Source organism: Myotis daubentonii, chromosome 15 (genome assembly GCF_963259705.1).
Source record: "Myotis daubentonii chromosome 15, mMyoDau2.1, whole genome shotgun sequence".
NCBI lineage: Eukaryota > Metazoa > Chordata > Mammalia > Chiroptera > Vespertilionidae > Myotis > Myotis daubentonii.
Genome location: NC_081854.1, coordinates 10,910,187 through 10,981,784, shown reverse-complemented (window position 1 = coordinate 10,981,784; position 71,598 = coordinate 10,910,187). Strand labels below are relative to the sequence as shown.

At 45.2% G+C, this 71,598-nt stretch overlaps 2 protein-coding genes and 1 pseudogene across 2 annotated transcripts; 1 reads left to right on the top strand and 2 right to left on the bottom strand.

The window, feature by feature from the left end:
* The first annotated feature begins 38,425 nt into the window (after nucleotides 1–38,425).
* On the top strand, nucleotides 38,426–43,153 carry LOC132216701 (galectin-10-like). The gene is made up of 4 exons (XM_059666078.1): nucleotides 38,426–38,560; nucleotides 40,183–40,259; nucleotides 40,754–40,964; nucleotides 42,901–43,153. The coding sequence occupies exons 1-4, from the start codon at nucleotides 38,546–38,548 to the stop codon at nucleotides 43,012–43,014; spliced, it is 417 nt and encodes a 138-aa protein (XP_059522061.1). The 5' UTR covers nucleotides 38,426–38,545; the 3' UTR covers nucleotides 43,015–43,153.
* Nucleotides 43,154–65,478: 22,325 nt separating this feature from the next.
* Nucleotides 65,479–66,202, bottom strand: LOC132216331 (selenoprotein H-like; annotated as a pseudogene).
* Nucleotides 66,203–68,535: 2,333 nt separating this feature from the next.
* Nucleotides 68,536–69,706, bottom strand: LOC132217286 (insulin growth factor-like family member 1). Its single transcript, XM_059667374.1, has 3 exons — nucleotides 69,531–69,706; nucleotides 68,912–68,965; nucleotides 68,536–68,801 (listed from the first exon to the last, which is right to left on the bottom strand). The coding sequence occupies exons 1-3, from the start codon at nucleotides 69,553–69,555 to the stop codon at nucleotides 68,536–68,538; spliced, it is 345 nt and encodes a 114-aa protein (XP_059523357.1). The 5' UTR covers nucleotides 69,556–69,706.
* Between the last annotated feature and the right edge of the window lie 1,892 nt (nucleotides 69,707–71,598).

The window sequence follows — 71,598 nt, the reverse complement described above, 5'->3', positions numbered from 1 at the left end:
GTGGAATATAGAGAACACCATAGACTGATGAACAGGGACAGATCCAAAGGCAGAGAAACAGCGAGCAGACTATCAATCCCCAGAGGGAAAGGAGGGGAGGGTGTGGGTAAGGGGAAGAGATCAACCAAAGGAATTCTATGCATGCATATAAGCCAAATCAATGGACATGGGTAACAGGGGGATGAGAATATGAGGGTGGGTGGAGGGAGGTTAGGGGTTAATGTGGGGATGAGGACACATTTGTAATAAATAATTTTTTTAAAAAAACAATACATCCCAACAAATAAAGATAATGTTTCATCAAAAGTCTCACCATTACTGATGCCTTAGGCCTACGTGCCATGAGGATTTTCTCAAGTAATAAAAGAAAATATTCCTGCCTGGACTGCTTCTCCTGTGGAACTTTCCTGCCTCTGACCATGTTGGGGGATGGAAAGGGCCTGGCCCAGGAGTCAGGAGTCTGTTCAGTAATGAATTTGTCTATGACTTGGCTGTGCCTCATTGCAGAACTCACTGTCTTTCTTTAATAGAAGAGTAATTTTCCTTCTTTCCTTCCTTTTCCCCTGTCTCCTTTCCTTCCCTTCTTTTCCTTTAATTATTTATTATAGGAAATTTCCTTTTCAAATTTAAGCAAATGTAGAGACAATAGTACAATAAGCCCTCAAGTACTCATCAGCTATAACAGCTATCATCATATCACCCATTTCTTCATCCATACCTCTACTCACCTCACCCGTGGCTTCTTTTTTTTTTTCTTTTCATCCTCAGCCAAGGAAATGTGTATTGGTTTTTTAGAGAGAGTGGGAAGAGAGATGAAGAGAGATGGAGAGAGAGAGACAGACAGAGAGAGAGAGAGAGAGAGAGAGAGAGAGAGAGAGAGAGGTTCCTTCTCCTACACACCCCAAATGCTGATAAAACGCAAACACCAAGTATGTACTCAGACTGGGAATCAAACCAAATCTACAACTTTTTTTTCTCTTCAGTGTATCTCACAATGTTTTGACCAACTGAGCCACTGGCTAGAGCACCACGGGCAGAGAGTCCTGGGAGCAGCAGGTTTTTATACCAGGAGGGCACCTACAGAGAGTGGGTCATGTCTGGCTCCTCCCACAATGGTCCTCAGGCCCTGAGTTACATTTCAGGAATGTTTGGAAGTTGCCAATTTGACGATAATGCACACCTGTATCAGATTCACTCCTAGGTATTTGGTCTTCCTGACCCTTCATCATCAAACTGGATTAGGTTCACCTCCACTTCTATCCTGGATACATCTGCTGCTGATGTCAATAAAGAGAGAGCATCTGCTCTGGCAGGGCCCTGTGCTGGACCCAGAGTGCATAGCTGCCAACCAGGCAAACGGTTTAGTCTAGGGAAGGGACAGACATGAAAGGGATAAGCACTGAACTCTTTTTTAAAGTGCATGTAAAGGGACACAAAGGGAATTGGTAACAAAAGACTTCACATAATGTCAGGAGTGAGTGAGTGAGTGAGTGAGTGAGTGAGTGAGTGCCCCAAGGAAGTGCTTTTTGAACTGACACTTTGCAGATGAGGCCATGATCCATAGTTCATGGCATAAATGGTGTGTGTGCATGTGTGTGTGTGCGTGCGCGCGCGCGTGTGTGTGTGTTTTCTAAATGTCCTTTTGAGAAGGGAAAAGGGAGGCTTAAACGGTGGTTGTGGGGCATGTCTGATGATGCCAATGAATTTAAGTAATTTAGTAAGGACCCAATCACTTCATACAATTCAGGACCCACACTTGCTTGTCTGGAGTTCCTGCTCCAGGCTGCTCTGAGCCCACGGAATGTAAGCAGGCATGAGTCTTTGTGCATGCTTGATTTATGGGATGTGAAATGTGCATCAGTTGGTAATTCCATATACAAGTGTTTGAAATTCTTCTTCACATGCAACCCAAATCCAGACCCAGTTACAAACCACATCTACACTTTGATATGTTCTTCCCTCAGCCCTGGGTCATGTGGTGAATTGTTTTACTCCACAACCTTACCTCTCTTGCCCCTCCAGACTCTTAAGCCTGAGTCTACTACCTCAATCTGCCACACCTTAGGGTGAAAGGGGACTGAGGCAAGTAATCAAAAGGTTTCCTTATTATTTCCAGAATTAAGTCAGAAGGTTTCTAGTATTTGGAGACCGATCTTTCAAAGTTGTTGATGAATCCTTCTTACTACATAAGTGAAAAATATGAAATTCTCATGTTCACATGTGCTTTAGGTCATTTAGACCAAATCTGATTAAAACCTTCATATGTTCCTTGCATTTACTATGCACCTGTACTTCATTTTCCTGGAGAGGATTTAGGCTTCAAAGGAAGAATATGTGTGAGCACAGGTGGGTGATTGCAGGTGTGGGCACGTCAAAGGTTCTGAAACATGGGTCGTACCACAACACGGCCCAACGGAAAGTCTGATGCAAGGAACATGCTGGAAAATTGCACGTTGAACGAGCACTAGTAGCCAGTTCGTGTGGCTGTGCTGGATCTAAAAACAATCCAAGCTCAAGGGGAGAACTTGCTTCCATAGGCTTTCCAGTCCTGAGTGGACAATTTTGTCACTGGACAGTGACCAGACTTGGAGTGGATAAACCTAGGGCCACCGGTAACGGTGGGTCCTTGATTGCATGCAGGAAAGATTTCCCAACACAAGGTGATTATGAGACTGTTTAGTAAAGTTGTGGTTAGTGAAATAAAGGAAGGGGTTAGAATAGATTAAGCAACAGGAGAACCAAGGTCCCACTGCTTGGGGTCACCAGAAAGGTTATCAGGAAGAAGCAGGCCAAGGTGGGGCTGCTGGGGTCACTGGAAACATTATCATGAAGAACTGGGCCAAGGTGGGGCTGCTGTTACTTCACTGGAAAATCAGAGAAAGGTCGAGCTGGAAATAGCTGTAGGGGGTCCCCTACAGTTTAGGTGATGCACACTCTGGGGGAAGGAGAGAGGAGAGGGTAAGGCATGGACTTGCTCCCAGGAAGGAGAGGGCTCGGCTGGGTCCTTTGTTTTGAGGGTTTTTAAATGCCAGGGGTTTAGGGGAGGTCTTAGGAGGGATCTCCATAGAATATTCTTGAGTTTTCCATGTGTTTCCTTTCAGGGTCATGGTCTCCACGGATCGGTTGGCACAAGTTATGACAGCTGGTCTATGTGTGGCCAGAAGGTTTTGCTGCTTTTCTGAGCCTGGAGCTCAAATACAACAGAGGCCTAGATATTTTCTCTAGGGAGGCGACCATCCGCAACTGGTGTAAATTGCTAGGCTACTTTGTTCAGCTGTCTGTCTCACTTTCCCCATTCCACTTGCCAAAGAATTTTCCTGGCTTCTTATGATTCTGTCTCATTCTGACAAATGTTTCTTACCACAAACTACGTCAACAATACATCCCAACATAAAGATAATTTTTCATCAAAGGTCTCACCATTACTAATGCCTTAGACCTACCTGCCATGAGGATTTTCTCAAGTAATAAAAGAAAATATTCCTGCCTGGACTGCTTCTCCTGTGGGACTTTCCTGCCTCTGACCATGTTGGGGGATGGAAAGGGCCTGGCCCAGGAGTCAGGAGTCTGTTCAGTAATGAATTTGTCTATGACTTGGCTGTGCCTCATTGCAGAACTCACTGTCTTTCTTTAATAGAAGAGTAATTTTCCTTCTTTCCTTCCTTTTTCCCTATCTCCTTTCCTTCCCTTCTTTTCTTTTAATTAATTATTATGGGAAATTTCCGTTTCAAATATAAGCAAATGTAGAGACAATAGTACAATAAGCCCTCAAGTACTCATCAGCTATAAAAGCCATCATCATATCACCCATCTTGTTCATCCATGCCTCTACTCACCTCACCCCTGGCTTCTTTTTTTTTTCATCCTCAACCAAGGAAATGTGTATTGGTTTTTTAGAGAGAATGGGAAGAGAGATGAAGAGAGAGAGAGAGAGAGAGAGAGAGAGAGAGAGAGAGAGAGAGAGAGATTGGTTGCTTCTCCTACGCACCCCGAATGGTGATCAAACCCAAACCCCAGGTAGGTACTCAGACTGGGAATCAAACCAAATCTGCAACTTTTTTTTCTCTTCAGTGTAGAGGACAATGCTTTGACCAACTGAGCCACTGGGCTAGAGCACCCCCCCCCCCCCGGCAGAGAGTCTTGGGAGCGGCAGGTTTCTCAACCAGGAGGGCACCTACAGAGTGTGGGTCATGTCTGACTCCTCCCCAGAACAGTCCTCAGGACCTCAGTTCCTTTCCAACAATGTTTGGAAGTTGCCAGTGTGACCATCTTGCACGCTTGTATCAGATTCACTACTAGGTATTTGTTCTTCCTGACCTTTCATCATCACATTGGATCCGGGTCACCTCCACTTCGTTCCTGGATACAGCTGCTGTTGATGTTAATAAACAGAGAGCATCTGCTCTGGCAGGGCCCTGTGTTGGACCCAGAGTGCATAGCTGCCAACCAGGCAACTGGTTTAGTCTAGGGCAGGGGACAGACATGAAAGGGATAAGCACTGAACTCTTTTTTAAAGTGCATGTAAAGGGACACAAAGGGAATTGGTAACAAGAGACTTCACATAATGTCAGGAGTGAGTGAGTGAGTGCCCCAAGGAAGTGCTTTTTTTTGGGGGGGGGGGCTTCTCAGGATGCTAAGTGTGTTTTTGTTTTTTTTATTATTATTATTAGTTAAGGTATTACAAATGTGTCCTCATCCCCCCCCATTAACCCCCAACTTCCGCCTACCCCCTCACGCCCCGCACATTCATGCTCCCATCCCCCTGTTGTCCATGTCCATTGGTTTGGCTTAAATGCATGTATACAAGTCCTTCGGTTGATCTCTTCCCCTTACCCCCGCCCTCCCCTACTTTCCTTCTGGGGATTGATAGTGTGATCGCTGTTTCTCAGTCTTTGGGTCTGTCCCTTCTCATCAGTCTATGTTGTTCTCCATAATCCACAAATGAGTGAGATCATGTGGTATTTATCTTTCTCTGACTGGCTTATTTCGCTTAGCATAATGCTCTCCAGTTCCATCCATGCTGTTGCAAAAGGCAAGAGTTCCTTTTTTTTTTTTTTACCGCAGCATAGTATTCCATTGTGTATATGTACCACAGTTTTCTAATCCATTCATCTGCTGATGGGCACTTAGGCTGTTTCCAAATCTTAGCTATGGTGAATTGTGCTGCTATGAACATAGGGGTGCATATATCCTTTCTGATTGGCGTTTCTGGTTTCTTGGGATATATTCCTAGAAGTGGGATCACTGGGTCAAATGGGAGTTCCATTTTTAGTTTTTTGAGGTAGCTCCATACTGTTCTCCACAGTGGCTGCACGAGTCTGCATTCCCAGCAGCAGTGCAGAAGAGTTCCTTTTTCTCCACATCCTCTCCAACACTTGTTGTTTGTTGATTTGTTGATGATAGCCATTCTGGCAGGTGTGGGATGATACCGCATTGTCGTTTTGATTTGCATCTCTCGTATAATTAGTGACTTTGAGCATGTTTTCATATGTCTTTCAGCCTTCTGTATGTCCTCTTTTGAAAAATGTCTATCTAGGTCCGTTGCCCATTTTTTTATTGGATTGTTTATCTTCCTTTTGTTAAGTTTCATGAGATCCCTGTAAATGTTGGAAATTAAACCCTTATCGGTGGTATCATTGGCAAATATGTTCTCCCATGTAGTGGGTCTTCTTGTTGTTTTGTTGATGGTTTCCTTTGCTGTGCAAAAGCTTTTTATTTTGATGTAGTCCCATTTGTTTATTTTCTCTTTAGTTTCCATTGCCCTAGGAGCATTATCAGAGAAGAAATTCCTTCAGCATATGTTTGCGATTTCGCTGCCTGTGGATTCCTCTAGTATTTTTATGGTTTCCCATCTTATGTTTAAGTCTTTTATCCATTTTGAGTTTATTTGTGTATGGTGTGAGTTGGTGGTCTAGTTTAATCTTTTTGCATGTATCTGTCCAATTTTCCCAATACGATTTATTGAAGAGACTGTCTTGCCTCCATGGTATGCTCTTGCCTCCTTTGTCGAATATTAATTGGGCATAGTGGTGTGGGTCGATTTCTGGGTTCTCTATTCTATTCCATTGATCTATATGTCTGTTCTTGTGCCAGTACCAAGCTGTTTTAAGAACAGTGGCTTTGTAATACAGTTTGATATCTGGTCTTGAGATCCCACCTACTTTGTTCTTTCTCAGGATTGCTGCAGCTATTCGGGGTCATTTTTTATTCCAGATGAATTTTTGGAGCGTTCATTCTAGATTTGTGAAATATGCTATTGGTAATTTAATGGGGATTGCATTGAATCTATAAATTGCTTTGGGTAGTATGGACATTTTTATGATGTTGATTCTACCAATCCATGAACACGGTATATTCTTCCATCTGTTTATGTCTTCCTCTATCTCTTTTTTCAGTGTCCTGTAGTTTTTGGCATATAAGTCTTTTACCTCCTTAGTTAAGTTTATTCCTAGGTATTTTAATTTTTTTGGTGCAATGGTAAATGGGATTGCTTCTGTAGTTTCACTTTCTGTAAGTTCACTATTGGTGTAAAGAAATTCCATGGATTTCTTAGCATTAATTTTGTATCCTGCTACATTGCCGAATTCATTTATTAAGTCTAATAACTTTTTGATGGAGTCTTTAGGGTTCTCTATGTACAGTATCATGTCATCTGCAAATAAGGACAGTTTTACTTCTTCTTTTCCAATTTGGATGCCATTTATTTCTTCTTCTTGTCTGATCGCAACGGCTAGTACTTCCAGTACTATGTTGAACAGGAGTGGTGAGAGGGGGCATCCCTGTCTTGTTCCTGTTTTTAGGGGGAATGGTTTTAGTTTTTGCCCATTGAGTATGATGTTGGCTGTGGGTTTGTCATATATGGCTTTTATTATGTTGAGGTATGATCCCTCAAGTCCTATCTTGCTGAGAGTTTTTATCAAGAAAGGGTTTTGGATTTTGTCAAATGCTTTCTCCGCATCAATTGATATGACTATGTGGTTTTTTTACTCTCAATTTATGTGATGTATCACATTTATTGATTTGCGGATATTGTACCATCCTCGCATCCCTGGGATAAATCCTACTTGGTCATGGTGTATGATCTTTTTGATGTACTGCTGGATCCGATTTGCTAGGATTTTGTTGAGGATTTTGGCATCTATGTTCATGATGGATATTGGCCTATAATTCTCTTTCATTGTATTGTCTTTATCTGGTTTTGGGATTAGGGTGATGTTGGCTTCATAGAATGAGCTGGGAAGTGTTTCTTCCTCTTGGATCTTTTGACATAGCCTGAGGAGGATAGGTTTTAGGTCTTCCTTGAATGTTTGGTAAAACGCCCCTGTGAAGCCATCTGGCCCCGGGCTTTTGTTTGCTGGAAGCTTTTTGATTACTGCTTCGATTTCCTCCATAGTTATTGGCCTATTGAGATTTTTAGATTCTTCCTGGTTAAGTTTTGGAAGGTTGTATTTTTCTAGGAATATGTCCACTTCCTCCAGGTTGTCTAGTGTTTTGGAGTAGAGTTGTTCATAGTATTTTCTAACAATCCTTTGTATTTCTATGGGGTCTGTTGTTATTTCTCCTCTTTCATTTCTAATTTTGTTTATTTGGGTCCTCTCTCTTTGTTTCTTGGTGAGCCTGGCTAGAGGTGTATCAATCTTGTTTATCCTTTCAAAGAACCAGTTCTTGGTTTTGTTGATCTTTTGTATTGTTTTTTTGGTCTCTATGTCTTTTATCTCCACTCTGATCTTTGTTATTTCCTTCCTTCTGCTTACAGTGGGCTTTTTTTGTTGCTCTCTTTCTAACTCTTCAAGTTGTAGAGTTAGGTCATTTATTCTCATTGTTTCTTGTTTCTTGAAGTAGGCTTGTAGAGCTATGAACTTCCCTCTCAAGACTGCTTTTGCTGTGTCCCATAGGTTTTGGATTGTTGTGTTTTCATTGTCATTTGTTGCCATGATGCTTTTTATTTCTTCTTTGATCTCACTGGTATCCCAGTCGTTGTTTAATAGCATGCTATTTAGTCTCCATGTGTTTGATTTTTCTGGATTGTTTTTGTTGTAGTTGATTTCAAGTTTTATGCCTTTGTGGTCTGAGAAGATGCTTGATATGATTTCTATCTTCTTGAATTTGAAGAGACTTTGTCTGTGACCCAATATATGGTCTATCTTTGAAGATGACAAATGTGCACCTGAGGAGAATGTATATTCTGTGGCTTTGGGGTGAAATGTTCTGAAGATGTCAATTAATTCCATCTGATCTAGTGAGTCATTTAGGATTGATGTTTCTTTGTTGAGTTTCTGTTTAGAGGATTTGTCCAGTGGTGATAATGGGGTGTTAAGGTCCCCCACTATGATTGTATTGCTGTCAATCTCTCCCTTGATCTCCTCAAGAAGATTTCCTATGTATTTGGATGCTCCTATATTGGGTGCATATATATTTACCAGAGTTATTTCTCCTTGTTGGACTGCTCCCTTTAGTATTATGAAGTGGCCTTCTTTATCTCTTTTTATGTCCTTCACTTTGAGATCTAATTTGTCAGATATAAGTATTGCTACCCCAGCTTTTTTTTTTCACTTCCATTGGCCTGAAAAATCTTTTTCCATCCCTTCACCAACAGTCTGTGTGCGTCTCTTTTCCTGAGGTGGGTTTCCTGTAGACAGCAGATATATGGGTCATGTTTTCTTATCACTCATTTACCCTATGCCTTTTGACTGGGGAATTTAATCCATTTACATTTAAAGTTATTATTAATAGAAACTTGTTAGTCGCCATTTTTGTTCTTTACCGCTGTGTTCCTTCTTTGTTTCCTATTTTTTCTATTTACAGCAGACCCTTTAGCATTTCTTGCATTGCTGGCTTGGTTGTAATAAACTCCTGTAGACCGTTTTTGTCGGTGAAGCTCCTGATTTGACCCTCAATTTTGATTGATAGCCTCGCTGGGTACAGTATTCTTGGATTCAGACCCTTCCTTTGCATGACTTTGTATATTTCATTCCATTTCCTTCTTGCCTGATGTGTTTCTGTTGAGAAATCGGTCGCTAGTCTGATGGGGGATCCTTTGTAGGTAACTTTCTGTCTCTCTCTGGCTGCATTTAAGATTCTTGCTTTGTCGTTGGTGTTTGCCAATTTAATTATTATGTGCCTTGGCGTCGGTCTTTTTGGGTTCATTTTGTTTGGGACTCTGTGAGCTTCTTGGATTTGTGTGAGTTTTTTCTTCCCTATATCAGGGAAAATTTCTGTTACTATTTTTTCAAACAGGTTTTCTATTCCTTGCTCAGTTTCCTCTCCTTCTGGCACCCCTATTATTCGGATGTTGTTTCGTTTAGCATTGTCCCAGAGTTCTCTTAGGATCTCATCCTGCTTTTTAATTTTTTTTTTCTAGAAGCTGTTCTGTTTGGGTATTTTTTCCTACCTTGTCTTCTAGCTCGCTGATGTGGTCCTCTGCTTCTTCTAGTCTACTGCTGATGCTTTCTATTGAGTTGTTTATAGCAGTGATGTCATTTTTCATTTCTTCTTGGTTTCTCTTCATTTCTTCTTGGTTCTTCTTCATTTCCTCTTGGTTCCTACATATATTGTTGAATTTGCCTTCCATTTTTTTCATCCACCTTATGGCCATTTCTCTGAATTCTTTCTCTGACAGGTTGCTTGCCTCCATTGCCTCCATTTCGTTTACTTCCTTTTCTGATGATGCCTGTTTTTCTTTCATACACGGGCTGGTTCTTTGTTTCACCATGATCTCTCTTCTCCAGGTGTTTGGTTATGTAGTTCTCTCACTGCTGCGTTGATTTAAAGGCACAAAATACAACACAACAAGGCACAACGTACAAGTCACTGAACAAAATGTATTCACGATATTAATAACCCCAAATAAAGATGACCACCCAAGCAAAGAGAATTAGGGGATAAAGAAGAAAAAAGAGAAAAAGATTAAAGAGAAAAAGAAAAAAGAAAAAGTAGTGCCAAAATGAGATTGGGAGAAGGGAGAGAAGAAAAAACAAACAGACAAAAAAAAAAAAGTAAGAGGGAGAATGAAACAGAGGTGGGGAAGAGGCTATTTGTATGGGGAGAAAACTCTAAGAGAACCGCAGCTAATCTCAATGAATTCCAGCAGCAGATCCCTGGAGATTAATGCAAACTACAAACAACCACTAATATCAAGCAAGGCAAGGGAAAACAGAAGCACAAAAATAACCAGAGAAAGAAAAAATAAGCAAAACAGAAAAATGAAAATGAAAAATAAAACAATCTCCCAAACAAGCATAAAAAAAACCTGATATACTCAAAATGAAGCAAACACTAGCAAAACGACAGAGAAAGAGAGGAAAAAAATTGGATAGTGAAGAAAGATAAGAGAGAGGTGTATATGGATTTAGAGCAAGGGATTGGAAATTAGATATATAAGTAGGGTGAAATTTAGACAGTGGGTAAAAAGAAGGAATAGGGAAAATCTAAAGCAGGAATAGGGTAAGAGAAACAGGACAGCAAAAGGGGAAAAGTGAGGAAGAGAGTTTTGGCTTAAGGGTAAATGTGAGATAGAGAGAAATGATGCTAAAGGAACGATGAAAATAGAGTGTAGAACACTAATCCCAAAATAAAATAAAGAAAAATAAAAAAAATAAAAAATAAAATGACACTTGAAAAAATGGTAAAATGATAGCAATAATACTGGTTAAAAAATGTGGTAATTAAAAAGGTAAAATCAAGTGATGAAAAAATAATAATAAAATAGGTTCTTAATGAAATGGTGAAAAAAGAATTAAAAAAAATATAAAATTATGCAGTAGTGATGGTGCTTCAGATCTTCTACTCTTCTTTTTGGCACGCCTTAGTCCTGCCAGGCATTCAGGAGAGTGTTGAATTTCCCTGCGATACACTGTCCCTCCGTGCCGTAAACCACAGTCCTGATTTTAAGGCAGGTTGTATTTGTTTACCAGACTACCTTTATTTGTGATCACAGAAGAGACAGTTCGTGGCTCTGCCTCTGGGTGGCAGTGTGTCTGGATTGACCTCCGAGGTTATAAGTCCTCTCTATCAGTAGGGTTTTTTTTCTCTATGGTACTTGAAACTGATTTGGGAAAGTCCACTGCCCAGAGCTGGTTCTTTAATGGTTACTGCCCGCTCTGTTTCCAAGGCTCCCCAAAAAGAACTTTCCCCGACAGGCTCTGTGAATGACCCCAACTGGGGAATCCCATGCACTGGGTTTAATAATCAAATGCACGGATCTCAGGGGAACTGTAACAAGAGCCTGATACTCTGTGTGATTTCGCAAGCCTCCACCTTCCAGGTCTGCGCACAGTCTCCGCGCGCCCACTCGCCCCTGGCACCAAGCAGCCGGGACACTGGCAAAGTCCAAGGCTGCTTTTTTACATCCAGTCCAGCTACGAGCTTATTTTTAGCGTTCCCTTCTGCCACCAGCCCTGTGGGGCCCCTTCCCCACCCACGGGTCACGCTGGTCCCAATGGCCGCAGACTCTGTGGGGCCCAGATTTCGCCCCGCGTGTGCGAGCTCGGTCCTCTCTCCAACCGGAACTGCAAACTGCACCTTTAGGGGAAGTCGAACCTTTCCGTGAGAAGAAGCAGTGCTCATCTGAGTTCAGGCAGCCACGCTTCTTGAGATCCCCTGCTTCCAGGTTAGAAGCTGATCTCTGGACACCGGCAACAGCCACCCAAGATGGCACAGTCTCCGCTGCTGAGCTGGCGCACCACGAGAGGTTTCATCCGCAGTCTCCAACCGTCCTTTTTTTTCTGGGGCTTCTCGGTCTTTCCCAGCTTCAGACAGTCTCTCAGCTGAAAATCCTCTGCCTATTCGGGCTGTATGTTACCCGTTTCAGCTGCTCACCCTTATCTGCTCCAGGACAAGGCACAGGACATGTCCGCCATTTTCTCCTCCCCCCACATGGAATGAGAAAGTGCTTTATAAACTGATACCTGGCGGATGATTCCATGATCCATAGTTCATGGCATAAATGATGTGTGTGTGTGTGTGTGTGTGTGTGTGTGTGTGTGTGTGTGTTCAAAATGTCCTTTTGAGAGGGAAACGGGGAGGCTTTAGTGGTTGTTGGGGGGAATATGAATGAATTTAAGTAATTTAGTAAGTACCCAATCACCTCATACAATACAGACACCCACAGTTTTTTGCCTGGAGTTTCTTCTCTAGGCCGCTTAGAGCACACTGAACGTAAGCAGGCATGAGTCTTTGTGCAGGCCTGATTTATGGGACATAAAATGTTCATCAGTTGGTAATTCCTGATACAAGTGTTTCAAATTTCTCTTCACATGCCTCGCAAATCCAGACCCAGTTACAAACCACAGATACCCGTTGATAGGTTCTTCCCTCAGCCCTGGGCCATGTGGTGAATTGTTTTACTCCACAATGGTGCTTCTCCTGCCCCTCTAGGCTCCTAAGTCTGAGTTTACTACCTCACTCTGCCACACCTCAGGGTGTAGGGGGACTGAGGCAAGTAAGGAAATGTTTTTCTTATTAATTCCAGAATTAAGTCTGAAGGTTTGCAGTAATTGGAGACAGATTTTTCAACGTTGTTAATGAATCCTTCTTACTACATAAGTGAAAAGTATGAAATTCTCATGTTCACATGTGCCTTTGGCCATTTGGACCAAATCTGATTAAAGTCTTCATATGTTCCTGAATTTACTATGCACCTGTACTTCATTTTCCAGGAGAGAAATTAGGCTTCAGAGGAAGAATATGTGTGATCACAGATGGGTGGTTGCTCATGTGGGCAGGTGAAAGGGCTCAGAACGTGGGTCCTACCTCATCACGGCCCAATGGAAAGTCTGATGCAAGGAACATGCCAGAAAATAGCAAGTTGAACAAGCACTAGCAGCCAGTTCCTGTGGCTGTGCTGGATCCTAAAACAATCCAAACTCAAGGGGAGAACTTGCTTCTGCAGGCTTTCCTGTCCCGAGTGGATGCTTTTGTCACTGGATGGTGACCAGACCTGGAGGGGAAAAGCCTAGGGCCTCAAATAACGGTGGGTCCTTGATTGCATGCAGGAAAGATTTCCCAACACAAGGTGATTGTGAGACTGTTTAGTAAAGTTGTGGTTAGTGAAATAAAGGAAGGGATTAGAAAAGAGGAAGCAACAGGAGAGCCCAGGCCAGGCTGCTTGTGGTCACTAGAAACGTTTTCACGAAGAAACAGGCCAAGGTGGTGTTGCTGTGGTCAGTAGAAATGTTATCATGAAGACCTGGGCCAAGGTGGGCCGGCCATTGCCTCATTGGATAATCAGAAAAAGGTCGGCTGGAGATAGCTGTAGTGGGTCCCCAACAGTTTCGGTGATGCACACTCTGGGGGAAGGAGAGAGGAGAGGGTAAGGCATGGACTTGCTCCCAGGAAGGAGAGGGCTCAGGCTGGGTCTTTTCTTTTGAGGGTTTATAAAGGCTGGAGGTTTAGGGAAGGTCTTAGGGGAGACCTCCATAGAATATTCTTGAGTTTTCCATGTGTTTTCTTTCAAGGTCATGGTCTCCACTGATTGGTTGGCACAAGTCATGACAGCTGGTCCTTGTGTGGCCCACAAGGTTTTGTTGCTTTTCTGAGCCTGGAGCTCAAATACAACGGAGGCCTAGATATTTTCTCTAGGGAGGGGACCTTCTGTAACTGGTGTAATTTGCTTGGCTAGTTTGTTTCCTGTCTGTCTCACTTTCCCCATTCCACTTGCCAAAGAATTTTCCTAGCTTCTTACTATTCTGTCTCATTCTGACAAATGTTTCTTCCCACAAACTACGTCAACAATACATCCCCCCCCAAAAAATAATAATTTTTCATCAAAGATCTCACCGTTACTAATGCCTTAGACCTACCTACCATGAGGATTTTCTCAAGTAATAAAAGAAAATATTCCTAGCTGGACTGCTTCTCCTGTGGGACTTTCCTGCCTCAGACCATGTTGGGGGATGAAAATGGCCTGGCCCAGGAGTCAGGAGTCTGTTCAGTAATGAATTTGTCTATGACTTGGCTGAGCCTCATTGCAGAATTCACTGTCTTTCTTTAATAGAAGAGTAATTTTCCTTCCTTTTTCTTTATCTCCTGTCCTTCCCTTCTTTTCTTTCAATTATTTATTATGGGAAATTTCCTTTTCAAATATAAGCAAATGTAGAGACAATAGTACAATAAGCCCTCAAGTACTCATCAGCTATAACAGCAATCATCATATCACCCATCTTGTTCATCCATACCTCTACTAACCTCAACCCTGGCTTCTTTATTTTTTTTTTATCCTCAACCAAGGAAATGTGTATTGGTTTTTTAGAGAGAGTGGGAAGAGAGATGAAGAGAGAGAGAGAGAGAGAGAGAGAGAGAGAGAGAGAGAGAGAAGAGATTGCTTGCTTCTCCTACGTACCCCGAATGGTGATCAAACCCAAACCCCAGGTAGGTACTCAGACTGGGAATCAAACCAAATCTGCAACTTTTCTTTTTCTCTTCAGTGTAGAGGACAATGCTTTGACCAACTGAGCCACTGGGCCAGAGCACCCCTGGGAGAGAGTACTGGGAGCGGCAGGTTTTTCAGCCAGGAGGGCACCTACAGAGAGTGGGTCATGTCTGGCCTCTCCCCAGAACAGTCCTCAGGGCCTGAGTTCCATTTCAACATAGTTTGGAAGTTGCCAGTGTGACCATCGTGCATGCTTGTATCAGATTCACTACTAGGTATTTGGTCTTCCTTACCTTTCATCATCAAATTGGATTCGGTACACTTCCACTTCTATCCCAGACACAGCTGCTGCTGATGTCAATAAAGAGAGAGCATCTGCTCTGGCAGGGCCCTGTGCTGGACTCATAGTGCATAGCAGACAACCAGGCAAACGGTTTAGTCTAGGGAAGCGGACAGACATGAAAGGAATAAGTACTGAACTCTTTTTTAAAGTGCATGTAAAGGGACACAAAGGGAATTGGTAACAAGAGACTTGACATAATGTCAGGAGTGAGTGAGTGAGTGAGTGAGTGCCCCAAGGAAGTGTCTTTTGAACTGACACCTGGCAGATGAGGCCGTGATCCATAGCTCATGGCATAAGTGGTGTCTGTCTGTGTGTGCGTGTGTGTGTGTGTGTGCGTGTGTATGTGTGTGTGTGTGCGTGTGTATGTGTGTTTTCTAAATGTCCTTTTGAGAAGGGAAAAGGGAGGCTTTAGTGGTGGTTGTGGGGCATGTCTAATGATGCCATTGAATTTAAGTAATTTAGTAAGGACCCAATCACTTCATACAATTCAGGACCCACACTTGCTTGTCCGGAGTTCCTGATCGAGGCTGCCTTGAGCCCACTGAATGTAAGCAGGCATGACTCTTTGTGCATCCTGATTTATGGGATGTGAAATGTGCATCAGTTGGTAATTCCATATACAAGTGTTGGAAATTCCTCTTCACATGAAACCCAAATCCAGATCCAGTTACAAACCACAGCTACACTTTGATAGGTTCTTCCCTCAGCCCTGGGTCATGTGGTGAATTGTTTTACTCCACAACCTTACCTCTCTTGCCCCTCCAGACTCCTAAGCCTGAGTCTACTTCCTCAGTCTGCCACATCTCAGGGTGAAAGGGGACTGAGGCAAGTAATCAAAAGGTTTCCTTATTATTTCCAGAATTAAGTCAGAAGGCTTCTAGTATTTGGAGACTGATATTTCAACGTTGTTGATGAATCCTTTTTACTACATAAGTGAAAAGTATGAAATTCTCATGTTCACATGTGCTTTAGGTCATTTGGACCAAATCTGATTAAAACCTTCATAAGTTCCACAATTTACTATGTACCTGTACATCATTTTCCATGAGAGAATTTAGGTTTCAGAGGAAAGATATGTGAGATCACAGGTGGGTGATTGCAGGTGTGGGCAGGTCAACGGCTCAGAAACGTGGGTCCTACCACATCAAGGCCCAAGGGGGAGTCTGATGCAAGGAACATGCTGGAAAATTGCAATTTAAACAAGTACTAGCAGCCAGTTCCTGGGGCTGTGCTGGATCTAAAAACAAACCAACCTCAAGGGGAGAACTTGCTTCCACAGACTTTCCAGTCCTGAGTGGACGATTTTGTCACTGGATGGTGACCAGACCTGGAGTGGATAAACCTAGCGACCACAGGTAACGTTGGGTCCTTGATTGCATGCAGGAAAGATTTCCCAACACAAGGTGATTGTGAGACTGTTTAGTAAAGTTGTGGTTAGTGAAATAAAGGAAGGGGTTAGGACAGATGAAGCAAGAGGAGAGCCAAGGCCCCACAGCTTGGGGTCACTAATAACATTATCAGGAAGAAACAGGCCAAGGTGAGGTTGCTCGGGTCACTAAAACGTTATCAGGAAGAAACAGGCCAAGGTAGGGCTGCTGGGGTCACTAGAAATGTTATCAGGAAGAAGAGGCCAAAGTGGGGCTGCCATTACCTCACTGGAAAATCAGAGAAAGGTCAGGCTGGAGACAGCTGGAGGGGGTCCCCTACAGTTTAGGTGACGCACACTCTGGGGGAAGGAGAGAGGAGAGGGTAAGGCATGGACTTGCTCCCAGGAAGGAGAGGGCTCAGGCTGGGTCCTTTGTTTGGAGGGTTTTTAAAGGCTGGGCGTATAGGGGAGGTCTTAGAGGAGATCTCCATAGAATATTCTTGAGTTTTCCACGTGTTTCCTTTCAGGGTCATGGTCTCCACTGATTGGTGGGCACAAGTCATGATAGCTGGTCCTTGTGTGGCCCACAAGGATTTGTTGCTTTTCTGAGCCTGGAGCTCAAATACAACAGAGGCCTAGATATTGTCTCTAGGGAGGCGGCCTTCTGTAACTAGTGTACATTGCTTGGGTAGTTTGTTTGCTGTCTGTCTCACTTTCCCCATTCCACTTGCCAAAGAATTTTCCTAGCTTCTTACTATTCTGTCTCATTCTGACAAATGTTTCTTCCCACATACTACATCAACAATACATCCCAACAGATTCTAGAAAATGGCAGCAGTATAGATGGACGTGTCCCGTGCCTTGTCCCTGAGCAGATAGGGGTGAGCAGCTGAAGCGGGTAACATACAGCCTGAATAAGCAGAGGATATTCAGCTGAGAGACAGTTTTCCGCCAGGAAAGGCAGAGGACTCCCAGAGAAAGGGGACGGTTGGAGACAGTGGCTGGAATCTCTCCGGGAGCGACGGTTCAGCCACGGAGACCGGGCCATCTTGAGGGGCTGCTTTCGGAAGCGTATACATCCAGAGACCCTGCAACCTCGGCATCCACGAATCGGATGCTATCCCAGAAAGACTGGATCTGGGACAGCGCGACTACGTGGAGCCCTGCTTCTCCTCACAGAAAGCAGAGAGAGAACTACATAACCAAACACCTGGAGAAGAGAGATCTTGGTGAAACAATGAACCAGCCCGTGTATGAAAGAAAAACAGGCATCACCAGAAAAGGAAGTAAATGAAATGGAGGCAATGGAGGCAAGCTACCTGTCAGAGAATGAATTCAGAGAAATGGCCATAAGGTGGATGAAAAGAATGAAAGACAAATTCAACATATATTTTAATATGTGTAAAAACTAAGAGGAAATGAAGAAGAACCAAGAAGAAATGAAAAATGACATCACTGCTATAAAGAACTCAACAGAAAGCATCAACAGTAGACTAGAAGAAGCAGAGGACCACATCAGCGAGCTAGAAGACAAGGTAGGAAAAAATACCCAAGCAGAGCAGCTTCTAGAAAAAAATTTTTTAAAGCAAGAGGAGAGCCTAGGAGAACTTTGGGACAACACAAAACAAAACAATATCCGCATAATATGGGTGCCAGAAGGAGAGGAAACTGAGCAAGGAATGGAAAACCTGTTGGAAAAAATAATGACAGAAAAAATCCCTGATATAGGGAAGAAAAAGCTCACACAAATCCAAGAAGCTCACAGAGTCCCAAACAAAATGAACCCCAAAACACCAACGCCAAGGCACATTATAATTAAATTGGCAAACACTAATGACAGAGCAGGAATCTTAAAAGCGGCCAGAGAGAGACAAAAAGTTACCTACAAAGGATCCTCCATCAAGCTAGCGACTGATTTCTCAACAGAAACGCACCGGGCAAGAAGGGAATGGAATGAAATATACAAAGTCATGCAAAGGAAAGGTCGAAATCCAAGAATACTGAACCCAGAAAGGCTATCAATCAAAATTGAGGGTGAAATCAAGAGCTTCACGGACAAAAATGGACTATGGGAATTTATTACCACCAAAACAACAATGCAAGAAATGCTAAAGGGTCTGCTGTAAAAAGAAAAACTAGGAAATGAAGTAGGAACACAGGGGTAAAGAATAAACTGAAAACAAACAAGTATCTATCAATAATAACTTTAAATGTAAATGGATTAAATGCCCCAGACAAAAGACATAGGGTAACTGAGTGGATAAGAAAACATGACCCATATGTCTGCTGTCTACAGGAAACCGACCTCAGAAAAAAAGACGCACACAGACTGATGGTGAAGGGAGAGAAAAAGGTTTTTCAGGCGAATGGAAATGGAAAAAAAAGCTGGGGTAGCAATATTTATATCTGACAAATTAGATCTCAAAGTGAAGGACATAAAAAGAGATAAGGAAGGCCACTTTATAATACCAGAGGGAGCAATCCAACAGGAAGAAATAACTCTGGTAAACATATACACACCCAATATAGGAGCACCCAAATACATAAGAAAACTCCTGGAGTGGATCAAGGGAGAGATTGACAGCAACTCAATCATAGTAGGGGACTTTAACACCCCACTATCACCATTGGACAAATCCTCTAAACAAAAAATCAGCAAAGAAACATCAATCCTAAATGACTCTCAAGATCAGATGGTATTAATTGACATAATCAGAACATTTATCCCAAAGCCACAGAATATACATTCTTCTCAAGTGCACATGGGTCATTTTCAAAGATAGACCATATATTGGGTCACAGGCAAAGTCTCTTCAATTCAAGAAGATAGAAATCATATCAAGCATCTTCTCAGATCACAATGACATAAAACTGAAAATCAACTACAATAAAAACAATGCAGAAAACTCGAACACATGGAGACTAAATAGCACACTATTAAACAATGACTGGGTTATCAGAGAGATCAAAGAAGAAATAAAAAACATCATGGCAATGAACGACAATGAAAACACAACTATCCAAAACCTTTGGGACACAATGAAAGCAGTCCTGAGAGGGAAGTTTATAGCTCTACAGGCCTATCTCAAAAAACAAGAAAAAATGGTAGTAAATCATCTAAATCTACATCTCAAAGAATTAGAAAGAGAGCAATAAGAAAAGCCCAGTGTAAGCAGAAGGAAGGAGATAATAAAGATTAGAGCAGAAATAAATGTCATAGAGACTAAAAAAAAATACAGAAAATCAATGAAACCAAGAGCTGGTTCTTTGAAAGGATAAACAAGATTGATGAACCTCTAGCCAGGCTCACCAAGAAGCAAAGAGAGAGGACCCAAATAAACAAAATCAGAAATGATACAGGCAAAATAACAACAGACACCACAGAAATACAAATGATTGTTAATGAATACTATGGACAACTCTACTCCAACAAACTAGACAAGCTGGAGGAAATGGACAGATTCCTAGAAAAATACAACCTTCCAAAACTTAATCAGGAAGAATCTAAAAATCTCAACAGGCGAATAACTATGGAAGAAATTGAAGCAGTCATCAAAAAGCTTCCAGCAAACAAAAGCCGAGGACCAGATGGCTTCACAGGGGAGTTTTACCAAACATTCAAGGAAGAACTAAAACCTATCCTCCTCAGACTATTCCAAAAAAATCAAGGGGAAGGAACACTTCCAAGCTCATTCTATGAAGCCAGCATCACCCTAATACCAAAACCTGACAAAGACAACACAATGAAAGAGAATTACAGGCCAATATCCATCATGAACATAGATGCCAAAATCCTCAACAAAATCTTAGCAAATCAGACCCAGCAGTACATCAGAAAGATCATACACCATGACCACGTAGGATTTATCCAAGGGATGCAAGGATGGTACAATATCCACAAATCAATAAACGTGATACATCACATAAACAAATTGAAAGAAAAAAACCACATGGTCATATCAATTGATGCAGAAAAAGCATTTGACAAAATTCAATACCCATTTTTGATAAAAACTCTCAGCAAGGTGAGAATAGAAGGATCATACCTCAACATAATAAAAGACTTATATGACAAAACCACAGCCAACATCATAATCAATGGGCTAAAACTAAAACCATTTCCCCTAAGAACAGGAACAAGACAGGGATGCCCCCTCTCACCACTCCTGTTCGACATAGTATTAGAAGTATTAGCCAAAGCAATCAGACAAGAAGAAATAAAAGGCATCCAAATTGGAAAAGAAGAAGTAAAACTGTCCTTATTTGCAGACGACATGATATTATACATACAAAACCCTAAAGACTACATCAAAAAACTATTAGTCTTAATAATAGAATTCGGCAATGTAGCAGGATACAAAATTAACGCCAAGAAATCTATGGCATTTCTATACACCAATAGTGAACTTGCAGGAAGAGAGACTAAAAAAGCAACCCCATTTACCATCGCACCAAAAAAATTAAGCTACCTAGGAATAAACTTAACTAAAGTGGTAAAAGACCTCTACTCAGAAAACTACAGGATGTTGAAAAAAGAGATAGAGGAAGACATAAACAGATGGAAGAACATACCATGTTCTTGGATTGGTAGAATCAACATCATTGAAATGTCCATACTACCCAAAGTAATCTATAAATTCAAAGCACTTCCCATTCAAATACCAACAGCATATTTCACAGACCTAGAACAAACTCTACAAAAATTCATCTGGAATAAAAAAAGACCCTGAATAGCTGCAGCGATCCTGAGAAAGAACAAAGTAGGTGGGATCTCAATACCAGATATCAAGCTGTATTATAAAGCCACTGTTCTCAAAACTTCCTGGTACTGGCACAAGAACAGACATATAGATCAATGGAATAGAATAGAGAGCCCAGATATCGCCCCGAACCAATATGCTCAATTAATATTTGACAAAGGAGGCAAGAACATACAATGGAGTCAAGATAGTCTCTTCAATAAATGGTGTTGGGAAAATTGGACAGATACATGCAAGAAAATGAAACTAGACCGCTAACTTACACCACACACAAAAATAAACTCAAAATGGATAAAGGTCTTAAATATACGATGGGAAACCATAAAAATACTAGAAGAATCCAAAGGCAACAAAATCTCAGACCTATGCCGAAGCAATTTCTTCACCGATACAGATCCTAGGGCATTGGAAACTAAAGAGAAAAGGAACAAATGGGACTACATCAAAATAAAAAGCTTCTGCACAGCAAAAGAAACCATCAACAAAACAACAAGAAAGCCCACTACATGGGAGAACATATTTGCCAATGTAATCACTGATAAGGGTTTAATCTCTAACATTTATAGGGAACTCATACAACTTAACAAAAGGAAGATAAACAATCCAATCAAAAAATGGGCAAAGGACCTTAATAGACACCTTTCAAAAGAGGACATTCAGAAAGCCAAGAGACATATGAAAACATGCTCAAAGTCACTAATCATCCGAGAGATGCAAATCAAAACAACAATGAGGTACCATCCCACACCTGTCAGAATGGCTATCATCAACAAACCAACATACGACAAGTGCTGGAGAGGATGTGAAGAAAAAGGAACACCCGTGCACTGCTGCTGGGAATGCAGACTGGTGCAGCCACTATGGAAGACAGTATGGAGTTTCCTCAAAAAACTGAAAATGGAACTCCCATTTGACCCAGTGATCCCACTTCTAGGAATATATCCCAAGAAAACAGAAACACCAATCAGATAGGATATATGCACCCCTATGTTCATAGCAGCACAATTCACCATAGCTAAGATTTGGAAAAAGCCTAAGTGCCCATCAGCAGATGAGTGGATCAAAAAACTGTGGTACATCTACACAATAGAATACTATGCTGCAGTAAAAAAAAAAAAAAAAAAAAAAAGGAACTCTTGCCATTTGCAACAGCATGGATGGAACTGGAGAGCATTATGCTAAGTGAAATTAGCCAGTCAGAAAAAGATAAATACCACATGATCTCACTCATTTGTGGAATATAGAGAACACCATAGACTGATGAACAGGGACAGATCCAAATACAGAGAAACAGTGAGAAGACTATCAATCCCCAGAGGGAAAGTAGGGGAGGGTGGAGGTAAGGGGGAGAGATCAACCAAAGGACTTGTTTGCATGCATATAAGCCAAATCAATGGACATGGCCAACAGAGTGATGAGAATATGAGTGCGGAGGGCGGGGGGAGGTTGGGGGTTAATGTGGGGATGAGGACACATTTGTAATACCTTAAACAATAAATAAATTTTTAAGGTCGTGTCCCGGAACAAATGGAGTGAGCAGCTGAAACTAATAACACCCACCCCGAATTGGCGAAATTACTCAGCTGGTGAGATGGTTTGCAGCTGGGAAGGGCAGAACTCCCCTGGAAAGGTATGCAAACTAGTTAAAAGGTGAAAAAAGAAAAAAGAAGAAAAAAAATTGCAGTAGTGAAAGTCCTTCGGTTCTTCTACTCGTCAGTCTAGCTCGCCTTAGTCCTGTCAGGTATTCAGGAGAGTGTTGAATTTCCCTGTGATACACTGTTCCTCCGTGTTGTAAACCACAGTCCTGATTTTTAATGTCCCTGTTCATCAGTCTATGTAGTTCTCTATATTCCACAAATAAGTGAGATCATGTGGTATTTATCTTTCTCTGACTGGCTAATTTCACTTAGCATACTGCTCTCCACAGTCCTGATTTTTAATGAAAATTAACCCAGGGATTTGGGTAGGAAAGTTTGCCAGACCTCTGAGGCCAGAGGGTCTGGGGGAGACCGCGTGGCAGACGGCCGAGTCCCTTGGGACAGGCACAGCCCCTGACTGGGGAAAAGAGATCTTCGGGATTCCTGGTGCCAGGGGATTTGAGATCTGGGTTCTGTGATCACGGAGGACTGAGCCTAAAGGGGGCAGCCTGAAGAGCTGACCAGACCATGCAGTGCCGGGAAGACAAGAGCTTACAGAAACTAAGCCTTCCCCATTTCCGCAGCCGGCGTTTGTTTGTTTGTTTTCACTGAATCCTGTCCATAAGACATTTCGGATACAGACACTCACCTGTGCTGAAGAGAGGGAGAAGGTGCGGACGAGTGGAATCTGGGGAGAGACTGAGGAGAGAGGGGGGCCGGGAGAGGTGGCAGCGAATTGAGTGCTGAGACACCCCTGGGCCCAGGATCCGGGCAGCCATTCTCTCTGGAGGGTGGGTCTCCTCCACCTAGCCCCCAGGCAAGGAGCACAGCCACACCCAGATTCCACCCTGAACGAGATCAAGGATTAAAATAATCTGATCAGTCCCTGGGAGTTAACAGGGTCTGGCCTATAGAGGGATTTTCAATCCCAGCAACAACACAGAGCGGGTAACTATTAAGGAACCAGCTCTGGGCAGTGGACTTCCCCACACCAGTGTTAAGTGCAATAGAAACGATAAACCCAAGTTACTGGACAAAGAGGCCCTATAGCCTCAGAGGCCAACCCAAAAACACTGCCACCCAGAGGCTGAGCCACAAACTGACTCTTAGCTAAATACAAATTAAGGCAGTCTGGGAAACAAATACGGCCTGCTTTAAAATCAGGACTGTGGTTTACAACACGGAGGAACAGTGTATCACAGGGAAATTCAACACTCTCCTGAATACCTGACAGGACTAAGGCGAGCCAGACTGATGAGTAGAAGAACCGAAGGACCTTCACTACTGCAATTTTTTTTCTTCTTTTTTCTTTTTTCACCTTTTAACTAAGAAACCAATTTTTTTTCTTTTTTTCCATCACCTGATTTTACCCTTTCAATTACTACATTTTTATTTTTAACCAGTATTATTACTGCTACCATTTTACCATTTTTTAAAGTGCCATTTTATTTTCTCTTTATTTTATTTCGGGATTAGTGTTCTCTATTCTATTTTCATCATTCCTTTAGCATCAATTTTCCCTACCTCAATTTTACCTCTATGCTAAAACCCTTTCCCTCACTTTTCACCTTTTGTTGTCCAGTTTCTCTTACCCTATTCCTGCTTTAGATTTTCCCTATTCCTTCTGTTTACCTCCTGTGAAAATTTCACCCTACTTATATATCCTATTTGCAATCCACTGCTCTAAATCCTTATACACATATCCCTTATCTTTCTTCACTATCCAAATTTTATTTTTTCTTCTTTTATCTTTCTGTTTTGTTGCTGTTTGCTTGATTGTTGAGTATATTGGTTTTTGTTGTTGTTGTTTGGTGTGTGTGTGTGTGTGTGTGTGTGTGTGTGTTTAGGACTGGTTGTGAGGCTGTTTTTCTTTTTCTTTTTCTTTTTTTCTGCTGGTTTTTCCCCTCCCTCCACCCCCCCTCCACCCCCCCTGGTTATTTTTGTGCTTCTGTTTTCCCTTGCCTCTCTGGATATTATTGGTTGTTTCTAGTTTGCATTCATCTCCAGGGAGCTGTTGCTGGAGTTTGTTGAGATTAGTGGCGGTTCTATAGGAGTTTTCTCCTCATATACATAGCCTCTTCCCCTCTTCTACTTCATTCTCTATTTTCGCTTTTTTTTTCTTTTCTTTTTCTCTCTCTCTCTTTTTTTCTCTTTTCTTTCCCCCTCCTTTTTCCCAATTTCATTTTTGCACTACTTTTTTTTTCTTCCCTACTTTTCTTTTCTTTTCTTTTTTCTCTTTTATTTTTTTCTCTTCTTTATTCCTTGTCCCCTAATTCTGTTAATTCGGGTGGTCACCTTTATTGGGGGTTATTAATATCGTGAATATATTTGTGTTTAGTGCCTGGTACGTGGTGCCATGTTGTGTTGTATTTTGTGCCTTTAAATCAACGCAGCAGATCCAAACAACAGCAGCCTCCTGAGCACCACACCCTTTGTCTGAGGAACAGCAGCTGTACGTGAAGCCTCCCCCCACCAGCCAGAAGAGCCACCACAGCTGTGAACAGCTCCCACCAGAGGAGCTGCTGCCAACTGAGGAGCAGCTGCTACCACAACCACCCGAGGAGCAACCACAGCCCAAGGAGCCACTGCCACCCAGGGAGCAGCCACTGAATGACTCAACGTCTAGATATGTCAGTGAGATCAAACATGGGTAGACAAAGAAACCCCCAAAGGAAAGAGAAGGATGACTCTCCAGAAAAGCAGCTAAGTAATACAGAGGCATGCAACATGACAGAAAAAGAATTCAGAATAAGGGTCCTAGAGTGCATAAACTGGATGGAGGAAAAAATCAACAACCTCTGCGAGAAGCTAGAAGAAACAGATGAAAAAATCAACAACTTAAGTAAGACCCAAGAAGAAATGAAGAGTGATATAGCTGCAATAAAAAACACCATTGAAAGTATCAACAGTAGACTAGGAGAAGCAGAGGACCGAATTAGTGAATTAGAAGACAAGGAAGCAAAACACACCCAAAATGTACTGCAATTGGAGAAAAAATTTAAAAGACAAGAGGAGAGCCTAAGGGAGCTTTGGGACAACATGAAAAGAAACAACATACGAATAATAGGGGTGCCAGAACAACAGAAAGAGGAACAAGGATTAGAAAACCTATTTGAAGAAATAATATCAGAAAACTTCCCTGAGGTGGGGAAGAAAAAAGTCACACAAGCCCAGAGAGTCCCAAACAAGGTGAACCCGAAAAGACCCACACCAAGACACATCATAATTACCATGGCAAATGTTCAGGACAAAGAGAGAATCTTACAGGCTGCAAGAGAGAGATGGAAAGTTACATACAAGGGATCTCACATTAGATTATCAAATGATTTCTCAACAGAAACACATCAGGCCAGAAAAGAATGGACAGAAATTTACAAAGTGATGCAAAGCAAAGGACTGAATCCAAGAATACTCTATCCAGCAAGGCTATCATTCAAACTTGAAGGGGAAATAAGAAGCTACACAGACAAAAAAAAAGGCTAAGGGATTTTATCACCACCAAGCCAGCAATGCAAGGAATGCTAAAGGGACTGGTGTAAAAAGAAGAAATAAAAAGCTCAGAAAGAAAACAGCCACACACAAAAAAGAAATCGCTACAAACAAGTACCTTTCAATAATAACTTTAAACGTAAACGGACTAAATGCTCCAACCAAATGACATCGAGTGGCTGAATGGATAAAAAAACATGACCCATACATCTGCTGTCTACAAGAGACCCACCTCATTAGAAGGGACTCACACAGACTGAAAATGAAAGGATGGAAAAATATCTTTCAGGCAAATGGAAAGGAAAAGAAAGCTGGGCTAGCAATACTTATATCGGACAAAATAGACCTCAAAGTGAAGGCCATAACAAGAGATAAGGAAGGCCACTTCATAATACTAAAGGGATCAATACAACAAGAAGATATAACCCTGGTAAACATATATGCACCCAATGCAGGAGCACCAAAATTCATAAAAAAAACTCCTGGAAGATATCAAAGGAGAGATCAACAACAATACAATCATAGTAGGGGACTTTAATATACCACTAACAGCACTGGATAAGTCCTATAGACAAACAATCAGCAAAGATACAGCAATCCTAAATGACTCACTAGATCAGATGGACTTAATAGACATCTTCAGAACATTTCACCCCAAAGCCACGGAATATACATTCTACTCAAGTGCTCATATGACATATTCAAAAATAGACCATATATTGGGTCACAAGCAAAGTATCCCCAACATCAAGAAGATTGAAATCATAAAAAGCATCTTCGCAGACCACGATGGCATAATACTAGAAATAAACTACAATAAAAACAACCCAAAATACTTAAACACCTGGAAGCTGAATAGCATGTTATTAAATATTGATTGGGTTACCAATGAGATCAAAGAAGAAATTAAAAACATCCTGGAAACTAATGACAATGAAAACACAACAATCTAAAACCTATGGGACACAATGAAAGCAGTCCTGAGAGGGAAGTTTATAGCTCTACAGGCCTATCTCAAAAAACAAGAAAAAATGGTAGTAAATCATCTAAATCTACAGCTAAAAGAATTAGAAAGAGAGCAACAAGAAAAGCCCAGAGTGAGCAGAAGGAAGGAGATAATAAAATTAGAGCAGAAATAAATGACATAGAGACCAAAAAAAACAATACAGAAAATCAATAAAACCAAGAGCTGGTTCTTTGAAAGGATAAACAAGATTGACAAACCTCTAGCTCGGCTCACCAAGAAGCAAAGAGAGAGGACTCAAATAAAGAAAATCAGAAATGATAGAGGCGAAATAACAACAGACCCCACAGAAATACAAATGATTGTTAAAAAATACTTTGGACAGCTCTACTCCAACAAACTAGACAACCTGGAGGAAATGGACAAATTCCTAGAAAAATACAACATTCCAAAACTCAATCAGGAAGAATCTAATAATCTCAACAGGCCAATAAGTATGGAAGAAATTGAAGCAGTCATCAAAAAGCTTCCAGCAAACAAAAGCCCAGGACCAGACAGCTTCACAGGGGAGTTTTATCAAACATTCAAGGAAGAACTAAAACCTATCTTCCTCAGACTACTACAAAAAATTCAAGAGGAAGGAACACTTCCAAGCTCATTCTATGAAGCCAGCATCACCCTAATACCAAAACCAGGTAAAGACAGCAAAATGAAAGAGAATTACAGGCCAATATCCATCCTGAACATAGATGCCAAAATCCTCAACAAAATCTTAGCAAATCGGATCCAGCAGTACATCAGAAAGATCATACACCATGACCAAGTAGGATTTATCCCAGGGATGCAAGGATGGTACAATATCCGCAAATCAAGAAACATGATACATCACATAAACAAATTGAAAGAAAAAAACCACATGGTCATATCAATTGATGCAGAGAAAGCATTTGACAAAATTCAACACCCATTTTTGATAAAAACTCTCAGTAAGGTGGGAGTAGAAGGATCATACCTCAACATAATAAAAGCCATATATGACAGGCCCACAGCCAACATCATACTCAATGGACAAAAACTAACACCATTCCCCTAAGAACAGGAAAAAGACAGGGATGTCCCCTCTCACCACTCCTGTTCAACATAGTACTGGAAGTGTTAGCCATTCCAATTAGGCAAAAAGAAGAAATAAAAGGCATCCAAATTGGAAAAGAGGAAGTAAAACTGTCCTTATTTGCAGATGACATGATATTATACATACAAAACCCTAGAGACTCCATCCAAAAGCTACTAGACTTAATACATGAATTTGGCAATGTAGCAGGATACAAAATTAACCCCAAGGAATCTGAGGCATTTCTATACACCAATAGTGAACTTGCAGAAAGAGAGATTATAAAAACAATCCCATTTACCATCGCACCAAAAAAATTAAGCTACCTAGGAATAAACTTAACTAAAGTGGTAAAAGACCTCTATTCAGAAAACTACAGGACGTTGAAAAAAGGTATAGAGGAAGACATAAACAGATGGAAGAACATACCATGTTCTTGGATTGGTAGAATCAACATCATTAAAATGCCCATACTGCCAAAAGCAATCTATAAATTCAACGCACTTCCCATTAAAATACCCATGGCATACTTCACAGATCTAGAATGAACTCTCCAAAAATTCATCTGGAATAAAAAAAGACCCCGAATAGCTGCAGCGATCCTGAGAAAGAACAAAGTAGGTGGGATCTCAATACCAGATATCAAGCTGTATTACAAAGCCACTGTTCTCAAAACTGCCTGGTACTGGCACAAGAACAGGCATATAGATCAATGGAATAGAATAGAGAGCCCAGAAATCGGCCTGAAACAATATGCTCAATTAATATTTGACAAAGGAGACAAGAACATACAATGGAGTCAAGATAGTCTCTTCAATAAATGGTGTTGGGAAAATTGGACAGATATATGCAAGAAAATGAAACTAGACCACCAACTTACACCACACACAAAAATAAACTCAAAATGGATAAAGGACTTAAATGTATGACAGGAAACCATAAAAATTCTAGAAGAATCCAAAGGCCACAAAATCTCAGACATATGCCGAAGCAATTTCTTCACTGATACAGCTCCTAGGGCACTTGAAACTAAAGAGAAAAATGAACAAATGGGACTACATCAAAATAAAAAGCTTCTGCACAGCAAAAGAAACCATCAACAAAACAACGAGAAAACCCACTCTGTGGGAAAACATATTTGCCAATGTCATATCTGATAAGGGCCTAATCTCCAAAATTTATAGGGAACTCATACAACTTAACAAAAGGAAGTTAAACAATCCAATCAAAAAATGGGCAAAGGACCTAAATAGACACCTTTCAAAAGAGGACATTCAGAAAGCCAAGAGACATATGAAAACATGCTCAAAGTCACTAATCATCCGAGAGATGCAAATCAAAACAACAATGAGGTACCATCTCACACCTGTCAGACTGTATCATCAACAAATCAACAAACGACAAGTGCTGGAGAGGATGTGGAGAAAAAGGAACACTTGTGCACTGCTGGTGGGAATGCAGACTGGTGCAGCCACTATGGAAGACAGTATGGAGTTTCCTCAAAAAACTAAAAATGGAACTCCCATTTGACCCTGTGATCCCACTTCTAGGAATATATCCCAAGAAACCAGAAACACCAATCAGAAAGGATATATCCACCCCTATGTTCATAGCAGCACAATTCACCATAGCTAAGATCTGGAAACAGCCTAAGTGCCCATCAGTAGATGAATGGATTAGAAAACTGTGGTACATCTACACGATGGAATACTATGCTGCTGTAAAAAAGAAGGAACTCTTATCATTTGCAACAGCATGGATGGATCTGGAGAGCATTATGCTAAGTGAAATAAGCCAGTCAATGAAGGAAAAATACCACATGATCTCACTCATTCATGGATAATAGAGACCATTATAAACTTTTGAACAATAATCGATACAGAGGCAGAGCTCCCTCAAACAGATTGTCAAACTGCAGTGGGAAGGCCGGTGAGGTTTGGGGGGCGGGAAGGAGGGGGGTAAGAGATCAACCTAAGGACTTGTATGCATGCATATAAGCATAACCAATGGACATAAGACACTGGGGGATATGGGAGGCTAGGGGACTGTCAAGGGCGGGAGGAAAAAAAGGACACATATGTAATACCCATTGTAATACTTTAAGCAATAAAATAAATAAATAAATAAATAAATAAATAAATAAATAAATAAATAAATTTTTTAAAAAACAATACATCCCAACAAATAAAGATAATGTTTCATCAAAAGTCTCACCATTACTGATGCCTTAGACCTACCTGCCATGAAGATTTTCTCAAGTAACAAAAGAAAATATTCCTACCTGGACTGCCTCTCCTGTGGGACTTGCCTGCCTCTGACCATGTTGGGGACGAAAATGGCCTGGCCCAGGAGTCAGGCGTCTGTTCAGTAATGAATTTGTCTATGACTTGGCTGTGCCTCATTGCAGAACTCACTGTCCTTCTTTAATAGAAGAGTAACTTTCCTTCTTTCCTTCCTTTTTCCCTGTCTCCTTTCCTTCCCTTCTTTTCTTTAATTATTTATTATAGGAAATTTCCTTTTCAAATATAAAAAAATGTAGAGACAATAGTACAATAAGCCCTCAAGTACTCATCAGCTATAACAGCTATCATCATATCACCCATCTTCTTCATCCATACCTCTACTCACCTCACCCTTGGCTTCTTTTTTTTTTCATCCTCAACCAAGGAAATGTGTATTGGATTTTTAGAGAGAGTGGAAAGAGAGATGAAGAGCGAGAGAGAGACAGAGACAAATAGAGAGAGAGAGAGAGAGAGAGAGAGAGAGAGAGAGAGAGAGAGAGAGATTGGTTGCTTCTCCTACGCACCCCGAATGGTGATAAAACGCAAACACCAAGTATGTACTCAGACTGGGAATCAAACCAAATCTACAACTTTTTTTTCTCTTCAGTGTATATGACAATGCTTTGACCAACTGAGCCGTTGGGCTATAGCGCCCTGGGCAGAGAGACCTGGGAACAGCAGGTTTTTATACCAGGAGGGCACCTACAGAGAGTGGGTCATGTCTGGCTCCTCCCACAATGGTCCTCAGGCCCTGAGTTACATTTCAGGAATGTTTGGAAGTTGCCAATTTGACGATAATGCACACCTGTATCAGATTCACTCCTAGGTATTTGGTCTTCCTGACCCTTCATCATCAAACTGGATTAGGTTCACCTCCACTTCTATCCTGGATACATCTGCTGCTGATGTCAATAAAGAGAGAGCATCTGCTCTGGCAGGGCCCTGTGCTGGACCCAGAGTGCATAGCTGCCAACCCGGCAAACGGTTTAGTCTAGGGAAGCGGACAGACATGAAAGGGATAAGCACTGAACTCTTTTTTAAAGTGCATGTAAAGGGACACAAAGGGAATTGGTAACAAAGAGACTTGACATAATGTCAGGAGTGAGTGAGTGAGTGCCCCAAGGAAGTGTTTTTTGAACTGACACTTGGCAGATGAGGCCGTGATCCATAGTTCATGGCATAAGTGGTGTCTGTCTGTGTGTGTGTGTGTGTGTGTGTGTTTTCTAAATGTCCTTTTGAGAAGGGAAGAGGGAGGCTTAAACGGTGGTTGTGGGGCATGTCTGATGATGCCAATGAATTTAAGTAATTTAGTAAGGACCCAATCACTTCATACAATTCAGGACCCACACTTGCTTGTCTGGAGTTCCTGCTCCAGGCTACTCTGAGCCCATGGAATGTGAGCAGGCATGAGTCTTTGTGCATGCTTGATTTATGGGATGTGAAATATGCATCAGTTGGTAATTCCATATACAAGTGTTTGAAATTCCTCTTCACATGCAACCCAAATCCAGACCCAGTTACAAACCACAGCTACACTTTGATAGGTTCTTCCCTCAGCCCTGGGTCATGTGGTGAATTGTTTTACTCCACAACCTTACCTCTCTTGCCCCTCCAGACTCTTAAGCCTGAGTCTACTACCTCAATCAGCCACACCTCAGGGTGAAAGGGGACTGAGGCAAGTAATCAAAAGGTTTCCTTATTATTTCCAGAATTAAGTCAGAGGGTTTCTAGTATTTGGAGACCGATCTTTCAAAGTTGTTGATGAATCCTTCTTACTACATAAGTGAAAAGTATGAAATTCTCATGTTCACATGTGCTTTAGGTCATTTGGACCAAATCTGATTAGAACTTTCATATGTTCCTTGCATTTACTATGCACCTGTACTTCATTTTCCTGGAGAGGATTTAGGCTTCAAAGGAAGAATATGTGTGATCACAGGTGGGTGATTGCAGGTGTGGGCAGGTCAAAGGCTCTGAAACGTTGGGCCTACCATATCACGGCCCAACGGAAAGGCTGATGCAAGGAACATGCTGGAAAATTGCATGTTGAACAAGCACTAGAAACCAGTTCGTGTGGCTGTGCTGGATCTAAAAACAATCCAAGCTCAAGGGGAGAACTTGCTTCCACAGGCTTTCCAGTCCTGAGTGGACAATTTTGTCACTGGACGGTGACCAGACCTGGAGTAGATAAACTTAGGGCCCACGGATAATCAAAAAAAGGTCAGCTGGAGACAGCTGTAGTGGGTCCCCTACAGTTTCGGTGATGCACACTCTCTGGGAAGGAGAGAGGAGAGGGTAAGGCATGGACTTGCTTCTAGGAAGGAGAGGACTCAGGCTGGGTCCATTGTTTTGAGGGTTTTTAAATGCTGGGGCTTTAGGGGAGGTCTTAGGAGAGATCTCCATAGAATATTCTTGAGTTTTCCACGTGTTTCCTTTCAGGGTCATGGTCTCCACGGATTGGTTGGCACAAGTCATGACAGCTGGTCCATGTGTGGCCCTCAAGATTTTGCTGCTTTTCTGAGCCTGGAGCTCAAATACAACAGAGGCCTAGATATTGTCTCTAGGGAGGCGACCATCTGTAACTGGTGTAAATTGCTTGGCTAGTTTTTTCAGCTGTCTGTCTCACTTTCACCATTCCACTTGCCAAAAACTTTTCCTAGCTTCTTACGATTGTGTCTCATTCTGACAAATGTTTCTTACCACAAACTATGTCAACAATACATCCCAACAAATAAAGATAATTTTTCATCAAAGGTCTCACCATTACTAAAGCCTAAGACCTACCTGCCATGAGGATTTTCTCAAGTAATAAAAGAAAATATTCCTAACTGGACTGCTTCTCCTGTGGGACTTTCCTGCCTCAGACCACGTTGGGGGACAAAAATGGCCTGGCCCAGGAGTCAGGAGTCTGTTCAGTAATGAATTTGTCTATGACTTGGCTGTGCCTCATTGCAGAACTCATTGTCTTTCTTTAATAGAAGAGTGATTTTCCTTCTTTTCTTCCTTTTTCCCTATCTCCTTTCCTTCCCTTCTTTTCCTTTAATTATTTATTCTGGAAAATTTCCTTTTCAAATATAAGCAAATGTAGAGACAATAGTACAATAAGCCCTCAAGTACTCATCAGCTTTAACAGCTATCAACATATCACCCATCTTGTTCATCCATGCCGCTACTTCATTTTTTTTTTCGTCCTCAGCCAAGGAAATGTGTATTGGTTTTTTAGGGAGAGTGGGAAGAGAGATGAAGAGAGAGAGAGAGACCGAGAAAAAGAGAGAGATAAAGAGAAAGAGAGAGAGAGAGAGAGAGAGAGAGAGAGAGAGAGAGAGAGAGAGAGATTGGTTGCTTCTCCTACGCACCCCGAATGGTGATCAAACCCAAACCACAGGTAGGTACTCAGACTGGGAATCAAACCAATTCTGCAACTTTTTTTCTCTTCAGTGTAGAGGACAATGCGTTGACCAACTGAGCCACTGGGCTAGAGCACCCCTGGCAGAGTGTCTTGGGAGCGGCAGGTTTCTCAACCAGGAGGGCACCTACAGAGAGTGGGTCATGTCTGACTCCTCCCCAGAACAGTCCTCAGGACCTCAGTTCCTTTCCAACAATGTTTGGAAGTTGCCAGTGTGACCATCTTGCACGCTTGTATCAGATTCACTACTAGGTATTTGGTCTTCCTGACCTTTCATCATTACATTGGATCTGGGTCACCTCCACTTCGTTCCTGGATACAGCTGCTGTTGATGTTAATAAACAGAGAGCATCTGCTCTGGCAGGGCCCTGTGCTGGACCCAGAGTGCATAGCTGCCAACCAGGCAACTGGTTTAGTCTAGGGCAGGGGACAGACATGAAAGGGATAAGTACTGAACTCTTTTTTAAAGTGCATGTAAAGGGACACAAAGGAAATTAGTAACAATACCTTGACATAATCTCAGGTGTGAGTGAGTGAGTGCCCAGAGAAAATGCTTTTTAAACTGATACCTGGCAGATGAGGCCATGATCCATAGTTCATGGCATAAATGGTGTGTGTGTGTGTGTGTGTGTGTGTGTGTGTGTGTGTGTGTGTGTTCAAAATGTCCTTTTGAGAAGGAAAAGGGGAGGCTTTAGTGGTTGTTGGGGGGAATATGAATGAATTTAAGTAATTTAGTAAATACAATCACCTCATACTATTCAGGACCCACACTTTTTTGCCTGGAGTTTCTTCTCTAGGCCACTTAGAGCACACTGAATGTAAGCAGGCATGAGTCTTTGTGCAGGCCTGATTTATGGGACATAAAATGTTCATCAGTTGGTAATTCCTGATACAAGTGTTTCAAATTTCTCTTCACATGCCTCGCAAATCCAGACCCAGTTACAAACCACAGATACCCTTTGATAGGTTCTTCCCTCAGCCCTGGGCCATGTGGTGAATTGTTTTACTCCACAATGGTGCTTCTCCTGCCCCTCTAGGCTCCTAAGTCTGAATTCACTACCTCACTCTGCCACACCTCAGGCTGTAGGCAGACTGACGCAAGTAAGGAAATGTTTTCCTTATTATATCCAGAATTAAGTCTGAAGGTTTTCAGTAATTGGAGACAGATTTTTCAACGTTGTTAATGAATCCTTCTTACTACATAAGTGAAAAGTATGAAATTCTCATGTTCACATGTGCCTTTAGTCATTTGGACCAAATCTGATTAAAGTCTTCATATGTTCCTGAATTTACTATGCACCTGTACTTCATTTTCCAGGAGGGAAATTAGGCTTCAGAGGAAGAATATGTGTGATCACAGGTGGGTGGTTGCTGGTGTGGGCAGGTCAAAGGGCTCAGAACATGGGTCCTACCACATCACGGCCCAATGGAAAGTCTGATGCAAGGAACATGCTGGAAAATTGCACGTTGAACGAGCACTAGCAGCCAGCTCCTGTGGCTGTGCTGGATCCTAAAACAATCCAAACTCAAGGGGAGAACTTGCTTCTGAGGCTTTCCAGTCCCTAGTGGACACTTTTGTCACTGGATGGTGACCAGACCTGGAGGAGATAAACCTAGGGCCTCAGGTAATGGTTTGGTACTTGATTGCATGCAGGAAAGATTTCCCAACACAAGGTGATTGTGAGACTGTCTTAGTGAAATATAGGAAGAGCTTACAATAGAGGACGCAACAGAAGAGCTCAGGCCTGGCTGCTTGTGGTCACTAGAAATGTTATCAGGAAGAAACAGGCCTAGGTGGGGTCGCTGTGGTCACTAGAAATGTTATCATGAAGACCTGGGCCAAGGTGGGTCTGCCATTACCTCACTGGAAAATCAGAAAAGGGGGCATTGGAGACAGCTGTAGGGGGTCCCCTACAGTTTAGGTGACGCACACTCTGGGGGAAGGAGAGAGGAGAGAGTAAGGCATGGACTTGCTCCTAGGAAGGAGAGGGCTCAGGCTGGGTCCTTTGTTTTGAGGGTTTTTAAAGGCTGGGGGTTTAGGGGAGGTCTTAGGGAGACCTCCATAAAATATTCTCGAGTTTTTCGTGTGCTTGCTTTCAGGGTCATGGTCTCCACTAATTGGTTGGCACAGTCATGGCAGCTGGTCCATGTGTGGCCCACAAGGTTTTGCTGCTTTTCTGAGCCTGGAGCTCAAATACAACAGAGGCCTAGATATTGTCTCTAGGGAGGCGACCTTCTGTGACTGGTGTAAATTGCTTGGCTAGTTTGTTCAGCTGTCTGTCTCACTTTCCCCATTCCACTTGCCAAAGAATTTTCCTAGCTTCTTACTATTCTGTCTCATTCTGACAAATGTTTCTTCCCACAAACTACGTCAACAATACATCCCAACTTAAAGATAATTTTTCATCATAGGTCTCACCATTACTAATGACTTAGACCTACTTGCCATGAGGATTTTCTCAAGTAATAAAAGAAAATATTCCTACCTGGACTGCTTCTCCTGTGGGACTTTCCTGCCTCTGACCATGTTGGAGGATGGAAAGGACCTGGCCCAGGTGTCAGGAGTCTGTTCAGTAATGAATTTGTCTATGACTTGGCTTTGCCTCATTGCAGAACTCACTGCCTTTCTTTAATAGAAGAGTAATTTTCCTTCTTTCCTTCCTTTTTCCCTATCTCCTTTTCTTCCCTTCTTTTCCTTTAATTTTTTATTATGGGAATTTCCATTTCAAACGTAAGCAAATGTAGAGACAATAGTACAATAAGCCCTCAAGTACTCATCCGTTTTAACAGCTATCATCATATCACCCATGCTGTTCATCCATACCTCTACTCACCTCACCCCTGGCTTCTTTTGTTTTTCATTCTCAGCCAAGGATATGTGTATTGGTGGGGGTTTTTTAAATGTAATTTATTTATTTAATTTTTTTTACAGAGAGGAAGGTAGAGGGATAGAGAGCCAGAAATATCGATGAGAGAGAAACTTGGATCACCTGCCTCCTGGACACTCCCTACTGGGGATGTGCCTGCAACCAAGGTATATGCCCTTGACCAGAATCAAACCTGGTACCCTCCAGTCTGCAGGCGGATGCTTTATCCACCGAGCCAAACTGTTTAGGGCTTGTGCGTTTGTTTTTTAGAGAGCGGGGAAGAGAGATGAAGAGAGATAGGGAGGCAGAGAGAAAGATGAGAGAGAGAGAGAGAGAGAGAGAGAGAGAGAGAGAGAGAGAGAGAGAGAGATTGGTTGCTTCTCCTATGTACCCCGAATGGTGATCAAACCCAAACCACAGGTATGTACTCGGACTGGGAATCAAACCAAATCCGAAACTTTTTTTTTTTCTTTTCAATGTATAGGACAATGCTTTGACCAACTGAGCCACTGGGCTAGAGCACCCCTGGTTTCTTTTGAAGCAAATCCCTAACCATCAGTAAATTCTTCTGTAAATATTTCCGAATTACTTATCTATTGCTGTTGTCTAGTTGCTAGAAACGGTAATCAGTCTTTGAGATCATGATTTTGTGGGTTGCCATTTTGAGCTGGGATCAGCTGAACGGTTCTTCTGTAGGTTTTGCCTGCTCTCGCATGCGGGTACAGTAAGCTGGTGACTTCTTTAGGGTTGGACAGTCCCTGATGGCCTCACTCACATGTCTGCCAGTTGATCAAGGATCCTTTGATCTCCACCTGACCTCTCCAGCAGGCTCCCTTGGGCTTGCTCCCATGGTGGCAGTATTCCATGAGTTCCCTGTGGCTAGAAGCAATCTTTTAATTAAAAAAATTGTTTAACTTTACTTTTATTGTTGACATATGTTGACACAGATGTCCCTACTTGCCCCCCTCTTTGCCCACCTGAACCCAACCCCTGGCCCCCCATTCCTCTCACCATCACCACACTGTTGTCTGTGTCTAAGGTTTATGCAACTATGTTCTTTGGTTAATCCCTTCACCTTCTTTCATCTACTCCTTCCGGTAAGTGTTAGTCTGTTCAATGTATCCATGCCTCTGTTTCTATTTTGTTCATTACATTCCACTCGGAAATCTTAATGTTGAAAAACTTTCTGATTTAACTTGTTTTTATTGTTTTATTTAACTTTTTCAAATGACTCTAAAATGTGTCATTAATTGGATGTGCTATAACTTATTGAATTGGTCATCATGATTAAATCATACTTATTCAAGTGTTATTATTACAAAGAATTTTTCATCTTAAATGTTTAATCTTGATTGATGTATGTTGGAAGTTGACCAAGAGGGTGAAGCACAAAGGCTAAAACGCTGTTGGCATTAGCAGAGTCAAGGGACCTACTGTGGAAAGGAAATGACACAAAGACTTTCTATCTCCAGGGCTGCTGAGGATCAATTTCTATGATCTCCCAGAACCCCTGGAAGGGAGTCCTCACCTCCAGGACCACCAATTCTTTGCCATTGATCAAGTCAGAAAAATGGGTACCTTTTGGGTGGGTTCTGCTCTGAGGGATAAATACTTGGTGAGAGGCACATAGGCTGGATTATAAACCCACTCAACCACTCATTCCATCACCCTTATTCATGCATTTTTCCTGCTAATCCTTCCTCACCCACAATTTCCTCACTGAAGTTTCTATTGAATCACAACACAATCTTTTCAAGGACACAGTTGTGATTGATTCTATTTATGATACCCCACACATTCTGACCTGCTGGGAATTTTTCTAGAAGAGACTTAGAAACTGGAAGGAAGCCAGAGGGCGGGGCTTCCAGAAATCATTTATAACCTGCCACTTGCAGAGATCACACACACAACTACACACGATTTGGAAGAGCTTCCCAGCAGAAGACACAACAATGGAATGTCTACCGGTGAGTTGAAAAGGCACAGCCTTCAATGATCCCAGGTCCCATTAGAGAAGGAGGAAAGAGTCTGAGATTCTCTGAAATGAAAACATTGGGAATGTTTTACTTGGGGTTGTGAACATAAGGAAGAGAGAGGATGGGGCAGGATATCTACTGGCAGCATTTGGTGGTATCTGACTGAGGGTGAACTCTATTGAGACACTGTGACTTTGTGTGGGAAGTGAAGAGCTGACTGGGATGAGGGAGTATGTGCATGGGTGAAAGGGGTGAGATTGCACATTTGTCTTCATGCCTCTGAGTATGTGTTTGTGAGTGCAGCTGGGGCAGTGGTTGAACAGCTATGCATGTCATCATGAGTAGTAGTGTTGGGAGGTATGTGTGAGACGGTGAGTTCCATGTCTTTGTGTAACTGTGTGTGTATGATGAACTATGATTGCGTGTTGAACTATGAACATGTGTGCAGCTGTGTCTGCTTGTGAGGGTTCTCCCATACATGGTAGTGACTGTTTAAGTAGCTGTGGTTCTGTTCTTGTGTATCACTGTGGCTCCTGGTGGGCAGAACTGGAGGTCTTGGGGAGAGTGGGTTTCCCAGGACTCCTCCCTGAGCGTGAATGAGAGCAGAATGAGTCAGTCCTCAGACAGCTCTTCTCAAGAAGGCTGGGGGAAGGTGAACTCTGACTGTGGGGCACAGGAGCTCCTCTCTGAATCAGCACACAGTGACCCCTGCTCCTGCCTCAGGTCTCCTCCTCCTGCCAGGCCTTCCTTTGTCCTAACAACAACAACAACAAACGTTAAGCAGATCCTGGCTCCCTGGGGAAGGTGGTTGGGAGAATTGGTTTCAGAGAATGGATCACCTGAAGATGGAAGGAACAAAACCAGCCTCAGTCCAGACAAACCTTACAGTTGATATCAGGGAACAACCTGTAGATTCTATCTAATTCCTTTCCTGTCTCCCGCCCTGTGTGCAGGTACTGACTGTGCTCAGTAACTTGTACACATTTCTGAAAGGTCACCATTGCCCTTGAAAATTCTGATGCATATACATGCCACATACTGGACTCTTCTTTTCCATTATTTCCCTCGCCCTTTAAGCAACTATCTTATATAGGAGTGGATTTTTATATTTTATACTTTTACATTCTAAAGCCTTATCTTCACAGTTTCAGATAAAAACTGATGGGAGGGTAGTATCCGAGAAAGGGTCCTCCCCTTCTGCTAAGTCACCCCTGTATAGACCCTACACCTGCCAGTGACCATGCTAAAGGTTTTACTCAGTTAGTAGCTCAGTTATTCCTGAGAACATCCTATGAAATATGAATCTTATAATCCTTCTTGTCCTGAGAAAACAGAGGCAGGGAGCAGTCAGATAATGGAACTCAGTTCTCATTGGTCCTATGAGGCAGAATCAGCATTAGAATACAGGCCACCTGGCTTTTGCACTCTTACTGTTAACTTCAACCTTATCATTTCTTCAAAGACACAGAGACCTGCCTGTGGTGAGGTGGGAAAAAGTGGGTCCTGAGAGCATGTCCTTTGATGTATAACCTGCTTTGTCACTGGGAACTGTTATAGGATGAGAGACCATACCTGGCCTTACCCCTCTCAACCACTCTTGTCTCCCATGGCAGGTCCCATATACAAAATATGTGTCCTTGTCTGTTGGTTCTTTCGTGAAAATCAAAGGGACATTTGTCATGCCTTTCAAGTGAGTATCTATAGCCCATGGGGAGGAGAAGTGAGATTATTAGAGATTTGGGGGTTACTTCATGCATGACTGAGGTTGACGTTTGTAGTGAGCATAATGGTAGCACAATGCAGATGCACGTTTGGAGACCCATACGGTGCCAGGCATTAAACCTACAGGTGCATGTCTGTGGGCAAGTGTTGAAGTCTGGGGGCTGGGGTCACTCAGGCATTGGAGCTGAGGTTTATTATCAAGGGACACAGAATTTCCAGGGCAAGTAAAGTAGCCCGAGGCCAGTGACTGCTGCTCAGTGTGAGTCCTGGCCTAAGAGATGAGGCATCTCCCCAGCCTGGGCCGGACAAGCGGAAGCAGCCCCACAGGGACACATGCTGCAGTGTCACCCAGGAAGGCCTTCCCTCCCCCAGGAGGAGTTGGGGAGGGGGTGGATGTGTGTGTTGAATGTGGGCCCCCATGAGGAAGAGTCCCGCTCAACATGCTGCGTGCTTTGCCTTCAGCATGAACCCAGAACTGCAGGTGGATTTCCTCACTGAAGCTGAAGGCAACGAAAACATCGCCTTCCATTTCCGCGTGTACTGTGACAACCATGTGGTGATGAACAGCCGTCAGGGTGGGAACTGGGAAGAAGAAGTGAGTACCTCTGTTATTTCCTTTGAGGACGGCCAACCCTTTGAACTGGGCATCTTGGTGCTGTCAACGGAGTACCAGGTGAGTATTCCCAGGAACATGTACTACCATTCTGTGGCTCTCAGGGCTCTCACAGGAGCACACAGCTCTCCCTGGCCTGGCCCCCAGAGTCAACTGTGGTTCATCTCCTGCCCCTCTCATCACACAGCACCCTCTGCTTGTACTGCCACACTCAGGTCCTTTTCCAAATCTGAGCAGGTCAAGATCAGACCACAGGCCTTATTCTCCAGGGTGGAGAAGTTCCTGTCTTCACTCACAGCCTCATTTCTATCTATGCTGTCATTCCTTCAGGTTTCATGTAGGAGATGGTTTAAATATGCATGTAACTAATTATAATCAGTCTAAAATTAAGTCTTTCCTACATTCCCAAACCTAGTCCCTCTCTCCAGAGCAACAAATCCTAACTCCTTTATGCTCCTTCCAGAGATACTATAAGCTTGTTCAAGTCTATGTATCTATCTATCACTTATCTCTATCTGCTTTTATTTTAAACGAAGATGTTGTAAGTTTCTCTAGAAATCACACATTGATGACTAGATTTTACTTGTTGTCAAACAATGTATGTTAGAGAAGCTAACATCATTCTAATTGTGATGCCCCAACAATATTTAATGTTTACATAATATTTCAATAGAAGCATTTTCAGAATAATTTAACGTGGCTCTTATTCATGCACATTTAGGTAGTTTCCATATTTTGCTCTTATGAATGATGCTTCATTCTATACCAATTTTTGTCATGATCAACCTCCCTATTCTTATAAGGGAGGATAATTTCAGAGGAATTGAATAACTGGTTCAAAGAGGGTCTGCATTTTAAATTTGAAAAATTAAGACCTAAAAAGTCCACTTTTTCTCCATAGCCACATCAATGAAGTGTATGTTTAAACCTTCTATCATTGGAGAAGCAAAAAGATTTCATGTCCTATGGTTGAGTGAGGCATTGTTCCATTGCTTATAAGCTGAATAAAAATAGCCTCATTTTAATCATATGTACTATTCCTCCTCTTCAGGAACATTCAAGTTTTGGTTCAGTGGTTAAAGCATTGGCCTGCACACTAGAGGGTCGCAGGTTAGATTCTCAGTCAATGGCACGTATCTGGGTTACAGGTTCAATCCCCAGCCCCATCGAGGCACATTAGGAGGCAACCAATTGAGTTTCACATTTCTCTCTCTCTCTCTCTCTCTCTCTCTCTCTCTCTCTCTCTCTCTCTCTCTGTCTCTCTCTCTCTCTGTCTCTCTCTCCTTTCTACTTTTCTCTCTCTCTCTCTCTTCCTTTCCTCCTTCCTTCCACCCTCGCTCTATAGAAAATAGGAAAAAAAAGTTTTATTCTTTACTTTTACCACCCATCAGGAGTAAACGACAGTAACATTTAGCAGAGCTAAAACGAATGTGCTCAGTAAACACTTAATGACCAATTAGCCCAGTGGTTCTCAACCTTGGCTGCACATTAGAATCACCTGGGAATCTTTTTAAAATCCTGATTTCTGGGCCTCATCATCCGGAAATTCTGTTTGGGGTGGGGCCACAACATTAGTAACAAAGAAACACAATTTCTGGAGGATGAGGCCCAGAAATCAGGATTTTTAAAAAGATTCCCAGGTGATTCTAATGTGCAGCCAAGGTTGAGAACCACTAAATTAGCCTATGATACTCTATGCAAGACCCAGACTCACGATTCATGAAACAGTTCCTGGCCAGAGGAAAGCCCAGGCAGACATAGACAGGGCTACATAATGTGCTAACATCTATGGAAGAATGAGAGAAACACAGAAAATAGGGTGAATAACTGTCTGAAATTGTCACAAAAGGTAGGCTATAAAAAGAAGCATGTCCGCTGGGTTTTGAGTGTGACTAGGACTTTCTGGTGGATGGTGTGTGTATAGGATAGAAAAGGAAAGGAAGACGGCAAGGTTGTTTGGTGGCATGCTATGTTGCTGACACACATTCTCTTCCAGGTAACAGTGAATGGTCACCAATGTTACACTTTTCCCCATCGAATTGACCCAGGATCTGTGAAGATGATCCAGGTGTGGAGAGATGTGTCCCTGACCTCAGTGACTGTCACTTAGAGAAGGATGCGACCGGACTCCCCGTTGTCACGGAGATCCCTCCACCTAAGTGACTCTGTGGCTCCCAGAGCTCACTGACAACATGGGTTCTCACCCTATCCCCCAGACTCGGTCATTAAAACTCCTGAAAACACAACAAGATTTGCTTCTTGCTTTAGAGGGGAAAAGAGAGGGAAAAAAGAGTATATGGTTGTCACCAAGAGGGGTGTGAGAAAATTGTGGGAGGATCAGGGTATCAAAGTGGATAAACATTTCTCTGATATAAGGAGTGACTGACAAGCTCAAGAAATATCTGAGAAGACTTTGGAACCATATTCTTATGATGTAGTGCTTAGGATATGTTAGAAACTCTGAAGCAAAATCCTTCCCCAATTTCAGATAGCTAAACTAAGACTTTAGGCATCTCTCTAGTGCTATAATTGGTGATTTAATGAAGAAACTTTGTATTTTGAGGAAAATCAGGTGAAAAGTCTTAATTCTTCCTTTATGCTAAGAATTTTTAATTTATATTGACACTGTGCCTGGTTTTGTGTAAGATACACTGGGGAAAATAAAGAAAATGACAAGGCTAGCACTTAAAATTTCTTTTAACCCTCACTGAGGATATATTTTTATTGATTTTGACAGAGAGAGAGAAAGAGAGAGAGAGAGAGAGAGAGAGAGAAACATCAATTGGTTGCCTCCCATATGTGCCCTGACTGGGAGCTGAGCCTGCAGCCGTTTGGTGTACAGGATGATGTTCCAATTAACTGAGCCCCCCAGCCAGAGTGCACTTAAAAAATTGTAATCCAAGGACTATTTGAAGAACGAAAAAAATGCCCCCAATTTTTTTTATTATCCAAACAATTTCAAGATTTTTCCAATTTATGTGGGTAGAAGCCTGGGGCATGTTTCATAATGAATTGTCACCATTTTAGACTAGGGAGGATAAAATTTGTTATTATAACAAGAACAATATATACACCCGGATGCAGTGACCAGACTCTGGTTTTCATGTTGTCTCACTTAATCATTACAGAATAACAAACCTCCCAAAATATATTGGTTTACAACAATAATTTATTATTATTATTATTATTATTAATATTATTATTATTGCACTTATATGGGTAGCATATTATGTGGCCTTAATCAAATTGCAGTGGGAAGTGAAGTTTTCTGGTGGATGCTTTCCTCATGTCTGATACTTCACTTGCGCTGGCTGAAACAGCTGGGGGCTGGCTGGTTATTTCTCTCTTCTCATGACTTTCATGGTTGTCTTAGACCTCTTCAAAGCACAGAGATCTCAGGGGTTTGGGACTGGCTTCTGCCACAGAGAACCCTTGAAAAGGCTCAAGCAGAAGATGCAAGGTGTAATGGGACCCAGCTGTAGAAGTCATGCAGTGTCACTCCCATCACATCCTATTGGTCAAACGTGAGTGAGAGAGACGGCCACAATCATGTGGAGAAGACTACAGCAGGGCATGTGTATGTTGCCTTGTGATTCATGGCAGGTCGTCCTAGACTAGTACTGTTCCACCATCAGGCTCCAGAGACACTCACACTTCCCACACACCCCGAACTCTGACCACTCTCCAAGGAATTCCCAAGTGTAATACAATAACAGCAACAAGCTCAAGACAGAAGTTCAGGATTTCGCCATTTAAACCAGGACCTGGTGCTCACAAAGTTAACTGAGTATAACTTCTCAGGTGCAGTTCTTTTCAATATGTGCACTAATGGGGCAAAATACCTCATACATGTCAAACCTGCATCCTGAAACAGACACAAAATAAATGCAATCCACATTTTCAGAGGCAGCAGCAGGAGATGTATAGCAGCCACAGCTTCATATCACATGTGACACCCAGTCAGGCTCATATCTACCCTTCTCTCTAGGACTTTTTTCTCTGTAGCGATTGAGTCCACCCTCCACTCTCAGCTTCTTTGAGTTCTTGCCAAGATGTCAGAATGACAACTCCAGGGGCTCTGATTGTTCATCAGCTTCTTAGCAAGTCCAGAGAACCACTTAGCAGACACACTACTCAGAAGACACTATTCCTAAAAGCATACCAAGGCAGATTTAAGAAAGTGGGGGGGAGGGGGTCAATGAGAGGGAGAGGGGGACATCTGTAATACTTTCAACAGCAAAGATAATAAATGAAACAGAGCCTGGTACATCAAACAAAGGAAGGTCTTCTGGACATAGCCTCTTTGTCCACAAGGACTACCTCAGGCATCAATCGTGTCATCTCTCACCATGTCCACTGTCACAGCGTCTTCTTCAACTCCAACCTTACTAACTGGAATGATTCTTTCCATAGCCTTCCTCCAACCTAACACCCAGAAGTCGTGAGTTGGCAACACATTGCTAATGGCGCTCTTCAGGCCTTTCTCTGTGTAGAGAGCGCCTGGGGGGGGGGGGCAACTGAGCCAAGGGTCCTCGGCTAAGTCCAGCGGCTTCGGCAAAGCCATTTCCTGGAGACACACCTCGCCAAAAGCAGGGGTGTCGTCAGTCCTGACCTTTAGTTCAGGCACCAGGGGGTGGGTGTAAATATCTAAGTTCAGCCAGACCGCAGGTGGGGATGCAGTTATCAGGGTCCATTCAGACCTGACGATTCTGAGAAGCCAGAAGAATGAAGAATTGCAGCTTGCTCTTTCAGCATGATTTCCATAATTTCCTCTGTCTTAAACTCTAGTAAAACTTTTGGTATCATGCTGTATCTAATAAACGTGCTGCACTAGCTCTGGGTCATTGTCTCTCCATCCAAGAACAGTGTCCCACCTGGTCCCAGATTTCCCAACTGTCTCTGTGTCTGTTTCATTCTTTTTCTCAATCCCCATCGCCCCTACTCATGACTGGTCTATCTCTAGCAATGCTTGTCGTGCCTAAAAGAGAACACTAATACTTCTGGGTTTCATTTCATACTGGAATGAAATGTTTGCCCCCCCACCCCAATCCCCACTCTCCATAAGCTCTTGAGCTTTGATTAGGCACAAAGTCCTCCTTTCACCTTCTTTGTCTTAAGCTTGGTCACTTCTCTCTTTTTTTGTTGTTATTGTTGTTGTTAATCCTTACCCAAGTATATTTTATGCCATTGATTTTTTAGAGAAAGAGCAATACCTAGACAATCCTACCTAATGGGCCCTGCTAAACAAACTCACAATAATTGCCCTTTCTTTGAATGATATTCATCAACTCAACCCACTTCACGTGGATTATTACACTCCTCTTTATCTGCTTTGTGCTCATGGTGGCCAGGAGTGATGTCTTCACCAGACCCCAATTTTCTCAATCCTCCTCAATGCAAATCTCCCAGCAGATAAGGCATATCTCAGAGAACAGAAAAACCCCCACTACCCCTATTGGCCTGCAGCTCCTTGCCCTAGCTGGCCCTTCTATGCCCCCCCATACCCCAATAGGAGGCGGGGTTAGCTGGACAACCTCCTGCAGCCTCTACCCCCACCAGGCCCCACCCCTGATGGGCCCCAACCACCCCAATAGGCCCATGGCCTCCTCTCATTAGCCAGCTCTGCCCCTGATCAGCACCCCCCCCAATCTGATCAGGGGCAGGGTCAGCAGGCCAACCACCCATTGCCCCTCCCCAGGGCCACTGGCTCCAGATTGGACCCCTACCCCCATTTGGGGGCAGGGCCAGTTGGACAACCACTCACAGCCCCTCCCCAGTTGGCCCCACACCCAGTCAGACCCCACCACCCCAATCGGCCCTCGGCCCGTTCCCCCAGTCAAATCTGCTCCGGATTGCCCCCACACCAAATGGGGGCGGGTCCCACTAGCCAATCACAGTGGGCCAGCCAGCCAACCTCCCACCATCTCCTTCTCCTGAAAGGCCCGGCCTCAATCTGCCACTATTGGGGCCAGGCTGGCCAGACCTCGCCCATGCATGAATTCGTGCATTGGGCCTCTAGTCCTATATAATGAAAAGCTAATATGCAAATTGTCCCCTAGGAAGTTTGACCCACTGGGAGTTAAAGCACCCGCTATGATGTGCCCTGACCACCAGGGGGCGGTGTGGAACGAAGGAAGGCCCTGGCTGGCAGCCTGGCAGCCAGGTGAAGGAAGGCCCTAGTTGGCCCTGATCACCAGCCAGGCCTAGGGACCCTACCCATGCACGTATTTCAGTCACCCTGCCTCTAGTTCAAAATAACCCTGAAGAAGAAAGAACCCCAAAATCAAAAACAGGTGTCCCTCTGCCCTAGCTGGTTTGGCTCAGTGGCTAGAGCATCAGCCTGAGGACTGAAGGATCCCAGGTTTTATTCTGGTTAAGGGCACATACCTCAGTTGTTGCAGGCTCGATGCCCAGCCCTGATTGGGGCATGCAGAAGGCAACCAATCAATGTGTCTCTCTCAAATCAATGTTTCTCTTGGTGTGTCTCTCCCCCTCCCTTCCACTCTCTCTAAAATTCAGTGGAAAGATATCCTCAGGTGAAGATTAACAACAAAAAATGCATGTTCCTCCCCATTGCCTCCTGTGTCCTCACCTTCTCAAGAAAGGTACATTCTGAATTTATCATTAATTATTTTTATTTACAGTTTTACTATCTATGTCTGCAAAAACAATTATCAAGGAAACTATAAACCACATATAATTTAATAGAATACCTGAATCTATGGACTCATACACCATATTAATAGAGGAGAATAATTTTTTAAAAAAATTCCAGTTCTCCCCTAAATAACCCAAGAAGTCATCAGTTTTTTAACAAAATCCCAATAGGATTTTTATAGAAATTTTCACACTGATTCAGCTTCACCAGATGTTAATAAATCATATATTAATGTGTCTAACATAATTATAGTAAGGCATTTTGCATTGGAGTAGATTAGCAAATAAATAAATATAGAAGAACGAAAGTCCCAGAAAAAGACCAAAGCATAGAGGTGGCATTACAAGGGAGCCAGGATGTCAGATCCCCTATTCGTTACAAGCCTTCTGGGCTGCAACTTGGGGTCTTACCACAGTGGGGTAAGCAGAGATGTCGCCAGAGACTTAGAGTCAAGAGAGAGGGCAAGGGGGAGGAAAAGGAAGGGAGGGAGACATGGAGAAGAATGTGATAAAACATGAAAGAAGGGGGAAAGGAGAGATGAGGAGGGGAGTAAAGACAGAGAGGTGGCCTAAGAGTAATGCCCCTTCGCTCTATCCTGACTCTTCCCTGAAGTCCTTCAGTTTTCAATGTTTTACCTTTTTGCTGCAGTGAAGTAATCTTTCTGCCTGGGGTATAATGATACAGACTAGTACTGAAAAGTGCAGAAATCTTAAGTTTAGGTGAATATGTGTTCACCTCCAGTTCAGTAGATGGGGATATTGAGGTGAACAAGACAGATTGTCACCTGTCTTGTGGAGCTCACAGTCACTGTTATGATCCCAGAAAGGTTTTCAAAACAAACCTTTCAGGTGTAGAAAAATATTAGAAAGTCAATATATAACCATTTTCATATCACCATTTAAGCATTTCTATTTTAGTGCATTTTCATTTACATATTTTTCTTTTTCTTTATTTTATTTTATTGTTGACAGTATTACAAAGGTCCCCTAATTCCGCTTACCCCCTTTCCCCACCCTGCTCCCAGCTCCTGCCCCACCCCGAGCCTTCACCACACTATTGTCTATGTCCATTGGATATGTATTTATGGATAAAAGTTCTTTGGTTAATCTCTTCCAGTCTCTCCAAACTGCTTCCATCTGAGATCTGTCAGCTTGTTGCATGTTTCAGTGTCTCTGGACCTATTTTGTTCCACATTCCTCTCTCCAGATCTGAATCCATTGTCACCTGAGTCGCTTAGCTCTATGCCCACTTCTAGCAGGTATTCGGGGTCACCCTGCTCACAAACAATCTATCACCGTTTGTCCTGCCATCGCCTAGTCCTTCACCCCCAGACCTCAGGGACTCTCCGGAGGCACCCAGTTACTCTCCACCATCCCCAGATTTCTGCGGGAGGCAGCCCATCACACACAGGAAACCCCCAGGAGCTCACAGACCTCGGAGGTTGACTACCTGGTTTACACCACAGGGACTCCTGGATGTTCTCCAGTCCCAAACTCATTTCCTTTCACACTCGGACAAGCCCAGGGCCTCCCAGCTCCTCTCCATTACGGTCCATTGACTCCAATACGTGTGGGCCACGGTAGGGGCCAGCAGGACTCAGTGTCGAGTTCATTGCTGCATGCTTCTGGGGATGGTCACACACCCACCAGTGGGAGAGGCCCTCCTCGCACCCTCCCTAGCTCACACCATTGCCGTCCCACTTGCTATTGTCACTCACTGGCTCACAGAAGACACCCTTCCCGTGGAAGACAGCACCACTTGGGCCATTGTCACCCCTCAGCTGTGCAGCGGGACCCTCCTGCCGGCCTCCGACCCTGCTGCCGGCCACCACGCCAGCGCGACCCTCCAGCCTGTCTGCGATCTTGTGGGCAGCCCTGGAGATGACGGTGACCACGTGTCTCTCCAGTGCACCTGTGTCACTGCTGGAGAGTCCCCTCTCTTTGATATGACCTTCTGGGGGAGACAAGGTGACTATGGACATCAGCCTGGGCCTGCCTTCACACAACCTCTCAATCTCCAGCGTCTCACCAGGTCCAACCACCTACCCCTCCTCATGTTGGTTTTCCCTGGCTGGCTGCTGGCCCTCCTGTGTCTGCCCTCCCCCTGCCTTGGCCTCTCAACTGTCATCCATCACTGCCTCTGACCCTCTGCCTGAGACATTGTCTGAGTCCCACCCCAGTCCCTTCCCTTGGACCCCTCACCTGATCCCTCCCTCCAAACTGAACCTGATCCTCCCCACACTGTATATATCATGAAGCCCTTTACCTTCTATACATGTTCACCCCAGAATTGGAATCAATCCTGTGCTTCTGGTGTTTATGATCATGTTAGTGTTTAGAAACCTTTGCTTGGTCACACAGCATTAGACCACGCCCACTTCAGCCTGTGTGTGTGTGTGTGTGTGTGTGTGTGTGTGTGCGCGCGCGCGCGCACATCGGGCCCCAGCCGGTACAGCCCGATCAGGAGTTCCTCATCCTCAGCACAGCCAGGTGGATGGGGACAGGGACGTTCCCGGCTTGGTGTCCCATGGCCTGGCTGGCCCATTCATTCACCCTGGCCTCCGCTCAGAGTTCTGTGGCCCGTTGTTCCCGGTTGGCTTCAGAGTCAATCCAGCAGAACTAGGGATCTCTACAGGGCGGGGCTCGATCTCTGCCTGGATGCCCTGGCCCTTTATGCGCATGCGCATGTGTTTTAGCTGGAAGCCAGAGGTGAGACGCTGGAGTGAATGAATTACAGGTGCAGGTGTAGGGAGGCCCCAGGTGGGGAGAGGCTCCGTTTGTCTCCCGGATGCTCCTCCCATGTGAGATGAAGTCCTGCTCCCCAGCTCAGTGCTGTGTCTGGGGGAATGCAGGCCAAATGGGCCCCTGGTACAGGGTCTCCACATCCTTTCAGGACAAAGTGCTGCTGCAGGTGGTTGGCCTGCGGTGGGCGGGGACTTGCCCGCAACCACAGGGTGAATGCGCGAGGGTGTGGAAGTGGGCACTTTCCCACCTGAATGGCCTTGTTCTGATCTGGCAGTGGGTCGGGAGGGCGCCCTCCCCTGTTGTGCGCATGCGTGGGTCCCTGCAGCTGGAGGCAGGTGGAGCTCAGGCTTCCTTTCCAGGGAAGCCCCAGGTTCCAGTGTCTCTTGCACCTGCAGAACATTCTGGGACCCTGCGGGCCTCTGTCCAGCGTCCTGGGCTTCCCTTCTCCAGCCATAGGCCCAACCCTCCATCCAAGCTGGGCGGTTCCTGTACTCCAGGTTCTGGGGCGTCTTTTCCTCCCAGCGGTTGGGATCATCCGGTGGACACCGATGTCCTCCTTCAACCCGGCCCCTCCCTGTGTGCTGTCATTCGGAGAGTCCAGGACTTCAGGAAGGTTTTCCATGGCTCTTTGGGGTGAAAGTGGACAGTGAAAACTTCCCAAAATAGGCGACATGAAAGTGGGTGAGAGGGTCATGGTCGGTCTTGGCGGGGACACAGGTTTGTTGATGCAGAGGGCGGCCACATCCAAGGGCCTAGAGGGGTGGGCAAACTTTTTGACTCGAGGGCCACAATGGGTTCTTAAACTGGACCGGAGGGCCGGAACAAAAGCATGGGTGGAGTGTTTGTGTGAACTAATATAAATTCAAAGTAAACATCATTACATAAAAGGGTACGGTCTTTTTTTTTTTTTTTTTTTTTTTTTAGTTTTATTCATTTCAAACGGGCCGGATCCGGCCCGCGGGCCATAGTTTGCCCACGGCTGGAGGGGGGTTTGAGTACCAGTTAGGGGTCATTAGACTGTGGTTTTGGTTTTTGATTTTTAAATCAGGTTTTATGTACACTTCTTAGAGTGGACACAGAAAATACTGGGAAGGATAGACCTCAATAATGTCAAGCGACGTTTCAGTTGGGGAAACATTGTGTTTTGCTTCCAATGATTTGCTTCATGTGTGTACTTTTATCAGTGAATCTTTTTCAGTGAAAATATTGCAAAGATTTTTTTTAATTTTCTTACAAAATGTTTGGCAAAAGCATTTAATCATAGAAACGGAAAGTGACATACTGATTGGAAACTCGGTGAGCAGAATCATTTACTCCCCAGGGACTATAAATGGTGAGCATCCCTTACCCTTATTGGGCATTTCTAAATTTTGATTAAAGAAATATGTTTGCATCCTTCAAGATTTTTTAAAATTGATTTCAGAGAGGAAGGGAGAGGGAGAGAGAGGTAGAAACATCAATGATAAGAGAGAATCATTTATTGGCTGCCTCCTGCATGCCCCACCATCACCACCACCACTAGAGGGATGGAGCCCGCAACCCAGGTGTTAACCAGGAATTGAACTTTGACCTCCAGGTTCATAGGTCAACACTCTCCCACTGAGTAACACCAGTCGGGTTTCTTTTTTAAAAATCCTCACCAAAGATATGTTTTTATTGGCTTTATAGAGAGTGGGAAAAGGTAGAGGGAGAGAGCGAAACAGCCCTTGTCTCCCGTACATGCCCCAATCTGGGATGGAACCCGAATCCTTTTGTTGTAGGGGACAGCGCTCCAACCAACTGAGCCACCTGAGCTTGTTTACTTTACTTTTAAAAGTATATATATATTTTATGGATTTTTTACAGAGAGGAAGGGAGAGGGATAGAAAGTTAGAATCATTGATGAGAGAGAAACATCCGTCAGCTGCCTCCTGCATGCCCCCTAGTGGGGATGTGACCGCAACCCAGGTACATGCCCTTGACTGGAATCAAACCTGGGACCTTTCAGTCCCCAGGCCGACGCTCTATCCACTGAGCCAAACCAGTTAGGGCATTTACTTTACCTTTGACTGTTGACTTACAAAAGTTCTTATTATATTCTGAATAAAATTATTTTATTGCACATGTGATTCGCAAATATCTTCTCCCTTAGAGTGAGTTGTCTTGTCCTTTCTTAAGGATGTCCTTTGAAGATGTTCATTCTGATGAAATCTAATTGATCTATTTTTACTTTTTTCTCTTCTGCTTTTTGGTGTCCTCTAAGAAACCACTGCTTTACTCCAGGTCACAAGGATTTATTCCTAGCTTTCTTGAAGAACTTTTTAGTCTTAGCCTTTTCATTTAGTTCTTTAATTCATTCTGAAGCAATCTTTTTCTCTGGTGGGAGGAACGAGTCTGATTTGGTTCTTTTGCATGAACCATTTGGTTCTTGTGCATGTATTTGTTGAAAATACAATCCAGAGATAGAATGTCCCAGCAGTATTTGTTGAAAATACAATCCTTTCTCATTGAATTATCTTGGCACCGTTATCAAAAGTCAGTTGCCTAGCCCTAGCTGCTTTGGCTCAGTGGATAAAGGGTTGGTCTGGGTACTGAAGGGTCCCGGGTTGGATTCCGGTCAAGGGTGTATGCACAGGTTGCGGGCTCGATCCTCAGTAATGGGGTGTGCAGGAGGCAGCCAATCAATGATTCTCTCTCATCATGGATATTTCTATCTCTCCCTCTCCCTTCCCCTCTGAAATCAATAAAAATATATATATATTTTTAAAAGTCAATTGCCTATTCAGGTGAGGGTCTATTTGTGGAATCTCAATTCCATTATGTTTTTGGTCATCATTAGGCCAGTCCACACTGCTCTCACCTACGGTAGCTTTACAGTGAGTTTTAAAATGGGGACGTTTACATTCTGCAACATTTTCTTCTTTTTTAAGCTTGTGTTATCTATTTTGGCCCCTACCTTTCCTGATGAATTTGTATCGGGTAGCCACTTTCTGCAGGATAGAGAGCTGGCTTTTGATAGGGATTATGGTGAATCTGTAGATCAATTTGTAGTTATTTCCATTTTAACAGTATTAAATCACCTGATCCAGGAACATGGAAAAATGGTATTATTTCATAAACTATGTCACATGACATCATTTAAATAGCCTTTTGAGTGGTAAGAATGTAATAAACTATTCCCAGTTCTCGTTTTCTGTTGTGGGCAAGAAGGTGTTAATATGTAAATTAATTTGGGACATAAATCACCTTGTCCAGGATAGTTGTATTGTATGTTCCTGAGTCTTCACATTGCTCTGTATTTTCCTCCAATTCACTCTAAGGGAAGTTCTTGTGATGACCTCTGTCCCCAGAGCTTGTCCTGGGATCCAGCTGTTAGGTTGAGTTCTAGATTCCTGCTTATTCTTTGGCTCCTCCTCCTTGTTGAGGCCACTTCACTCCACTTTCCCAGCTCACCGACAGGCTGAGAGGATCTGGGGGAAATGTTTAAGGCCATCATCCACCCGTGTTCTGGTGTATCACTGTCACCTCCCAATTGTGTTTCCCTAAGTCACTCCTAGAGGAGGGAGTTGGGATCTCTCTTTACTGAGACCTGGGGCTGAGTTCAGGTTGTGGTGAGAGTGGGCATCAGCTGAACCTGTGCATAAGGTGGCCACTTCCAAGAAACTTGCCCAAGGCCGGGACACCCATTCACCCCAGTGCCCCACCTGGGGCCGCCCCCACCCCGCCTGGTAGGTCATTGTGGCAGGTGAATCAGAGAAGGAAACCTGGGGTTTCCACCTGTCACAGGCTTCCCCAACCTGCATTCCTGACCTGCTTGGAGCAGAGATGACATTCCTCACATTCTTGTCTGTCCCCAGGGAGGGGCCCCCTGAAGCCAGGTGGAAAGAACACCCCGGTCCTGCCAGGAGGGAGGCTCAGCCTGTTTAGCTGCTGGGCCACAGGAGGCAGGTGGAATGACTCATTTCCTTCTGTACTTCTCTATGGTTTTGCTGAATATGGTCCAGTGTTTTTAAATATACATTTTTTATTGATTTCAAAGAGAAAGGGAGAGGGAGAGAGAGAGATAGAAACATCAATGATGACAGAGAATCATTGATTGGCTGCCCCCTGCATGCTGGACGGAGCCCGAAACTGGTAATGTGCCATGACCGGGAATCACACCATGACCTCCTGGTTCAGAAGTGGACACTCAACCACTGACCCACACTGGCCGGGCCAGTCCAAAGTTTTTTAAATAAAAAAAATGTCAATCTTTTCAGTTGACAGTGTTGTCTCTGGCATGTCTGGAGTCAGCACGGAGCACGTTCCTCCTGCCAGAGAACCGATCAGCCGCCAGCCCCTGTACTACAGCCCCTGGTGCTGACATGGGGTGAGTGTTTCTGTTTACTGGCAGGAGCCGGTTAAGCAGGAAAGGATGTGGGGAGCCCATCCAGGCCGTGAACAGGAAAGCCCTGCTGCAGGGACTGCCCTCAGCCTGAAGCCTGAAGAACGCAGGGGGGCCCAGGAGCACCTCCCTGCAGCAGCAAGCACAGGGCAGGCCTGTGCCCTGGGAGTCCCCCTGCATTCCTGACGTGCTTGGAGCAGAGATGACATTCCTCACATTCTCGCCTGTCCCCAGGGAGGGGCCCCCTGAAGCCAGGTGGAAAGAACACCCCAATGCTGCCAGGAGGGAGGCTGAGCCTGTGTAGCTGCTGGGCCCCAGGGAAGCCAGAGGGGAAGCCTGTGACAGGCGGAAACCCGGTTTCCTTCTCTGACTCACCTTCCAGAAGCACAGGCCTGCCAGCAGCACCTGGAGTTGCGGGGACGTCTCACCTGGGGTGTGTCCAGCAGAGCCTCACACCGGGCAGCTCCCCTTTCTGGAGGGGCTAGGCCTGGGCCTGAGGGAGACCCTGGCTGGTGCTGGGCGTGTGAGTCCAGTCCAGACCGTGCCTGGAACTGCCCAGGGGCCTCGCACCAGGGTCTTCCTTCCATAGAGGGAGCTGGGCAGAGGGTTTCAATATCTCCTATTTCCCAAGAGACCCTGAGTGTCCTCTGGTCTTTGGAAGGTACAGGGCCCCCAAGTACCGGACCCTTGGCTGTGGCCATGGCAGTGTTGGTCCCTGACATCACAGAGCTTAAGTCCAGTAGAGGTAGCCAACTGGCCACAGACGGGGACCACTGAGACTGGGCAGAGGAAGCTGCTATAGAACTTTTGTTAGTGGTGGTGTTAAGCTCAGATTTCACGATCCCCAAAAGACCACCAGGGAGCCAGCCGAGTCTGATGCAAAAGCAAAAGAGTCTTTATTCAAGCTAGCTCGAGCTCCCCATCCACCACACTCGCCGATGCAGCGGCAGGAGGCAGAGAGAGAGAGCTCTGTGGGGAGAGGGGTTTTATAGGGGGGTTGGAGTAAGGGGAGGAGAGAGGACTGTGGGCCCTGCCAATTGGCCAGGCCCAAGTCTGGGACTTGTTACACAGGATGTGGTTGTGTCTATGGCACGCACTTCCCTTGATTATCATTGGTTAGTTTAAAGAAATCCTAGGTGTGGCTAGCAGAGGCTTGGGCTTCTGGGAAGAAGTTTCTTGCTGAACACATGGCTTATGGCTGCTGCCCAAAAATGGAGGATCCGGGCTAAGATGGAGGGCGTAGCCCTCGCCCTTTCATAGGCGGTGGCTTTGGGTGCCTAATGACCCTGGCTGGATGCAGGAAAACCCCTCAGGCAGGAATGTATATGAATATCAGGAGGAATTACACAGCACTAATTTATGCAGAATGAGGTTTGTTATGCTCACAGGAGACAACAATAGGACTCCCCAAAGGAGACGGGCTCTGGTTTCCTCTGAAGTGAAGTAAAGGAGAAGCGGGGGGGGGGGGGGCGGGGGGGAGCATGGGGGGGTGTTACCATTGGCTTCTATTTTGGCTGGGAGTTGGGCAGGTCTTGCTTTTTATGGTTGAACATCCCTTGGGGTGAGGAGAGGCAGCCCAGATGTGGGGCTGAAGGAAGGGGCATGGGCCCTGAAAGCTGCCAATCAAACATCCAACAGGGAGTCTGCCTCTTGATTCCAGGGAGTGAAAGGAGCTCTGTAAAGAGTGTTTCTTCCCTTGGTTTCATGTCTTCATTGATGAACTTCCTGCTGATATTCCCGTTTTGATATCCCTGTATAAATCTGAGCTCGCTCTCAAAATGGTCTATATAGTGACGAGTAGGCCTGGGGGTGGTGGCTCTAGATAGTATTTCTTCCAGGTGGCTATTATTTGTCTCCCAAAAGTTCATTTCCTCTTATTCTTCTTTTAGTCCTCACGCAAAAATATTTTTTCCATGCGTTTTTTTTACAGAGACTAGGTTTGGGGCGGGTGGGGGGAGGGGGGAGATAAACACAGATGTGAGAGAGACACATGGATTGGTTGCCTCCAGCAGGCGCCCTCTGACCTGGAATGGAACCCCAGACCTTCCTCTGGGTGCCGATGCTCTAACCACTGAGAGAAACAAGCCATGGCTTCTTATTTTTAAGAAGATTTTATTTGAGACACACTGACTCCATGTGCCAGGGAACAAAATCTCAAATGCTCTTATTTTGAAACACACAACACTAGAAGGAGGAGAGGCCCACGTCCACTTTTTGTTGTTGTTATTGTTGATTTTGTCAATACGCACCCAAGGATATTTTTCCACTGATTTTTAGAGAGAGTGGAAGGGAGGGGAAGAGACTGAGAGGAAAACATCAATGTGAGAGGGACCCATCAATTGGCTGCCTGCCGCACACGGGATCGAGCCTACAACCGTGGTGCACGCCCTTGACAGGAATCAAACCCGAGACCCTTCAGTCCACAGACTGCGGCTCTGTCCACTGAGGCAAACAGCTGGGGCCCACGTCCTCTCTGACTGTGCAGAGTTGGACCCACATTCCCATAGAAACAAGACAACTGCTTAGGTACAGTCCACAAAATAAAATCAGTTTCTGAGCAGTGTTGATGGGAATCTGTACACATTTAAAGTGAATTCAAACACTTTTTTTATACTCACTGGAGGATATTCTTCCATTGATTTTTAGAGAGAGTGGAAGAGAGAGAGAAAGACAGAGAAACATCGATGTGATATAAACACATCAATTGATTGCCTCCTGCACCTGCCCCGTCCAGGGCCCTGGCCAGGGAGAAGCCTGCAACTGAAGTATGTGCTCTTGACCAAAATCAAACCCGGGACCTTTAGGTCCTCAGGCCGATGCTCTGTCCATTGAGCCAAACTGGCCAGGGCCCAAATACTTTTTATTTTCAATAAAGTCTTTTAAATTGCTGAGCTTTTTAATAGCCCTCTTTTTTTGTGTGACTTTTTTACAGCAAAATTGCCTTAAGGCCAATTAGTTACGGGGCAAAAACATTTGCAGTAAAAAATGGTTGCAGCAAGATGTCTGTGCAAAAATACCAGGCACGGTATTTCTTGACACCACGGGAGGAGACAGAGGGAGGGTTCAAACCTGGGCCTTCTGACCCCAAGGCCTCAGGCTGTTGAGTGAGAGGCTCTCAGTGTCCACACCTCTCGGGACCAGCCACTGCCCTCCAACCATCAGAGCCCCCCTGACCTCCTGCCCTGGCCCAGAGTCTGACTCAGCTGTTCTGGGAGACCAGGCTCCACATTCAGCAACTCCAGCTCCAATCTTGCCCCAGGGAACAGGCTTCTCTCTCACCCTGGCTCCCTGCTCCACCTCACCCTCTTCCTGGCACACACCCCGGCTGGTGCCAAGCCTGCTCCCAGCCTCCCCAGAGGAGCTGGCTCGCATTTAGAACGACCAAGGTTCCAGCATCCTCATTCACTTTGGATTCTGAAAGAATTGTCAGCTAACGAGGTGGCCACGGAGGGGGCAGGAGAGTGTGTGGGGTCGCAGTGAAGGGGTGGTGTCTGGGGAAAGAGAGACCCTTGGGGCAGCAGGACTTGGGAGCCATGGAGGGTGATGTGAGTGTCTGTGGGCCCACGGATGGAAGGGGGTGTCTGAGGGGGTGCCGGATGGGGTTGAGGAATGCGGGGGTGGGCAGGGAGGCTGGCGGTGTTGGGGCCATCAGGTTTATGCTGGCCTTAGGAAACATGTCCCACTTTCTGCGACAGTTCGCATAAGATTGCTGCTTGGTTATGGGTGCCCTGGGTTCTTGCAATCTTCCAGGATAGACATCAAGGGAGGTCACCCGAAACCGATACTGACAAAGGTTTATTTAAGCTCCTGCACCAGGAAGTGGGCACTACAAAGGGAGAGGAGACAGGCTGCTTCCCATCAGAGCCTGGGGAGAATGGTGAAGAGGCTGAGGCGGGAAAAGTGCCCGCAAGTATGCAGAGCAGGGGCTGTGGGCGCGTGCACTGTGGAACTACATGCTTCTTCTTGCCTGGCGCGTCCTATTAGCATGTGAAAGCCCCACCCAGGGTGTGTGTTTTAGCATTTAAATGAGGGACGGTCACCAAAAGGACAGTGTTTGTTGCATGATGAGCTGAGCCCTGAAGTGGATCCTGTAGAGGGCAGGCTCCTTCAGGTCAGTCCCTGGTTGGCTGTTTGTCCTAAGGGGAGGGCAGGCCTGAGGGGAGCAGCCTGCCTGCCTCAGTGTTATTCTTAAGCCTTCCTAAGAGTTCACAGATGATGCCAGTGGGCCACCCCAGCGTCCCCACCACACCTGGTACCTAATTGTGGTGGCCCCACCCACAAGGGAAGGGATGGCTCATGTCCTTGGGGACTTCTCTATGCTTTTGCTGCATAGACTCTAATTTTTAAATTTTTGAAGTTTCCAGTTGCTCAGTGTTGGTCTGGGCACCTCTGGAGCCCCAGCATGGCCTGCACATCCACCTGCCAGGGAACCTGTCAGCCTCCTTCTAAGAGCAAGGAAGGGTCTGGGTGCCCATCCAGGTCATGGTCCCCTAACGCCCTGCTGCAGGTAGCAGAGATCAGGCCAGAAACCCTGAAGTTGGACTGGGGGCTCCCTGTTGGCTGTGGCAGGGAGCAGGCTGCCTGTGCAGGCTGGCATGTGGCCCTGGAGTCCCAGCCCCTCCTCCTCAGTGACATCCTGCTCACCGGCCTTTTCCCCCTCAGCTGGTTCTCCACCCAACTCCTGCTTTTCTTGATGAGAAGTATTTAAACGTGGCCTGAATATCCTATCACCTATTTAAGAGACTATGGACATTTTTTTTTCTTAATCCTCAACCCAAGGATAGTGTGAGCGGGAGAAAGAGAGACATGAATGTGAGAGAGACCCATCCATTGTTTGCCTCCTGCACTCCCACCAACCTGGGAGGGGATGGAGCCAGCAGCCCAGGTACATGCCCTGGACCAGGAAATTGGCATTTCTTCCTGCCCTCAGCCCCTCAATGGCTTCCCCTTTTGTCCAGGACCAATAGGCTGAGCCTCCCTCCTGGCAGCAGGAGGCAGATATCCATTGGTCCCCAGAAGGCTCTCCCAGGGGAAAGCAGGAGTTGGGTTGAGAACCAGCTGAGGGGGAAAGAGGCCGGTGAGCAGGATGTCACTGAGGAGGAGTGGCTGGACTCCCGGGCCACATGCCAGCCTGCACAGGCAGCCTGCTCCCTGCCACAGCCAACAGGGAGCCCCCAGTCCAACTTCAAGGTTTCTGGCCTGATGTCTGCTACCTGCAACAGGGCATTAGGGGACCATGACCTGGATGGGCACCCCCAGACCCTTCCTTGCTCTTAGAAGGAGGCTGACAGGTTCCCTGGCAGGTGGATGTGCAGGCCATGCTGGGGCTCCAGAGCAACACTGAGCAACTGGAAACTTCAAAAATTTAAAAATTAGAGTCTATGCAGCAAAAGCATAGAGAAGTCCCCAAGGACATGAGCCATCCCTTCCCTTGTGGGTGGGGCCACCACAATTAGGTACCAGGTGTGGTGGGGACGCTGGTGTGGCATGGTCCCATCCATGGACACGGGTCTTTGAGGTGGCACATTATGCACAAGTTCATATGATGTCCACCCTCACTATACACTGAACACAGACCCAGCTCTGTCCAAAGAGATTTCAACTCCCTCCTCCCAGGGGGACATAAAGAAATAGAAGAAGGAGGTTATGGTGATGCCGGATAGGTCAGGTAGATGGATGGCCTTGAGTGTGTCCCCCTCATCCTCTCAGGCCTGTCCGTGAGCGTGGAGAGTGGAGTAGTGCTGCCTGGACAAGGCGGAGGAGCCACAGACACACAGATACATTGGAATCCATCAGAGTTAAAGCTTTCACTTCAAAAGGCACCATCAAGGGAGTGAGCTCAGCTGGTGTAGGTTAGTGCACGGAGCGTCTTCCCCTGGACCAGTGGTCGGCAAACTCATTAGTCCACAGAGCCAAATATCACCAGTACAACAATTGAAATTTCTTTTGAGAGCCAAATTTTTAAACTTAAACTATAAAGGTAGGTACATTGTTATTAACTTTATTAGGGTACTCCTAAGCTGGCCTTTGCTAAAAACGTCCTCCATCTGATTGAGGTACGTTCGCTGAGGTTGACCCCTTCCAACCCTCCCATTCACACTGGTCTTGTATACTTGTTTCATCTTTCTCCTTTCGTTCATCCTCTCTATATGTCCAAACCATCTCAACATACCTTTCTCAATCCTCGACACCACATCTTCTTTCACTCCACAACGTTCCCTAAAATTAACTTAATAAACTTTAAAGTTTTAAGTCAACTTCGCACAGTATATGCGCACCCGCAAGTGGTATTTTGTGGAAGAGCCACACTCAAGGGGCCAAAGAGACGCATGTGGCTCGCGAGCCGCGGTTTGCCGACCACTGCCCTGGACCAAGAGGTTCCGGGTTTGATTCTCACTCAGGGCACATGCCCGGGTTGCAGGTTTGATCCACAATAGGAGGCGTGCAGGAGGCAGCCAATCAATATGTATATCTCATCGATGTTTCTATCTCTCTGTCCTTCTCCCTTCCTCTCTGAAATCAATAAAAATATATATTTAAAAAAATGGAAGTTGCCAGAACCGATTTGGCTCAGTGGATAGAGCGTCGGCCTCCGGACTGAAAGGTCCCAGGTTCGATTCCGTTCAAGGGCATGTACCTGGGTTGCGGGCACATCCCCAGTAGGAGATGTGCAGGAGGCAACTGATCGATGTTTCTCACTCATCGATGTTTCTAACTCTCTATCTCTCTCCCTTCCTCTCTGTAAAAATATCAATAAAATATATTTTTTAAAAAATGGAAGTGAAAAGCCAACTCCCAGTATGAAAGAAAATATTTGCAAATCATATGCCTGATAAGGGAACTGTATCCAGAATATAGTAAAAACTCTTACCAGTCAACAATAAAAAGCCAAACAACCAAGTAAAAAGTGGGCAAAGGATTTGAAGACATTTCCCCAAAGATGACAAACAAACAGATGCAGAACCCATGAAGAGATGATCCACACGCTGAGTCATTAGGGAAAGTGAATCAAAACCACAAACCTGTTCACACCCACGGGTACAAGTGTGCATTCCTAGCACAATTACTCTTAACACCTCAAGTTGGAAAGGACCCAAATGCCTATAAGCTGGTGAATGGTGATGTGTGGGTCTCTGCTGTGGATGCCACAGGGTGGGAACGCCTGGGGCCCTGCCCTGGGCCATTTGTCCTTGTGGCCCATCCCGCAGGCATTTCCTGGATGGCAGTCCTGTTGTGGCTGGACCAGCCCTCGGAGTTATTGTGATTGCAGGACACGCCTCCGCACAAGCCATTAGAGAATCTTAAGAACAGGATTTATTACTCACAGATCCCGGAGGGCACACGGCAGGCCAGAGGGCCGCACAGCGAGTGGAGAGCGGGGAGGAGGGTGGACCTGCGGGTCTGCCTTTATTAGGGTCCAGGGGTGGGGTGTCTAGGTTTGGAGGGCTCACTGTTTATTGGTGAATTTAATGCAATAAAAGCAGGAACGAGAGCGCAGGAAGGGAGGCACAGGGGTCACCAAGCTGTCAGTTACCAAGATTACCCAGGACTTTCTAAAGGGGATCCTCATGGGTGTGAGCCGCCCGGATCCTTATGTGCGTGTTTTGCTGGTAGCTGCCTCCTACCCCTGGTAATTTGTTCCTTGTAGATGACTGTCTGTGATTTGGATGACATTTACATTTACAATCATTAACATTACAGTCAGAACACGAATGCCAGGCACTTGCACCACAATGAATGAACAGGCTGTGCTGTGTCCATACAATGGAATATATTGTCACTAAAAAGAAGTGGAACACTGATACATGCGACAACATAGATGAACCTTGAAAACCTTACACTCCATGAAAGACACAAATGACCACCCAGCACATGATCCCACTTAAATGAAACGTCCAGAATAGGCAAATCCATAGAGACAGAAGGCAGATCAGTGGATGTGAAGGGGCAGGGGAAAGGGTCATGGGGTGATTGTGAATGGGTCTGGGCTTTCTTGACGGGCTGATGGGAATGTTTTGGAATTAGTGGTGGTGGTTACACAACATCATAAATACACTAGAGGCCTGATACACGAAATTCTTGCACTGGGAGGAGGGGGAGGGGGGTTCTCTCAGTCCGGCCTGTGTCCTCTCACAGTCTGGGACCCCTGGCTCCTTACTGCCCACCTGCTGGCTGCTCCTTAGCCCTGCTGCAGACACAGGAGAGGTTCCCAGCAGGGCTGCTGCACTGGCCAGCCATGAGCCCGGCTCCTGGCTGAGGGCACTCCCCTGTGGGAGCGCACTGACCACCAGGGGGCAGCTCCTGCATTGAGCATCTGCCCCCTGGTGGTCAGTTCATGTCATAGTGTCTGGTCGTTCAGCGGTTTAGTCAATTTGCATATTAGGCTTATATTATATAGGATAGACATTTACAATCCACTGATTAAAATAATCCAATCAGAAATTCTGTTATGTGAATTTTACTTTAAAATATTAATGATAAAAGATGAAAACTATGCACTGGGGAAAAAGAACAGCCGTAGATTTATTAGCTACGTGGCTGTCATTGAAGTACCGTGGAGTCAGGCAGCCTCTTTGATTTGCTGGCCCTAAAAAAACACCCGAGTTACCAGGAGCACCTGTGCAGGAATTTTTTAAGACTGGGCTGTGCTGGCTGAGTGGTTCAGTTGGCTACAATGTGCTGCCAATCTGCTAAGGTTTTATGTTTGATCCTGGATCAGGGCACATACAAGAATCAATCAATGAATGCATAAATAAGTAGAACAATAAATCTTCCTTTCCTGTCCACTCCCTTCCTTCCTTCCTTCATTCCTTCCTTCCTTCCTTCCTTCCTTCCCTCCCTATCCTCTCTCTAAAATCAATGGGGGGAAAAACACACTGGGATAATGGTGTGTGCAATTATGTACCTTAGTTTTTATTTCCCCTTTAGGATTATGATGTGAACATTTTCCATGTCAGTAGAGTATTTGAAATATATTACTAAAAAAGACATTGGATTACAATCTTTTTTTTCATGTTTTTTTTTAATTTATTTTTTATTTTTATTTTTTTATTGCTTAAAGTATTACAAAGGGTATTTCATATGTCTCCTTTTTCCCCCCCACCCTTGGCAATCCCCTGGCCTCCCCTACCCCCCAGTGTCTTATGTCCATTGGTTATGCTTATATGCATGCATATAAGTCCTTCGGTTGATCTCTTACCCCCCGCTTCTGCCCCCCTACCCTCCCCGGCCTTCCCATTGCAGTTTGAAAGTCTGTTTGAGGCAGCTCTGCCTCTGTATCTATTTTTGTGCATAAGTTTATAATGGTCTCTATTATCCATGAATGAGTGAGATCATGTGGTATTTTTCCTTCATTGGCTGGCTTATTTCACTTAACATAATGCTCTCCAGTTCCATCCATGTCGTTGCAAATGCTAAGAGTTCTTTCTTTTTTACAGCAGCATAGTATTCCATCGTGTAGATGTACCACAGTTTTCTAATCCATTCATCTATTGATGGGTACTTAGGCTGTTTCCAGATCTTAGCTATGGTGAATTGTGGTGCTATGAACATATGGGTGCTAATCCATTCATCTATTGATGGGTACTTAGGCTGTTTCCAGATCTTAGCTATGGTGAATTGTGGTGCTATGAACATATGGGTGATTGGTGTTTCTGGTTTCTTGGGATATATTCCTAGAAGTGGGATCACAGGGTCAAATGGGAGTTCCATTTTTAGTTTTTTGAGGAAGCTCCATACTGTTCTCCACAGTGGCTGCACCAGTCTGCATTCCCACCAGCAGTGCACGAGTGTTCCTTTTTCTCCACATCCACTCCAGCACTTGTCGTTTGTTGACTTGTTGATGATAGCCAGTCGAACAGGTGTGAGATGGTACCTCATTGTTGTTTTGATTTGCATCTCTTGGATGATTAGTGACTTTGAGCATGTTCTCATATGTCTCTTGGCTTTCTGAATGTCCTCTTTTGAAAGGTGTCTATTTAGATCCTTTGCCCATTTTTTGATTGGATTGTTCATCTTCCTTTTGTTAAGTTGTATGAGTTCCCTATAGATTTTGGAGATTAGCCCCTTATCAGATATAACATTGACAAATATGTTTTCCCACACAGTGGGCTTTCTTGTTGTTTTGTTGATGGTTTCTTTTGCTGTGCAGAAGCTTTTTATTTTGATGTAGTCCCATTTGTTCATTTTCTCTTTAGTTTCAAGTGCCCTAGGAGCTGTATCAGTGAAGAAATTGCTTCGGCATATGTCTGAGATTTTGTTGCCTTTGGATTCTTCTAGAATTTTTATGGTTTCTTATCATACATTTAAGTCCTTTATCCATTTCGAGTTTATTTTTGTGTGTGGTGTAAGTTGGTGGTCTGGTTTCATTTTCTTGCATGTATCTGTCCAATTTTCCCGACACCATTTATTGAAGAGACTATCTTGACTCCATTGTATGTTCTTGCCTCCTTTGTCAAATATTAAGTGAGCATATTGGTTCGGGCCGATTTCTGGGCTCTCTATTCTATTCCATTGATCGATATGCCTGTTCTTGTGCCAGTACCAGGCAGTTTTGAGAACAGTGGCTTTGTAATACAGCTTGATATCTGGTATTGAGATCCCACCTACTTTGTTCTTTCTCAAGATCGCTGCAGCTATTCGGGGTCTTTTTTTATTCCAGATGAATTTTTGGAGAGTTCGTTCCAGATCTGTGAAATATGCCGTTGGCATTTTAATTGGATTACAATCTTGAGACATGCAGGCACTGCACTAATGTTCTGCCATTAGAAAGTCTGAGATGAATCTATGGGTCCGCACCCAGAAATATATATATATTTTTATTAGACAAGAACTTTATTTCAACTTTTATTAAACCAAATCCAAGAACTTTTCAATGCCTGACTAGAGTGCTGCCTCACAACTGAACCCTCAGTTCTGCAGGGGAAGAGACTGTAGCTTCAGGCACATACCTATAGTGTGGCCCTGTCCCTTCATACATGTTCCAACATCACCAGGAACAGAAGGCTCAGCGTGAGGATTTCAGCCCCAAGCCTCCTACGGAAGGTACCTCTTCAGCTGCTCCACGACTTCCTGCGGCTCAGGGAACTGGAGTTTGCGTGGGGCCCTTCTTAATCCCAGTCCAGAGCTCCGCTCCGCTGCCATCTGGGCTGCAGCAGCGTCACCGGGAAGCTGCCCCTCCGGGCTTGGCAGGGGTCACCTTCACCGGGAGCTCTGGGGCCTCCAGGCACAGCGCCTGGCTCAGGGCTGCGGCATCGCGCCTGCACACGCGTCAACTAGTGCAGTGCCTGATAACGACCTTCGCCTCCTCCACCTCCTTCTGGCCGCCAGCCAGCTTCTCCAGCTTCTCAGCTGCCGCGATCACCGCCGCCTCTGCCTTCCGCTTCCTCCCGCGGGAAGCCATGGTGCCTGGAAGCCTGCCCAGGAACAGGGTGGAGACCGCGGCCATGGAGCAGAGGACGACCCCTCTGCGAGCTCCAAACCGCAGGCCACTCTGCTCCCAGAACAAAACCTCCCGCAAGCAGCGCAAAGCGTGGCCCACCCAGAAATATTTTTAAACTGCCCTAACCGGCTTGGCTCAGTGGATAGAGCATTGGCCTGCGGACTGAAGGGGGTCCCAGGTTTGATTCAGGCCAAGGGCACATGCCTGGGTTGCAGGCTCCATCCCCAATAGGGGGTGTGCAGGAGGCAGCCAATCAATGATCCTCTCTCATCATTGATGTTTCTATCTCTTTCTCCCTTCCTCTCTGAAATCAATAAAGAAATATATTTTTAAAAGGGGAAATATTTTTAAACTAAAAAGGCAAAATCATTAAAGTTATTTATATGTGTAAGCTAAAACAGAGAAAAAATATGTACTTTTCAATAAGCACTGACACATTTCATATATTCCAGGCATGTTTTCAAATCCTTTACAAATATTGATTCATTTAATCTGGTTTTCGTAGTCATTTTACAAAGGGGGGAAACTGAGGCACAGAGGCAGTCCTCACTCCCAGAATCACACACGTGAGAGCAGGGGCAGGGTCTGCCCTGGGCACTCCAGCTGCAGAGTTCCTGCTCCCCCAGCACCTGCTGCTCCCATCATGTCCCTGCAGACATGCTCTTCCAGGCACAGAACCTTCTGGAAGGTCACAGTGGCACTGCTGAGGGTATGTTTTTAGAGGAGAGGGAGACAACGGCTGAGGATGTGGAGGAGCTTTGCCTTACATGCTGTTTATTCCCCAGCTGCTTATATTTACAACGTGGAGGAGGGAGGGGCAAGTTCCTCTGAGCCCGGTTTGGGGAGACCCCTCTCAGTGGCCCAGAAGTCCCTGCCTTTTCTGTCCAATTTTCATATGATTGTTTACAAATAAAATTAGTACACAGAAAATAGTTTTAATATCCTTCACAGTTTAAAGAGTCTGGAGAGGACAGGCATTTGCAACCTCTGTCCAGGGTTCTGGACATGCCCCGTCCAGGCCAATTCGCTCCCCTCCAGGCTGGGGGTCCGGGTCCCCATGGTCCCCTGTGATCCTCACCGCGTATCCTGGGTGCCGCTCCTCCATGAACCAAGGTCCCTCTTTAGGGAAGTCTGACCTCACACACCGCAGAGCCCGACCCCTGTGACCGCGGTTCCCGCCCTTGTCTGTGGCTGGGTGAGCCCAGGAGCTCAGGAAGGAGTTTCCACCCGCGGTTTGGATGAAAGTCAGTTGGAAATGCTGGCAGCGCTTTGGACGCCTCCCAGACCGTCTTTAGGAGGCAAGTCAGTTCTTCCCGTGAGAGTTCCAGCCTCCCACACCACAGCTCACTGGCCGGCGGGGACACGTGGAGAGCCCAGCCCTGGGGTTGGGGTGCAGGGGAGGCACTTTTCCTTGCCCAGCGCTGGGGACTCCTCCCTGGTCTCACTCACAGCGCCTGCCCGCCATGCGCCCGCCTCCCGCCAGGGGGCGTGCTGCCCTCACCTCCCTCTACTGGGCCAGGCAGGTGGTGGGGGACAGATCCAGCGCCAAAGCCCCTCCCTCCCTGTGGCCGCGCCCCCCTCCCTGTGCTCAGCCCAGGTGAGGTGGAAACAAGAACTGGATCCCTGTGACCCGGATGCAAATGTTATTCAGCGAAACCGCAGGTCATGGGGAACACCTGACGTTTGTTCTTACATGGGAAACGTGGACATTCCTTGTGACCCCGGGGAGCCAGAGAAAGGACCCCCTGTCCACCACTTACGACCTTTCCCAACCATTCATGAGCCGGGACAGAACAGGAAAAACTGCCAAGTTTATTAAGTGCCGTGTGTTTGGTGCCAGGTGAGAAAGGAGCCGAAGGTAATGGGGTTCTGTTTCATGGTATTAGCTGTAGGGTTTGGGGCCCTCGGACCTCCATCAGCAAAACAATCTCTCACGATTGTCCAGAATCAGAGAAAGGGGACCGGTCACCACTTAGGACAGAGTTAGAGGGCTAGAGGAGCCAGCATAAGACGGGCACATTGACTCTGAGAGTCTCCTGTCCCCACATATCCCCTGCAGTCCCAGAGCTCAGTCAACACCAGGCCCCGTCTCCAGGCTCAGTGAGGAAGCAGAATCTACAGTCTTCTGGTCAGCTGTCCTCGGTCATCTGACACTGCGGAGAGAGAAGACCAGAAATGCAGGGACAGATGGTTATGGACAGAGGAATAAAAAAGTGAGACACAGAAAGAGAGCAAAAAGGATGAGAGAGAAATAAAAACCAAAGGGGAGAGAAACAAGGGGAGAAAATGGGAGAGATTGACTAGAGCAGGTGGACAGGCGTAGGGGACAGCCAGAACAGGACAGGACGGTTGTGTCATGGACACTCCGGGTTTCCACAGCCTCCCCAGTCCCCAACAAGCCCTATTCCTGTGAAGGGGACAGGATCTTACCTGGAACAAACCCTGTCACCCGGGAATGGGCCGAAGGAACACGCCTGGCCTCTCACTTTTACCACGAAGGTCTCCTGGGGTCTGAATGACCAGGGACAGCACTGCTCATAGCAGATCCTGAAGGTGCAGTTTCCACACTTCCGGGAAGCGCTCAAGGGCACCACAGCATCGTCATAGCAACAGTGCTGCTGGGGGTCATAGAACCTGTCCTCACACCTTGAGTGTGACTGGCACAGCATCAGGTGAGCACCCGTGGGGGACACTGGAGGAGACAGAGCTGGTGTGACCCAGATGACAGGGCAGGCAGGGCCCATGCAGGGGCCCTCTGGATGCCTCCCACCACCCGAGTGTCCCTGCCCCTCCTGCACTCACCTGGGGCTCCCTGTGAGCAGAGGAGGCTGATGATGCAGAGAGCGGCCCAGACAGCTGTGGGGGAGGAGCTGGATGAGGTGCTGCTGAAGGGGCAGCCATGGGTCCACCTCAGGGAGCCCTGCTTGGCTAATGGGAAGGTCTGGGGAGGTGGGGGGCTGTGTCTCTGTTCTGACTGAGGCTCAGGGAAAGGATAGGGGCTTCCAGGGTGGGATCTGGTCACCTGTGTTCAGGAGTCCTGGGATTATGGACCTGTGGAATGTGAGGGGTGCTGGCAGGGTTCTTGGGAGAAATGAGTTTAGGATTCAGGGGGATGTGGGTGGTCAATGGGCAGGAGTTAAGAGCAGGAGGCCCTGGTGCACTCAGGGGGCTGAGCTGATGGGTTGCTATGGAGATGACCCACATGAAAGTCTAGAAGACTAGGTTTGGGGTAGGGAAATGGGGTAAGGTTGGCATTGGGCATGAGTTTCAGAACCGAATCTGAAATGTGGATGGAGATGATATTGGGGAGATGGATCGGTAAGGCCTGGTGCTAAGGAGGAGAAGTAGGTTGAGGTAGGGATGGGGCGGTGGCTGAGAATGGAGCTGGGCTCCGAGGGAATTGGGGTTGGGTCCTCCTTACCCAGGATGTAGCATCGGGGAGTCATGGCTCTGGGTTGGCTGCAGCGGAATCAGGAGAAGGTCTGCAGTTCCCGCAGGTGCTTTTATGTCTCTGATAAGGACGGGTGATGTCATCGAAGCTCCTGCCTCCTGGCCAGGCCTGCAGAGACTCGCTGGGCCCTTGGGTCAGGATTATCCAGGCATCATCTCTGGCACCATGGAATCCTCTGAGAGCCAGGAGAGGAAGGACCCCCCCCCCCCCCGCCATGATACTTTCCCCAAATGCCTCCCATGCATGCCCAGCACCAGGGCCTCCGCAGCAAGCAGGACACGCCTCAGAGCCACCCCCACTCTTCCTGGATGAATCCACCAAACAGCTTTTCCATCACATCCTATGAGTCTTCTACTTTCCCCACTGTCTTTCCCACATTGCTAACCTCTTACATCCTTGGGGTTGGGGATGGGTGGGTGGTGCACTCAGCTCCCTGACCTCACAGCCCTGACCAGGAGCTGCTCACTAAACCGCAGTTCAGCTTGTTCTGGTGAAAGCGATGAGTTTTTACACCTGGAAATTCCAGGTTGAACAAGGTTGGGGAAAGGAGGGAAAATGTAAGGAGGAAGCTGGGGTGGCTCATCAAACCGAACCAGGGGAACGGCCCGGGAGGAACCCTACTCCTCACTCCCCCAGTCCTCTTGCTGGGCTCCTTCTCTGTGTCTTCATTAGTGTCATTTATAGCGGAGCACAGGTCCACTTAGCACCTTATATGGCCCAGGCTGTGTTTCTGACACAGGTGAGGCAGGGGTGGGTAGGCTATTCAAAAGCCTCAATTTTCATGGAGTTCATGAGAAGCCGGAGGACAAGAGGGCAAGAGGGAGGGAGATGGTGGGGGATAGAAATCTTTGTTTGGTAGTGTGGTGTGTTCAATGTCATTATCAGTATTACTGGTCCGTAAAGTTCTGTGAGAGAAATTCCACCACCTTCAGTAGATTCTCCAAGGCTTTGACCTTAGCATCATGTTCAGAGGAAGGTGGATGTGTGATTTCCCCGAAAAGAAAGAGTGACACTGGGGTCAGGATGTGAACACAGCAGGTGAGAACGAATGGCTCCCCTGAGGAACACTGAGTTCTGTGAGCTCAGATCACACCTTGCAGGGAGGACTGGGAGCCCCTCCCCCAGCTCCTGCAGGAATTCATCCTCAGGGACACCCCAGCCCCATTCCAACAAGAACAAGGTACTCTTCAGGGCCTGGGAAGGGCGACCTGCCACTCTTGTAGGATGGCGTGCCATCTACACCTTCTTCCTGAGTTTGGAAAGTTCCTGCCTCCCTGAACTCTGCCCAAGAGAACTTGCAGCACTCACTCTCCCAGACTCCTTCCACCTGGAGCCCAGGCCCAGATGAGGCTCCTCCAATAAGTGCGCCCATTTCAGACTGAAAGAAGGTGAAGATCCACCCATTTCCTGACACAGCTCCAGGCAGCCTGGGACCCAGGCCAATGGCCTCTGCCCAAATCTGGGTTGCCTGCAGGGTGAGAAAGGAAACTTTCTCTGGGGAACGTTTCAGATTGTGTCTGAATAGACACAGCACAGCCCACACTCCTGATCACACAGCTGAGTCAGTAAAAGACAGGGACGGGGGAGGACATCAGGGCAGAACAGAGGTCTGGAAGGCTGTGCTGATGAGAAGACAGCTGCTCCTGAGATCTGTGGGCACTCAGCCAGGAACTCAACAGCATTGAGACTCTGCGGTGGGAGTGTGGGGTTTGCACCCTGCAGGGGCCCTTCTCAAGGCATCAGAGAAGCCTCAGCACACAGTCCTGTCCACTCCCACCAACAGCTCCCGCAGAGACCCCCTTCCTACTGTGTCCACCATGGGACCTCACTCTCTGGGGACAGCTCTGTCTTCTGCGTGAGAGCCCACCTCAGTGAGGCAGCATTGGGCCTGTCTTGGTTCAAGCCGCCATTAGATGTTGGGATCCTGCAGGAATTCATCCTCAGGGACACCCCAGCTCCATTCCAGCAAGGACAGGGTTCTCTTCCAGGCCTAGGAAGGGTGACCTGCCACTTTCTACCAGTGGCTAGAAAAGGTCTG

Bases quoted from the DNA above. Each gene is read 5' to 3' on its own strand.
- LOC132216701 (XM_059666078.1), top strand. The intron at 40,260-40,753 runs GTGAGTATCTAT...CTTTGCCTTCAG, and splicing joins ACATTTGTCATGCCTTTCAA to CATGAACCCAGAACTGCAGG. The intron at 40,965-42,900 runs GTGAGTATTCCC...ATTCTCTTCCAG, and splicing joins TGCTGTCAACGGAGTACCAG to GTAACAGTGAATGGTCACCA.
- LOC132217286 (XM_059667374.1), bottom strand. From the start codon at position 69,555: ATGACTCCCCGATGCTACATCCTGG. The intron at 68,966-69,530 runs GTAAGGAGGACC...CCTCCCCCACAG, and splicing joins TCCCCGATGCTACATCCTGG to CTGTCTGGGCCGCTCTCTGC. The intron at 68,802-68,911 runs GTGAGTGCAGGA...TGTCTCCTCCAG, and splicing joins CTGCTCACAGGGAGCCCCAG to TGTCCCCCACGGGTGCTCAC.